This window comes from Panulirus ornatus, chromosome 13, assembly GCF_036320965.1.
Source record: "Panulirus ornatus isolate Po-2019 chromosome 13, ASM3632096v1, whole genome shotgun sequence".
Lineage (NCBI taxonomy): Eukaryota > Metazoa > Arthropoda > Malacostraca > Decapoda > Palinuridae > Panulirus > Panulirus ornatus.
The window spans coordinates 43626892-43687839 of NC_092236.1; the positions used below are offsets into that span (position 1 = coordinate 43626892).

The 60948-nt window shown below is 41.5% G+C and overlaps 1 protein-coding gene across 1 annotated transcript; it reads left to right on the forward strand.

Moving 5' to 3' along the window:
• The first annotated feature begins 16751 nt into the window (after positions 1-16751).
• On the forward strand, positions 16752-47816 carry LOC139752572 (probable glutamate receptor). Its single transcript, XM_071668329.1, has 4 exons — positions 16752-17915; positions 36948-37135; positions 46300-46491; positions 46679-47816. The coding sequence occupies exons 1-4, from the start codon at positions 16752-16754 to the stop codon at positions 47013-47015; spliced, it is 1881 nt and encodes a 626-aa protein (XP_071524430.1). The 3' UTR covers positions 47016-47816.
• The last annotated feature ends 13132 nt before the right edge of the window (positions 47817-60948 follow it).

A 60948-nucleotide genomic window follows, 5' to 3' on the forward strand; every position in this document is an offset into this window, starting at 1 on the left:
ATATATATAAGTATAAAAGAAAGAGACAGGAGGTCAAGAGAAAGGTGCCAGAGGTGAAAAAAAGGGCAAATGAGAGTTGGGGTGAGAGAGTATCATTAAATTTTAGGGAGAATAAAAAGATGTTCTGGAAGGAGGTAAATAAAGTGCGTAAGACAAGGGAGCAAATGGGAACTTCAGTGAAGGGCGCAAATGGGGAGGTGATAACAAGTAGTGGTGATGTGAGAAGGAGATGGAGTGAGTATTTTGAAGGTTTGTTTAATGTGTTTGATGATAGAGTGGCAGATATAGGGTGTTTTGGTCGAGGTGGTGTGCAAAGTGAGAGGGTTAGGGAAAATGATTTGGTAAACAGAGAAGAGGTAGTGAAAGCTTTGCGGAAGATGAAAGCCGGCAAGGCAGCAGGTTTGGATGGTATTGCAGTGGAATTTATTAAAAAAGGGGGTGACTGTATTGTTGACTGGTTGGTAAGGTTGTTTAATGTATGTATGACTCATGGTGAGGTGCCTGAGGATTGGCGGAATGCGTTCATAGTGCCATTGTACAAAGGCAAAGGGGATAAGAGTGAGTGCTCAAATTACAGAGGTATAAGTTTGTTGAGTATTCCTGGTAAATTATATGGGAGGGTATTGATTGAGAGGGTGAAGGCATGTACAGAGCATCAGATTGGGGAAGAGCAGTGTGGTTTCAGAAGTGGTAGAGGATGTGTGGATCAGGTGTTTGCTTTGAAGAATGTATGTGAGAAATACTTAGAAAAGCAAATGGATTTGTATGTAGCATTTATGGATCTGGAGAAGGCATATGATAGAGTTGATAGAGATGCTCTGTGGAGGGTATTAAGAATATATGGTGTGGGTGGAGAGTTGTTAGGAGCAGTGAAAAGTTTTTGTCGAGGATGTAAGGATGTGTACGTGTAGGAAGAGAGGAAAGTGATTGGTTCTCAGTGAATGTAGGTTTGCGGCAGGGGTGTGTGATGTCTCCATGGTTGTTTAATTTGTTTATGGATGGGGTTGTTAGGGAGGCGAATGTAAGAGTTTTGGAAAGAGGGGCAAGTATGAAGTCTGTTGTGGATGAGAGAGCTTGGGAAGTGAGTCAGTTCTTGTTCGCTGATGATACAGCGCTGGGGGCTGATTCATGTGAGAAACTGCAGAAGCTGGTGACTGAGTTTGGTAAAGTGTGTGAAAGAAGAAAGTTAAGAGTAAATGTGAATAAGAACAAGGTTATTAGGTACAGTAGGGTTGAGGGTCAATTCAATTGGGAGGTGAGTTTGAATGGAGAAAAACTGGAGGAAGTGAAGTGTTTTAGATATCTGGGAGTGGATCTGGCAGCGGATGGAACCATGGAAGCGGAAGTGGATCATAGGGTGGGGGAGGGGGCGAAATTCTGGGAGCCTCGAAGAATGTGTGGAAGTCGAGAACATTATCTCGGAAAGCAAAAATGGGTATGTTTGAAGGAATAGTGGTTCCAACAATGTTGTATGGTTGCGAGGCGTGGACTATGGATAGAGTTGTGCGCAGGAGGATGGATGTGCTGGAAATGAGATGTTTGAGGACAATGTGTGTTGTGAGGTGGTTTGATCGAGTAAGTAACGTAAGGGTAAGAGAGATGTGTGGAAATAAAAAGAGCGTGGTTGAGAGAGCAGAAGAGGGTGTTTTGAAATGGTTTGGTCACATGGAGAGAATGAGTGAGGAAATATTGACCAAGAGGATATATGTGTCGGAGGTGGAGGGAACGAGGAGAAGAGGGAGACCAAATTGGAGGTGGAAAGTTGGAGTGAAAAAGATTTTGTGTGATCAGGGCCTGAACATGCAGGAGGGTGAAAGGAGGGCAAAGAATAGAGTGAATTGGAGCGATGTGGTATACCGGGGTTGACGTGCTGTCAGTGGATTGAATCAAGGCATGTGTGTGGGGGTGGGTTGGGCCATTTCTTTCGTCTGTTTCCTTGCGCTACCTCGCAAACGCGGGAGACAGCGACAAAGCAAAAAAAAAAAAAAAAAATATATATATATATACATATATATATATATATATATATATATATATATATATATATATATATATATATATATATATATATATATATATATATATATATATATATATATATATATGTATAAAAGAAAGAGACAGGAGGTCAAGAGAAAGGTGCCAGAGGTGAAAAAAAGGGCAAATGAGAGTTGGGGTGAGAGAGTATCATAAAATTTTAGGGAGAATAAAAAGATGTTCTGGAAGGAGGTAAATAAAGTGCGTAAGACAAGGGAGCAAATGGGAACTTCAGTGAAGGGCGCAAATGGGGAGGTGATAACAAGTAGTGGTGATGTGAGAAGGAGATGGAGTGAGTATTTTGAAGATTTGTTTAATGTGTTTGATGATACAGTGGCAGATATAGGGTGTTTTGGTCGAGGTGGTGTGCAAAGTGAGAGGGTTAGGGAAAATGATTTGGTAAACAGAGAAGAGGTAGTGAAAGCTTTGCGGAAGATGAAAGCCGGCAAGGCAGCAGGTTTGGATGGTATTGCAGTGGAATTTATTAAAAAAGGGGGTGACTGTATTGTTGACTGGTTGGTAAGGTTATTTAATGTATGTATGACTCACGGTGAGGTGCCTGAGGATTGGCGGAATGCGTTCATAGTGCCATTGTACAAAGGCAAAGGGGATAAGTGTGAGTGCTCAAATTACAGAGGTATAAGTTTGTTGAGTATTCCTGGTAAATTATATGGGAGGGTATTGATTGAGAGGGTGAAGGCATGTACAGAGCATCAGATTGGGGAAGAGCAGTGTGGTTTCAGAAGTGGTAGAGGATGTGTGGATCAGGTGTTTGCTTTGAAGAATGTATGTGAGAAATACTTAGAAAAGCAAATGGATTTGTATGTAGCATTTATGGATCTGGAGAAGGCATATGATAGAGTTGATAGAGATGCTCTGTGGAAGGTATTAAGAATATATGGTGTGGGTGGAGATTTGTTAGGAGCAGTGAAAAGTTTTTGTCGAGGATGTAAGGCATGTGTACTTGTAGGAAGAGAGGAAAGTGATTGGTTCTCAGTGAATGTAGGTCTGCAGCAGGGGTGTGTGATGTCCCCATGGTTGTTTAATTTGTTTATGGATGGGGTTGTTAGGGAGGTAAATGCAAGAGTTTTGGAAAGAGGGGCAAGTATGAAGTCTGTTGGGGATGAGAGAGCTTGGGAAGTGAGTCAGTTGTTGTTCGCTGATGATACAGCGCTGGTGGCTGATTCATGTGAGAAACTGCAGAAGCTGGTGACTGAGTTTGGTAAAGTGTGTGGAAGAAGAAAGTTAAGAGTAAATGTGAATAAGAGCAAGGTTATTAGGTACAGTAGGGTTGAGGGTCAAGTCAATTGGGAGGTGAGTTTGAATGGAGAAAAACTGGAGGAAGTGAAGTGTTTTAGATATCTGGGAGTGGATCTGGCAGCGGATGGAACCATGGAAGCGGAAGTGGATCATAGGGTGGGGGAGAGGGCGAAAATTCTGGGGGCCTTGAAGAATGTGTGGAAGTCGAGAACATTACCTCGGAAAGCAAAAATGGGTATGTTTGAGGGAATAGTGGTTCCAACAATGTTGTATGGTTGCGAGGCGTGGGCTATGGATAGAGTTGTGTGCAGGAGGATGGATGTGCTGGAAATGAGATGTTTGAGGACAATGTGTGGTGTGAGGTGGTTTGATCGAGTGAGTAACGTAAGGGTAAGAGAGATGTGTGGAAATAAAAAGAGCGTGGTTGAGAGAGCAGAAGAGGGTGTTTTGAAGTGGTTTGGGCACATGGAGAGGATGAGTGAGGAAAGATTGACCAAGAGGATATATGTGTCGGAGGTGGAGGGAACAAGGAGAAGAGGGAGACCAAATTGGAGGTGGAAAGATGGAGTGAAAAAGATTTTGTGTGATCGGGGCCTGAACATGCAGGAGGGTGAAAGGCGGGCAAGGAATAGAGTGAATTGGATCGATGTGGTATACCGGGGTTGACGTGTTGTCAGTGGATCGAATCAGGGCATACGAAGCGTCTGGGGTAAACCATGGAAAGTTGTGTGGGGCATGGATGTGGAAAGGGAGCTGTGGTTTCGGGCATTATTGCATGACAGCTAGAGACTGAGTGTGAACGAATGGGGCCTTTGTTGTCTTTTCCTAGCGCTACCTCGCACACATGAGGGGGGAGGGGGATGGTATTCCAAGTGTGGCGAGGTGGCGATGAGAATGAATAAAGGCAGACAGTGTGAACTGTGTGCATGGGTATATATGTATGTGTCTGTGTGTGTATATATATGTGTACACTGAGATGTATAGGTATGTATATTTGCGTGTGTGGACGTGTATGTATATACATGTGTATGGTGGTGGGTTGGGCCATTTCTTTCGTCTGTTTCCTTGTGCTACCTCGCAAACGCGGGAGACAGCGACAAAGCAAAATAGATAAATCTATATATATATATATATATATATATATATATATATATATATATATATATATATATATATATATATATATATTGGAAAGGATCACAAATTTGCGCGTGATCAAGATATTCCTATGAGTCCACGGGGAATATGAAACACGAAAAGTTCCCAAGTGCACTTTCGTGTTTTAATCACATCATCAGGGTAGACACAAGAGAGAAATATAACAGTCATTAATATACAGCGAAGAGACGTGGATTGGACGCCACTTGGTAAACATGCGACTGTCCAAGACAGACAATGAGCGTATCATAAACTTATCATTTTACAAATTTTATCAACAGTAAAATTATCCAATTTGTATAGACCATCACTAATATTATCATAATTCTTTGTGTATTTGATAATAGAAAATTCAGTGACATTTCTCGTGGTAATAGAGCTAGAGTTGATAACTGGGATGGCATTACTCCAGTCAATACAATGATCATAGTTTTTAACTTGATTAAACAAGGCATTTGATTCTTGTCCCGTTCTTATACTATATCTATGTTGCTTAAGTCTAAGAGAAAGATTCTTACTAGTCCGCCCAACATAAAACTCATCACAATTTTTACATGGCACTTTATAGATGCACCCAGGAGAATTTTCTGGTGAATTCCTGATTAAGATATTCTTTATCGTATTATTGTTGCTGAAGGCAACATCTACATTAAAGAATTTGAGCAACATGGGAAGTAAAGTAGAATCATTATTGAAAGGGAGGTTTGGGGTCAACTCTATAAAATGATTTCTTTACTAACTTAAGTGATTTACAATAGAATAAATCCAATAGAATATATCATCTCAAACCCATCATCATTATACTCTAGACTGCAAATACATAATGCCCTAAGGGACATAGACTGAAACGATAATGATTCAACTCTGTCATGTTGAGATGAGTAATAATGGATATATGAGCATACATTGGTAGGTTTTCTGTATATGCTAAACTTAAACTTTGTTTCCTTGCCTATAGATCAGGCAATCTAAAAATGGTAACATACCATTATTTTCATTTCCCACAGTAAATTTGATGGAAGGTGCTAAATTGTAAAGTAATTGGAGAAATATTTGTAAATTTTCATTTCTTGGTCAAACACAGAAAACATCGTCTACATACCTAAACCAAATTGCATTAGAAGTTAAGATATCCTTTAGTAATTTTGTTTAAGAAATTCCACATAAAGATTAGTTAGTACAGGTGAGAGAGGGTTACCCATTGCCGTACCAAATTTTTGAGCATAATAATCTCCACTGAATTGAAATACACAGTCTTTTAGACAATTTTATAAGTTCACTAAAAACAGACTTTGAAACAGGCAAATGAATATCATCCAAGACATCAAATGAATATTCTAAAAGGCCTTCAACTGGAACTTTTGTGAAAAGTGAGGAAACATCAAAGCTAACAAGTCTGAAATCAATATTAACACTGATATTGTTAAACTTGTTATCTAAATCTACATTGTTCATGATATTAGAATTTGATATCTTACGTACTAACGGGCTTAATAAAGAAACTAACCATTTTGACACTATATATATATATATATATATATATATATATATATATATATATATATATATATATATATATAATCACATCTTTCTTTCATCCGCGTCACCCGTATCTCGCTTTTGTGAGGTAGCGCCAGAAACAGCGTCAAATTCTCCTCGTTCATTCTTTCCAAATGTCGAAACCATTTCAGCACACTCTCTTCAGCTCTCCCAACCATTCTCTTCGTATTGCCATGCCTCTCTTTTAGCTTATCATTGCTTACTCGATCAACCTCCCCCACCTCACACTACATATTGCCCTCAACACGGCCAATGAGAGGTGGTAGGGTTGCAGGGGATACATCTTATCCCGGCCCGGGAATTTCCTGGGATTTCAACATTTTTTTTTTTTGTTGCACATATTGAACACTAGCCTTCACATATTGTGTAAGCCTACATAGTTGTAATACCATCAAAGCACGTGTGAAGTAGACACTGGTCAAATGTGATACGTAAGTGAACACTGAACAGAAATTGTGAAAATTTTCTTAGAGCACAAGTGAAGTAGACTCGTTTAACCTTACAGCTTAGCGTAGTAGCCTATGATCACCCCGAAATATGTCAAGGCTTAGGCTACAGGATATAGGTTTGGATAAAGATAAGAGGCAGCAGCAGGGGGATCAAAAAGGCAGCAAGTATGCACAAACACGCGTCATAGAAATGATCCTCTTATATTTCATTTGTATCTTTTCATATGAATCATGGAGGGATTGTAGGAGCATAAGGCCTCAAATCCACAAAATCAACAAAGCGCTCCATTCCACCCACCCCTCTCTCATCTTCCATACACTTTTTGGCCTTACAGCTCATGGCATAAAACCGTAGTGGATACAAACTGGATGACTAATGGGAAGGGTAAGAGGACCCGAAAGAAACTTTGTACTCCTTGATGAAATTTCTCTCAGAGACCCTGGCCCTCGAGCATTTCATTATCATCACAGTCATTCCCTCCGTAAATTCTTATCTAAGGCCCACGCCTCACCTCCACACAGCGTTGTCGAGCCTAATATACCTGCAAATACCCTCATCTACATCCTCCCAGACAGTGATCTCTCTCTCTCCACATATTATCCAATGCTCCCAGAAGCTTCACCTCTCTCTCCCAACCTATGACGCATTTCAGCTCTCATGGTTCCATTCGCTGTCATGTCCACTCCTAGGTATCTAAAATGCTTAATTTCTTCCAATGTTTCTCCCTTCAAACTCACGTCCCAGCCACCCTTTCTCTCTCTCTCTCTCTCTCTCTCTCTCTCTCTCTCTCTCTCTCTCTCTCTCTCTCTCTCTCTCTCTCTCTCTCTCTACTCTGCAGCAGTTTTTATCAATGGTCTGTCTCAGCAGACCGTGAACTTCTTTACTAAAGTAAATTGGAACACTCATTAGAGAGGAAGATATGTGTACTATATAATACATATAGCCTCTGGCGACTCAGAGAACTCCATAATTTAACATGATATCGTCTGTTTGTCTTAATAATGTAGACTTTTGGTACTCGGCCTGAAATGCTGTAACATACGTATGACCTCACTATGGGCAACAGATTGACAAGCTTGTATCATGCTCCAAGCACCGAGTCATAACTGAACGGCAAATTGATTGAAATAAGCTTATGTCTTCCAACAATATCCAATCGACCATGTCAGGTATACAATGTTTAGTCATCTATCACAGAAATACCATTCCGCTATCATTACGCACCTACACACATTCATAACCTCTCCAATTCGGGTAAATAAGCGCTTTATCATACAGTAACTTATGGTACTAACAACACAGCTTGTATGGTGTGGGCGTCGGTTAAGGGATGCATTACAATAAGTATATGAGTCACCGTTACAGGAAATGTGGAGAGATTTTCAACAAAATGTTTTTGTAAGTTGACGTGTTCGCAGAAGATACTCTGGTAAATTACCTTTTATAAAAAGATAAATACATGACATCAACGGGAATGAATTCCCCACCTCCCAGTTACAAGGAATGACCATTACTTCCTTCCTCGAAGTTATGGAATTCTCTTCCTTCTTTCATCTTTCCCTCATCTTGCGACCTTTCCTTTTACAGGAATCAGACCTACAGACATCTGTACCATGATTTTCTCGTGCTGTAGTTGTATTTCATTCTACCTATTTTTTTCAATCCAGGATGTCCATGAGTAAGGCACGTTACTGTTAGTCATTTATCATGATAAAGAAAAACGTAAGAAATATTCTAGACATTCATGAAAATAAGTCAAAAGTCTTTGAGGGCGAATTGAAATAAAACTTGGCATGGCTCCCTGTATACAATGGTAAGTCCGAAAACAAAATGATATATGATATCAAATGTATATGGAGATCTCTCACGCTGCCAGTGTGAATGTCTTTTCTCCCTCCATTTTGCTCCATCTGTAAATGTATGAAACATTTGGCTATGAGAGGCATAAAGGTATGGTTATTACAGGTCTGAGAATTTAACTTACTCCCAGGTATGTGTGTGAAAAGATTAGTCAAGACTAAGCTTGGTACAGGTTGGTGTCAATGATAGTCCGCTTTCCGGTGAGCCATCATGGGCACAGGTCGGGTATTTTGAGTTCAAAGTGCCATTGCTAACACGTGGCAACCCTTTGTATAACTGTGGTGTGCAGGGTTCTTTTAAACATACGCGCGTGTTGTGTAAAATGTATGACCTACTGTCAAATATAGTCTACAAGAATGAAGCACAGTTAATGAATTCCGCACCGCTTTCTCCAAGACTCTAGAATAAACAGTAAAGACAGGAACATGAATACTTATTAAGAAAATTCATAACATAAAGGTATTATGATTCTTAGTTATAAAGAAATAACTGATAACGCTGAGTATACGAACCTGTTACAGCAACACTTCGTAGTATTACCTAGCACCAGCTAAGTTACCCTTAAATATTGACTTTTCTGTCATTTATTTGTATTGAAGAAAATTATAATTATTTTCTAAGGGGAACTACTACATTGAGCGTGTTTTCTCTTGTCTAGCAGACAATCTTTTGATTAAACAAATGAACAGTTGCGTTGGAGTGAACTTGTGTAATTACGGCAATACAAAATGTTATCAGGTATTGTCATACGAAACCCTCTCAACATCACCAGAATAAATGCTATAGAGCTTTCTCAAACGTCATTGCAAATTTGTGTCAGAGTTCATTTTGGCTAAGTACATATAAAGTATGTATATAAACACTTCACTAAGGACAGCTGGAACAGCATGAAATAACCAAAAATGGTATTTTGATTAAGAAATTGGAAGAATATACAGGGCAACTTACATAATCTGGTGTCTCTTAATAGTAAGGATTACTTTTTTGTATATATATATTCTTTTTTCATGATTACTTTTAACCTGTACTGGTAGGAAAAATACTTCCTTTCAGTGATGAAAACTCTCGAAAAACCCATTTGCAAATGATGCACATTTCATAAATGAATACAATACTGTTGGAAGACATAAGCTTATTTCAATCAATTTGTCGTTCAGTTATGACTCGGTGCTTGGAGCATGATACAAGCTTGTCAATCTGTTGCCCATTGTGAGGTCATACGTATGTTACAGCATTTCAGGCCGAGTACCAAAAGTCTACATTATTAAGACAAACAGACGATATCATGTTAAATGATGAAGTTCTCAGCGTTGCCAGAGGCTATATGTATTATATAGTACACATATCTTCCTCTCTACGGAATATTCCAAATAGTTAATGTTTGTGTCTATGGTCCACTGAGACAGACCATTAATAAAAACTACTGCAGAGTTTGTGTTATTGGATTTAGCAGTGGAGAGAGAGAGAGAGAGAGAGAGAGAGAGAGAGAGAGAGAGAGAGAGAGAGAGAGAGAGAGAGAGAGAGAGAGAGAGAGAGAGAGAGAGAGAGGTTAGCTGGGATGTGAATTTGAAGGGAGAAACCTTAGAGGAAGCGAAGCAGCTTGTCTAGCAACAAGCTGCTTATCCCTACTGGCAGTATCAGGCACCCCTGATATCCCGGAGCGAACCAACAGCACCTTATCATACTGCACCATAATGTTGCCAACAATAGTCAATATCTACAGATAAAGTCCTCGGCGTTGCTAGTCTATTGTACTTTGTACTTCGTCTAGAATGAGTATAAAAGAAAAAGGGAAAGTAGGTTGAACAGGTTATTAATGAGTGGAACCTTTGCTTTTTATTTTTTTTTCATTCTATAGATAGCTACCTGGTCCAGGACTCAGCTTCCAAACATAGACCGTCAGTTCACATGGAAGAACGTGTCGTCATACGCCAAAGACCCATGTCAGGTTTTTATTTGGCGAATCTAACAACAAGATAAACTAGGAGGAAATGACTCGTTATCCCTCTGAAGCAGGTAAAATTTTTTTGTTTTTTCATGGTGTGGATCATGGTACATTCCCTAATCGTTGCTCATGGGAAATGAATTCACTGGTGTTGATGATAGTCCATTCCCTGGTGTTGATCATGGTACATTTCCCAGTGTACACCACGGTGCATACATTCCCTGGTGTTGATCATGGTACATTTCCCAGTGTACACCACGGTGCATACATTCCCTGGTGATGATCATGGTATCCCGGTGTACACCATGGTGCATACATTCCCTGGTGATGATCATGGTACATTTCCCGGTGTATACCACGGTGCATACATTCCCTGGTGATGATCATGGTATCCCGGTGTACACCATGGTGCATACATTCCCTGGTGATGATCATGGTACATTTCCCGGTGTACACCATGGTGCATACATTCCCTGGTGTTGATCATGGTACATTTCCTGGTGTACACCATGGTGCATACATTCCCTGGTGTTGATCATGGTACATTTCCTGGTGTACACCATGGTGCATACATTCCCTGGTGTTGATCATGGTACATTTCCTGGTGTACACCATGGTGCATACATTCCTTGGTGTTGATAATGGATCATTCCCTGATGTTGATCATGGATCATTCCCTAGTGCTGATCATGGATTATTCCCTGGTGTTGATCATGGATCATTCCTTGGTATTAATCATGGGTACAGTCCTTGGTGTGGATCATGGGACATTCTCTGGTGATGATTAAGGTACATTCCCAGGTGTGGATAATGGTACATACATCTCCTAGTTTTCATCATGTTTCATTCCTTGTTATTGATTACGGTACGTACATTTTGCTTGATGTTGATCATAGAACATTTCCTGGTGTGGATAATGGGACATACATTCACTGGTGTGAATAATGGTATATTCCCTTGTGTTGATCATGGTATATTCCCTGGTGTTGATTATGGTACAATATCTGGTGTCAATCATGATAAATTCCCTAGTTTGAATCATGGTATATTCCATGGTGTTGTTCATGGCACATGCATTCACAGGTGATGATCATGGTTCCTTCTCTGTTGTTGATCATGATACATTCCCTTGTGTTGAACATGGTACATTTCTCGGTGTGTAACATGATGCATTCCTTAGTACTGATCATAGTACATTCACTGGTGTTGATCATGATACATTCCCTGGTACTGATCATGGTACATACCCTAGTGATAATCATGGCACATTTTTGGTTGATGTTCATGGCACAGTCCCTGGTAATGATTATGGTATATTCCCACGTGTTCATAATGTTACATTTACTGGTGTCAATCAGTCCCTAGTATTGATCACGCTACATTGCCTGGTGTTGATCATGGTACATTTCATGATGTTGATTATGGTACATATATTCACTGATGTGGATCATAGTACATTTCCTTGTGTTAATCACGGTATATTCCATAGCGAGGGTCATGATACATACATGTCATGTTGTTGATCATAGTATATTTCCTTGTTTTCATTATGGTATATATATTCTCTGGTTTGGATCATGGCATATTCCCTGGTGTTGATCATGGTCCATTGCCTGGTGTTGATCATGGTACATTCCCTGGTGTGGATCATGGTACATTCCCTGGTGTCAATCATGGTACATTGCCTGGTGTTGATCATGGTACACTCCCTGGTGTTGATCATGGTACAATGCTTGGTGTTGATCATGGTACATTCCCTGGTGTTGATCATGGTACATTGCCTGGTGTTGATCATGGTACAATGCTTGGTGTTGATCATGGTACATTCCCTGGTGTTGATCATGGTACATTCCCTGGTGTTGATCATGGTACATTGCCTGGTGTTGATCATGGTACATTGCCTGGTGTTGGTCATGGTACATTGCCTGGGGTTGATCATGTTACATTGCCTGGTGTTGATCATGGTACATTGCCTGGTGTTGATCATGGTACATTGCCTGGTGTTGATCATGGTACATTCCCTGGTGTTGATCATGGTACATTCCCTGGTGTTGATCATGGTACATTGCCTGGTGTTGATCATGGTACATTGCCTGGTGTTGGTCATGGTACATTGCCTGGGGTTGATCATGTTACATTGCCTGGTGTTGATCATGGTACATTGCCTGGTGTTGATCATGGTACATTGCCTGGTGTTGATCATGGTACATTGCCTGGTGTTGATCATGGTACATTGCCTGGTGTTGATCATGGTACATTGCCTGGTGTTGATCATGGTATAATGTATTGTTGTCACGTCAGCTGTATCTTTGTTTTCTTCGTAAATGTGCATCCCGGGTTCGTACGTAGTATTTCTTTTTCTGTTGTTAATATTTCCTCTTTCATCGGTTTTCCCTCCCCTAGCTCCTGTCTCCTTTCCCTTATGTCTGTTGCTTTCTTATTCTTCTTCGCATTCATCATTCTACTTCCTTTCCTACTTTTTCTTCTTTCCTTGCTTTCTTAAACTCATTGTCTTTCTTCGTTCTCTCTAACACTTGATTTCATTTCTGCTCATCTTATTCCTTTGTTCTCTATTTTCTGCTTTTACTCTTTCTATGTACTTTTCTTTTTTGCTTTCATTCCTTCATTTTGATTTTTATACTTTATCATATTTTCTTATGCTTCATCTTAAGCCATCTATTTTTTCAATTCATTTTTCCTGACCCACTCTACTTCGCTGTATTCCTTCTATATCAATTATTTCTTCGTCTTGTTCTTTCCCTCTTCCTCACCATCATCATCACCTTCCTACATGCACACTCATTCCCCTTTTAGAATGCTCACTAATATTCTAGCTTCCCTCGCAACGACGAACCTCCGAGCATAGATCTCTATAATTCACCAGAAATCCTCCTGGGTTGATCAAATCATCAAATATTCCGTAAATGGTCATCAGTATTCATCACCAACAGCGCCTGGGCTCTCGATAAGTCCTTCTCATCAAAGATTCATGGACCAATTAGCAGGAACGAATACCTCAAAGGGTCTGGTTTGGGACGCGCCAGTACCCAGCACCCGCTGGTGTGGCTGTGTTTAGTGGGGGAGATTTATCATATATATATATATATATATATATATATATATATATATATATATATATATATATATATATATATATATATATATATATATATATATATATACTTTTTTTTATTCTATTTTTATTATACCTTGTCGCTGTCTCCCGCATTAGTGAGGTAGCGCAAGGAAACAGACGAAAGAATGGCCCAACCTACCCACATACACATGTATATACATACACGTCCACACATGCACATATACATACCTATAAATTTCAATGTATACGTATATATACATGCACAGACATATAAACACATGCACATAATTCATGCTTGCTGCCTTTATTCATTCCCGTCGCAACCCCTCCACATGAAATGACAACCCCCTCCCCCTGCATGCGCGCGAGGTAGTGATAGGAAAAGACAACAAAAGCCACATTCATTCACACTCGGTCACTACCTGTCATGTATAATGCACTTAGTTGCCATTTCCCGTGTTAGCAAAGCAGCCCAAGGAAAACAAAGGAAAGAATGGCCCAACCCACCCACATACACATGTATGTACATAAACGCCCACACACGCACATATATGTAACCGTTACTTGCTGCTTTCATCCATTCCTGTCACCACCCCGCCACACACGAAAACGGCATCTCCCTCCCCCCATGCGCGTGCGAGGTAGCGCCACGAAAAGACAACAAAGGCCACATTTGTTCGCACTCAGTCTCTATCCATCATGTGTAAGGCACCAAAACCACAGCTCCCTTTCCACATCCAGACCCCACAAAACCTTCCACGGTTTACCCCAACGCTCCACATGCCCCGGTTCAATCCATCGACAGCACATCGACCCCAGTACACCACACCGCTCCAATTCACTCTATTCCCTGCACGCCTCCCACCCTCCTGTATATTCAGGCCCCGATTGCTCAAAATCCCTCACTCCGTCCTTCCACCTCCAGTTTGGTCTCCCACTTTGTCGCTGTCTCCCACGTTTGCGAGGTAGCGCAAGGAAACAGACGAAAGAAATGGCCCAACCCACCCCCATACACAATGTATATACATACACGTCCACACACGCAAATATACATACCTATACATTTCAATGTACACATATATATACACACAGAGACACATACATTTATACCCATGCACACAATTCACACTGTCTGCCTTTATTCATTCCCATCGCCACCTCGCCACACATGGAATACCATCCCCCTCCCCCCTCATGTGTGTGAGGTAGCACTAGGAAAAGACAACAAAGGCCCCATTCGTTCACACTCAGTCTCTAGCTGTCACACAATAATGCCTGAAACCACAGCTCCCTTTCCACATCCAGGCCCCACACAACTTTCCATGCTTTACCCCAGACGCTTCACATGCCCTGATTCAATCCACTGACAGCACGTCAACCCCGGTATACCACATTGATCCAATTCACTCTATTCCTTGCCCTCATTTCACCCTCCTGCATGTTCAGGCCCCGATCACACAAAATCTTTTTCACTCCATCTTTCCACCTCCAATTTGGTCTCCCACTTCTCCTCATTCCCTCCACCTCCGACACTTATATCCTCTTGGTCAATCTTTCCTCACTCATTCTCTCCATGTGCCCAAACCATTTCAAAACACCCTCTTCTGCTCTCTCAACCACGCTCTTTTTATTTCCACACATTTCTCTTACCCTTACATTACTTACTCGATCAAACCACCTCACACCACACATTGTCCTCAAACATCTCATTTCCAGCACATCCACCCTCCTGCGCACAACTCTATCCATAGCCCACGCCTCGCAACCATACAACATTGTTGGAACTACTATTCCTTCAAACATACCCATTTTTGCTTTCCGAGATAATGTTCTCGACTTCCACACATACATACCTATATATATATATATGATATTTCGACTTAATTTCAGGTCGTAATGAAGGCTAATTGTTTGGCAATGGCTACAAATGCAGTTGAAGGCTTGTATCCCTAATGCTGCACGTTATTATGAGAGGGAAATGTAAAAAGAAAACGTTGCTGGCCATTACCTCAACGCTACTATATCATCACTCTTGTACTTTCATTGGCGTCTGCTGTTTACTGCCTCCTAACATGAAGGTGGTAGATGATTCTAGGCTCTATTTCAGAGGCTCTAAGCTAGGAGGTTAGAACTTCCCTGAGATGCAGCTATCCTCAACCTACTATCTAACTCCCACAGTACTCAGAGAGCAAGCCACGTCCACCGAGTGGGACGATAGAATATAAAGTGTAGTAATGTTTATGTGTCTATGTGGAGAGTGTGGGTCGTCTGAAAAGTAAGTGTTCGATATCTTCATTTTGCTCCATCGCGTGTATGAGGGGTCCTGGGATGTGATGAATCGGTGATTAATGTTATGTAAGGGTAGATGGTGTCCTGATCGTAGACAGTAGAGTGTGTCTCGTGTTTTTCTGTGTTTTTTTCGATGAATTTGTATTTGACGGGATGGTGTTGAAGGCTGAGCTGGGAGGGTGGTTGCATATAGCTCGTCGCGTCATTTCAGTGTGTGTTCTGTCAGTGTTATGATTGCTGGGGATGAGATGAAGTGTAATTAGAGATTGCTGAAGTGTGAGTCGGGAATATGCGTTGAATTCTTTTTGTAGCTGGTTTTTAGTTATGGAGTGGCTTGGGTGGTAGGTGTTAAATGTTATTGCAAAGAACTGAGATCCTATCATGCTGAGGTGGGGTTATATTGGAAGGAACTTCGTTGCATTGTACGAATGTTGAAAATTTATGGTTGCTATCCAACCAGTGATTGTTCTGAGTGCTCTTTTTAATGCAAACTGCAGCTTCGTTATATTTGTTTTTAAGAGGGTGGAAGACCAAGCAGGCGAGGAATAGTTTAAAGTGGAATGAATTCATTGTATGTAAAGGATCCTGAGAGTCTTTTCTTATCCAGATCTGGAGCCAGTTAGTGTTTGTATGCTGGATTTATGTTGATATATTGCTGATGGGAGTAACTGTCATGTGTGTTGTATGTAATGCTTAGAATGGCCGGTGCTTTGTTTAGTGGAAGGTACTCACCTTCGTTGGACAATCTGGGGTTGCAGACTTCCGTGCATATACACGCATTCCTCTGGGTAAACCAAAGTCTCAGTTGCGTAATGTAGTGCTGCTTGTTTGCTGTTGCTCATGTGGTGTCAGGCTCTTTTGACATGCTAATGAGGTCGTCTATATATTATACAAAGGGCCGTCCCGGACCATTGTTATGGAAGAAAATATCCGGATTACTGTTCACGATGATCATTGTAATGTAATCCTCAAGCTGCTGAACTTCATTTTGGAACACATGGCACAACTTACCTGACACATGAGTAAGTGACGCATGAGCGAGTGTCGTGAGACTTGTGATATAAGTGAGGGAGCATAGAGAGAGAGGCAGGAGTCATGTCTCATGGAGCTGCGTCGTTACTGGTGGTGGCCTTCACTACGCTGGCCGTCACTTGTTGCCAAAGCGCCCCACTGGTGTCATCGCTATCAGCGCTGGCTGGTCGTGACACTACCAGACCCACCCGTCAGCTAGAGAGAGCCGTTGTGGAGGCCGTTGATGGACCTCTTCTAGAGAAGTGGCTCATTCTCCTCGTTGACACCTCTGCAGAGCAGCTTTTGCCCCTCGACACATTAATAGAAGCACTGAATGATGGTGAACATCCAAGGCCACTACTTCTCCTACGCCCAAAACTTGAGTGGGAAGACCAGCTGCCGCCAAGCTCTGTCCTCAGCGGCCTCTGTGTTGTTATCCTAGTAACGGCCACCTGGCCCTGGTGGTTGGCGGAGACTGGCGATAGATGGGCACCAACCACCTTGCTTGTCGTCAACGTCAACTCCTCGTGGGACGCGACTAACCTGATGGAGTGGCCTAAAATCCAGATTTCCGCGTCTCTGACACTCATAGAGCCCTCCTACAGAAAAGAGTCCCTTGTCCCCATCGTTCACACGTCCCGACCATTCTCCAAAGACTTCCGTGGACGCCGGCTCTATAAAGACTTTCTCGGAGAGTGGGACGTGACCAGATTCCCCAGGTTAGACCTTCTGTTTCCTGACCGGTTCCACACATTCGGTGGAGAAGTTCTTCATGTGGCCTCAGACTTGGACGATTACCCACTTATATATGAAGATGGAGACACAGTCGACGGCACCAACATCAGGATACTTAGAAGTCTTGGGTCATGGCTTAACTTCACCTTCACAACAACCCATCACGCTAACGACGGTAACTGGGGAGAACTAGAGAACGGGACGTGGAATGGCCTGCTGGGGGAAGTGTACCGCGGCGAAAAGAATATAACTATAAATTACTTCACGGTGGTGTACGACAGAATGCAGGACTTCGACCACACGGCCACCTACTTCTCTGAAGGATTTGGATTTGCGTTACAGATACCCCCACCACTACCAGCCTGGAGAAGCCTCATATATCCATTTTCTGCAGTACTGTGGGCGTGTGTGGGCGGAGTTCTACTGTTAACAACGCCTGCTCTTTATCTCCTCACCCGTGCCTCATCAGAACAAGAATTATATCTACAGACAGCTGCTCTTGAAGTGTTTAGGGTACGTTAGCAGAGATTTAGGTTGCCAAGAAACAAGATATCCCACTAATCTAAATGGATGTATTATATGTGCTTGTATCATATATATATATATATATATATATATATATATATATATATATATATATATATATATATATATATATATATATATATATATATATATATATATATACATATATATATATATATATATATATATATATATATATATATATATATATATATATATATATATATATATATATATATATATATTCTATCAATTTTTATTACCACGCATCTCTCTTATCCTTTCATTACTTACTCGATCAAACCACCTCACACCACATAATGTCCTCAAGCATCTCATTTCCAACACATCCACCCTCCTCCGCACAACTCTATCTATAGCCCACGCCTCACAACCGCATAATATTGCTGGAACCACTATTCCTTTAAACATATCCATTTTTGCTTTCCTAGATAATGTTCTCGCCTTCCACTCATTTCTCATTGCTCCCAGAACTTTTGCTCCCTTACCACCCTGTGACTCGCTTCCGCTTCCATAGTTCTATCCGCTGCCAAATGCACTCCAAGATATCTAATACACTTCACTTCCTCCAGTTTTTCTCCAATCAAATATACCTCCCAGTTGACTTGTCCCTCAACCCTACTGTAGCTAATAACCTTGCTCTTATACACATTTACTCTCAGCTTTCTTCTTTCACACACTTTTCCAGACTCGGTCAAAAGCTTCTGCAGTTTCTCCCCCGAATCAGTCACCAGCGCTGTATCATCACCGAACAACAACTGACTCGCTTCCCAAGCTCTCTCATCCGCAACAGACTGCACACTTGCCCGTCTTTACAAAACTCTGGCGCAAATTCACCTCCCTAACAACCCCATCCATAAACAAATTAAACAACCATTGAGACATCACGCATCCCTGCCGAAAACCGACATTCAGTGAGTACCAACCACTTTCTTCCTACTCGTACACATGCCTTACATCGTCGATAAAAACTTTGCACTGCTTCTAGCAACTTGCCTCCCACAGCATACATTCTTAATAACTTCCACAGAGCGTCTCTATCAACTCTATCATATACCTCCTCCACATCCATAAATGCTACATACAGATCCATTTGCCTTTATAAGTATTTCTCACATACATTCTTCAAAGTAAACACCTGATCCACACATCCCCTACTACTTTTGAAACAACACTGCTCTTCCCCAATCTGAAGCATCTCTTGCGCAAGCCATCACAGCTTCCCTAAATACATCCCATTCCTCGCCCATGAGAAGCATGGGAGGTGGGCAGATTAGGAAGGGTACTGAGTGGTGGCATGAAGTAAGATTATTAGTGAAAGAGAGGAGAGAGGCATTTGGACGATTTTTGCAGGGAAATAATGCAAATGACTGGGACATGTATAAAAGAAAGAGGCAGGAGGTCAAGAGAAAGGTGCAAGAGGTGAAAATGGGGGCAAATGAGAGTTAGGGTGAGAGAGTATCATTAAATTTTAGGGAGAATAAAAAGATGTTTTGGAAGGAGGTAAATAAAGTGCGTAAGACAAGGGAACAAATGGGAACTTCAGTGAAGGGGGCTAATGGGGAGGTGATAACAAGTAGTGGTGATGTGAGGAGATGGAGTGAGTATTTTGAAGGTTTGTTGAATGTGTTTGATGATAGAGTGGCAGATATAGGGTGTTTTGGTGAGGTGGTGTGCAAAGTGAGAGGGTTAGGGAGAATGATTTGGTAAACAGAGAAGAGGTAGTAAAAGCTTTGCAGATGATGAAAGCCGGCAAGGCAGCAGGTTTGGATGGTATTGAAGTGGAATTTATTTGAAATGGGGGGACTGTATTGTTGACTGGTTGGTAAGGTTATTTAATGTATGTGTGACTCATGGTGAGTTGCCTGAGGATTGGGGAAATGCTTGCATAGTGCCAAGTACAAAAGGAAAGGTTATAAAAGTGAGTGCTCAAATTACAGAGGTATTAATTTGTTGAGTATTCCTGGGAAATTATATGGAGGGTATTGATTGAGAGGGTGAAGGCATGTACAGAACATCAGATTGGGGAAGAGCAGTGTGGTTTCAGAAGTGGTAGAGGATGTGTGAATCAGGTGTTTGCTTTGAAGAATGTATATGAGAAATACTTAGAAAAGCAAATGGATTTATATGTGCATTTATGGATCTGGAGAAGGCATATGATAGAGTTGATAGAGATGCTCTGTGGAAGGTATTAAGAATATATGGTGTGGGAGGCAAGTTGTTAGAAGCAGTGAAAAGTTTTATCGAGGATGTAAGAATATGTACGCGTAGGAAGAGAGGAAAGCGATTGGTTCTCAGTGAATATAGGTTTGCGGCAGGTGTGTGTAATGTTTCCATGGTTGTTTAATTTGGTTATGGATTGGGTTGTTAGGGAGGTGAACGCAAGAGTTTTGGAAAGAGGGGCAAGTATGCAGTCTGTTGTGGATGTGAGAGCTTGGGAAGTGAGTCAGTTGTTGTTCGCTGATGATACATCGCTGGTGGCTGATTCATGTGAGAAACTGCAGAAGCTGGTGACTGAGTTTGGTAAAGTGTGTGAAAGAAGAAAGCTGAGAGTAAATGTGAATAAGAGCCAGGTTATTAGGTACAGTAGGGTTAAGGGACAAGTCAACTGGGACGTAAGTTTGAATGGAGAAAAACTGGAGGAAGTGAAGTGTTTTGGATATCTGGGAGTGGATTTGGCAGTGGATGGAACCATGGACGCGGAAATGAGTCATAGGGTGGGGGAGGGGGCGAAAATTCTGGGAGCCTTGAAGAATGTGTGGAAGTTGAGAACATTATCTCGGTAAGCAAAAATGGGTATGTTTGAAGGAAAAGTGGTTCCAACAATGTTATATAGTCGCGACGTTTGGGCTATGGATGGAGTTGTGCGGAGGAGGATGGATGTGCTGGAAAGGAGATGTTTGAGGACAATATGTGATGTGAGGTGGTTTGATCGAGTAAGTGATAACAGGGTAAGAGAGATGTGTGGTAATAAAACGAGTGTTGTTGAGAGAGCAGAAGAGGGTGTTTTGAAATGGTTTGGTCACATGGAGAGAATGAGTGAGGAAAGATTGACCAAGAGGATATATGTGTCAGAGGTGGAGGGAACGAAGAGAAGTGGGAGACCAAATTGGAGGTGGAAAGATGGAGTGAAAAAGATTTTGAGTGATCGGGGCCTGAACATGCAGGAGAGGGAAAGGCGTGCAAGGAATAGAGTGAATTGGAACGATGTGGTATACCGGGGTCGACGTGCTGTCAATGGATTAAACCAGGGCATGTGAAGCGTCTGGGGTAAAAGATGGAGAGTTGTGTGGGGCCTGGATGTGGAAAGGGAGCTGTGGTTTCAGTGAATTATTACATGACAGCTAGAGACTGAGTGTGAACGAATGTGGCCTTTGTTGTCTTTTCCTAGCGCTACCTCGCACACATGAGGGGGGAGGGGGTTGTTATTTCATGTGCGGCGAGGTGGCGATGGGAAATCGATAAAGGCAGTCAGTATGAATTATGTACATGTGTATATATGTATATGTCTGTGTGTGTATGTATATATGTATATGTTGAGATGTACAGGTATGTATATTTGCATGTGTGGACGTGTATGTATATACATGTGTATGTGGGTGGGTTAGGCCATTCTTTCGTCTGTTTCCTTGCGATACCTTGCTATCCCGGGAGACAGCGACAAAGCAAAATAGATAAATAAATAAATAATGTATATATATATATATATATATATATATATATATATATATATATATATATATATATATATATATATATATATATATATATATATATATCTTTTTTTTGTATTCATTTATTTTATTTTGCTTTGTCGCTGTCTCCGGCGTTAGCGAGGTAGCGCAAGGAAACAGACGAAAGAATGGCCCAACCCGCCCACATACACATGTATATACATACACGTCCACACAGGCAAATATACATATCTATACTCAATGTACACATACATATACACACACAGACATATACCTATATACACATGTACGTAATTCATACTATCTGCCTTTATTTGTTCCCATCGCTACCTCGCCACACATGGAATACCATCCCCCTCCCCCCTCATGTGTGTGAAGTAGCGCTAGGAAAAGACACCAAAGTCCCCATTCGTTCACACTCAGTCTCTAGCTGCCATGAAATAATGCACCGAAACCACAGCTCCCTTTCCACATCCAGGCCCCACACAACTTTCCATGGTTTACCCCAGACGCTTCACATGCCCTGATTCAATCCACTGACAGCACATCAACTCCGGTATACCACATCGTTCCAATTCACTCTATTCCTTGCACTTCTTTCACCCTCCTGCATGTTCAGGCGCCGATCACTCAAAATCTTTTTCACTTCATCTTTCCACCTCCAATTTGGTCTCCCACTTCTCCTCGTTCCCTCCACCTCTGACATATATATCCTCTTGGTCAATCTTTCCTCACTCATTCTCTCCGTGTGACCAAACCATTTCAAAACACCCTCTCCTGCTCTCTCAACCACACTCTCTTTATTTCCACACATCTCTCTTACCCTTACATTACTTACTCGATCAAACTACCTCACACCACATATTGTCCTCAAACATCTCATTTCCAGCACATCCACCCTCATGCGCACAACTCTTTCCATAGTCCACGCCTCGCAACCATACAACATTGTTGGAACCACTATTCCTTCAAACATACGCATTTTTGCTTTCCGAGATAATGTTCTCGACTTCCAAACATTCTTCAAGGCTCCCAGAATTTTCGCCCCCGCCACCACCCTATGATTCCCTTCCGCTTCCATGGTTCAATCCGCTGCCAGATCGACTCCCAGATATCTAAAACACTTTCCTTCCTCCAGTTTTTCTCCATTCAAACTTACCTCCGAATTGACTTGACCCTCAACCCTACTGTCCCTAATAACCTTGCTCTTATTCACATTTACTCTTAACTTTCTTCTTTCACACACTTTACCAAACTCAGTCACCAGCTTCTGCAGTTTCTTACATGAATCAGCCACCAGCGCTGTATCATCAGCGAACAACAGCTGACTCACTTCCCAAGCTCTCTCATCCACAACAGACTGCATACTTGCCCCTCTTTCCAAAACTCTTGCATTCACCTCCCTAACAACCCCATCCATAAACAAATTAAGCAACCATGGAGACATCACACACCACTGCCGCAAACCTACATTCACTGAGAACCAATCACTTTCCTCCCTTCCTCCACGTACATATGCCTTACATCCTCGATAAAAACTTTTCACTGCTTCTAACAACTTGCCTCCCACACCATATATTCTTAAAACCTTCCACAGAGCATCTCTATCAACTCTATCATATGCCTTCTCCAGATCCATAAATGCTACATACAAATCCATTTGTTTTTCTAAGTATTTCTCACATACATTCTTCAAAGCAAACACCTGATCCACACATCCTCTACCACTTCTGAAACCACACTGCTCTTCCCCAATCTGATGCTCTGTACATGCCTTCACCCTCTCAATCAATACCCTCCCATATAATTTACCAGGAATACTCAACAAACTTATACCTCTGTAATTTGAGCACTCACTCTTATCCCCTTTGCCTTTGTACAATGGCACTATGCACGCATTCCGCCAATCCTCAGGCACCTTACCATGAATCATACATACATTAAATAACCTTACCAACCAGTCAACAATACAGTCACCCCCTTTTTTAATAAATTCCACTGCAATACCATCCAAACCTGCTGCCTTGCCGGCTTTCATCTTCCGCAAAGCTTTTACTACCTCTTCTCTGTTTACCAAATCATTTTCCCTACCCCTCTCACTTGGCACGCCACCTCGACCAAAACACCCTTTATCTGCCACTCTATCATCAAACACATTCAACAAACCTCCAAAATACTCACTCCATCTCCTTCTCACATCACCACTACTTGTTATCACCTCCCCATTAGCCCCCTTCACTGAAGTTCCCATTTGCTCCCTTGTCTTACGCACTTTATTTACCTCCTTCCAAAACATCTTTTTATTCACCCTGAAATTTAATGATACTCTCTCACCCCAACTCTCATATCCCGTCTTTTTCACCTCTTGCACCTTACTCTTGACCTCCTTCCTCTTTCTTGTATGCCTCTCCCACTCATTTGCATTTTTTCCCTGCAAAAATCGTCCAAATGACTCTCTCTTCTCTTTCACTAATAATCTTACTTCTTCATCCCACCACTCACTACCCCTTCTAATCAACCCACCTCCCACGCTTTTCATGCCACAAGCATCTTTTGCGCAAGCCATCACTGATTCCCTAAATACGTTCCATTCCTCCCACACTCCCCTTACCTCCTTTGTTCTCACCTTTTTCCATTCTGTATTCAGTCTCTCCTGGTACTTCCTCACACAAGTCTCCTTCCCAAGCTCACTTACTCTCACCACTCTCTTCACCCCAACATTCTCTCTTCTTTTTGAAAACCCCCACAAATCTTCACCTTCGCCTCCACAAGATAATGATCAGACATGCCTCCAGTGGCACCTCTCAGCACATTAATATCCAAAAGTCTCTCTTTCGTGCGTCTATCAATTAACACGTAATCCAATAACGCCCTCTGGCCATCTCTCCTACTTACATACGTATACTTATGTATATCTCGCTTTTTAAACCAGGTATTCCCAATCACCAGTCCTTTTTCAGCACATAAATCTACAAGCTCTTAACCATTTCCATTTACAACACTGAACACTCTATGTATACCAATTATTCCCTCAACTGCCACATTACTCACCTTTGAATTCAAATCACCCATCACTATAACCCGGTCTTGTGCATCAAAACCACTAACACACTCATTCAGCTGCTCCCAAAACACTTGCCTCTCATGATGTTTCTTCTCATGACCAGGTGCATATGCACCAATAATCACCCATCTCTCTCCATCAACTTTCAGTTTTACCCATATCAATCTAGAATTTACTTTCTTACACTCGATCACATACTCCCACAACTCCTGATTCAGGAGTAGTGCTACTCCTTAGCTTGCTCTTGTCGTCTCACAAACCCCTGACTTTACTCCCAAGACATTCCCAAACCACTCTTCCCCTTTACCCTTTAGCTTCGTTTCACTCAGAGCCAAAACATCCAGGTTCCTTTCCTGAAACATACTACCTATCTCTCCTTTTTTCTCATCTTGGTTACATCCACACACATTTAGACACCCCAGTCTGAGCCTTCGAGGAGGATGAGCACTCCTCGCGTGACTCCTTCTTCTGTTTCCCCTTTTAGAAAGTTAAAATACAAGGAGGGGAGGATTTCTGGGCCCCCGCTCCCGTCCCCTTTAGTCGCCTTCTACGACACGTGAGGAATGCATGGGAAGCATTCTTTTTCCCCAATCCCCTGGGTTACCTATATATATATATATATATATATATATATATATATATATATATATATATATATATATATATATATATATATATATATATATATATATATATATATATATATATATATATATATATATATATATATATATATATATATATATATATATATATATATATATATATATATATATATATATATATATATATATATATATATATATATATATATATATATATATATATATATATATATATTATATATATATATATATATATATATATATATATATATATATATATATATATATATATATATATATATATATATATATATATATATATATATATATATATATATATATATATATATATATATATATATATATATATATATATATATATATATATATATATATATATATATATATATATATATATATATATATATATATATATATATATATATATATATATATATATATATATATATATATATATATATATATATATATATATATATATATATATATATATATATATATATATATATATATATATATATATATATATATATATATATATATATATATATATATATATATATATATATATATATATATATACATATATATATACATATATATATATATATATATATATATACATATATATATACATATATATATATATATATATATATATATATATATATATATATATATATATATATATATATATATATATATATATATATATATATATATATATATATATATATATATATATATATATATATATATATATATATATATATATATATATATATATATATATATATATATATATATATATATATATATATATATATATATATATATATATATATATATATATATATATATATATATATATATATATATATATATATATATATATATATATATATATATATAATGTACATATCCGTACCTGCTGCCTTCATCCACTCTTGTCACCACCTCGCCATACACGAAATAGCATCCCCTCCCCCACACAGACACACACACACACACACACACACACACACACACACACGCCAGCGAGGCAGTGTCTGAAACAGAAAAAAAGGCCACAACGTTCACTCTCATGCTCTTGCTGTTATATGTAATGCACCGAAACCACACCTCCCTTTCCACATCCGGACCCCACCGACCTTTCTATGGTTTACCAAAGACCCTTCACATGCCCTAGTTCAATCCTTTGACAGCACGTTGACCCCGGTATATCACATTGTCCCAATTCACTCTTTTTTTTTGCACGCCTTTAACCCTCCTGTATGTTTAGGCCCCGATCGCTCAAAATCTCTTTCACTCCATCCTTCCACCTCCAACTTGGTCTCCTGCTTCCCCCTCTTCTCTCCACCTCTCATACATATATCCTCTGTGTCAATCTTCCCTCACTCATTCTCTCCATGTGTCCAAGCCATATCAACACACTCTCTTCTGCTCTCTCACCCAAACTCTTTTTATTACCACACATCGCTCTTACCCTTTCATTACTTACTCGATCAAACTACCTCACACCACATATTGTCCTCAAACACTTCATTTTCAACACATCCACCCTCCTCCGCACAACCCTATCTATAGCCCACGCCTCGCAACAATATAACATTATTGGAACCACTATTCCTTCATACATAACCATTTTTGCTCTCCGAGATAACGTTCTCGCCTTCCACGCATTTTTCAATGCTTTAGAACCTTCGCCCCTTCCCTCACTTTGTGACTCACTTCGGCTTCCATGATCCCATCAGCTGCTAAATCCACTCCCAGATATCTAAAAGACTTCACTTCCTCTGGTTTTTCTCCATTCAAGCATCCCTCCCAGCTCAACTTGCCCCTCAATCCTACTGAACTTAATAATCTTACTCCTATTCATATTTACTCTCAACTTTCTTCTTTCACACACTTTACTAAACTCAGTCACTAACTTCTGCAGTTTCTCACCCGAGTCAGCCACCAAAGCAGTATCATAAGCGAACAACAACTGACTCACTTCCCAAGCCCTCGCATCCACAACAGACTGCATACTTGCCATTCTCTCCAAAACTCTTCTATTCACTCTCTAAACACTCCAATAAACAACCTTGGAGATATTACGCACCTCTGCTGCAAACCGACATTCACTGGGAACCAATCACTTTCCTCTCTTCGTACTCTACACATACACTACATCCTTGGTAAAAAAAAAAAAATTAACTGCTTCTATCAACTTACCTCCCAAACCATATACTAGTCATACCTTCCACACAGCACTTCTATCAACTCTATTCTATGCCTTCTCCAGATCCATACTACATACATATCCATCTCTTTTTCTAAGTATTTCTCACATATATTCTTCAAAGCAAACGCCTGATGCACACATCCTCTACCACTTCTGAAAGTACACTGCTCTTTCCCAATCTGATGCTGTGTACATGCCTTCACCCTTTCAATCAATACCCTCCCGTATGATTTCCCAGGAACACTCAACAAACGTATGCCCCTGTAATTTGAATACTCACTTTCATCCCCTTGGGTTTTGGTCGACTTGGTGTGCAAAGTGAGAGGGTGAGGGAGAATGATTTGGTAAACAGAGGAGTGGTAGTGAAAGCTTTGCGGAAGATGAAAGCCGGCAAGGAAGCAGGTTTGGATGGCATTGCAGTGGAATGAATTAAAAAAGAGGCTGACTGTATTGTTGACTGGTTGGTAAGGTTATTTAATGTATGTATGACTCTTGGTGAGGTCCCTGAGGATTGGGGGAATGCTTGCATTGTGCCATTGTACAAAGGCAAGGGGGATAAAAGTAGGTGCTCGAATTACAGAGGTATAAGTTTGTTGAGTATTCCTGGGAAATTATATGGGAGGGTATTGATTAAGAGGGTGAAGGCATGTACAGAGCACCAGAATGGGGAAGAGCAGTGCGGTATCAGAAGTGGTAGAGGATGTGTAGATCAGGTGTTTGCTTTGAAGAATGTATGTGAGAAATACTTAGAAAAGCAAATGGATTTGTATGTAGCAATTATGGATCTGGAGAAGGCGTATGATAGAATTGATAGAGATGCTCTGTGGAAGGTATCAAGAATATATGGTGTGGGAGGCAGGTTGTCATAAGCAGTGAAATGATTTCATCGATGATGTAAGGCATGTGTACGTGTAGGAAGAGAGGAAAGTGATTGGTTCTTAGTGAATGTTGGTTTGCGGCAGGGGTGCGTGATGTGTCCATGATCGTTTAATTTGTTAATGGATGGGGTTGTTAGGGAGGTGAATGCAAGAGTTTTGGAAAGAGGGGCAAGAATTCAGTCTGTTGTGGATGAGATAGCTTGGAAAGTGAGTCAGGTGTTGTTCGCTGGTGATATATCCCTGGTGGCTGATTCGGGTGAGAAACTGCAGAAGCTGGTGACTAGTTTGGTAAAGTGTGTGAAAGAAGAAAGCTGAGAGTTAATGTGAATAAGAGCAAGGTTATTAAGTACAGTAGGGTTGAGGGACAAGTCAACTGGGAGGTAAGTTTGATGGAAAAAAACTGGAGGAAGTGAAGTGTTTGAGATATCTGCGAGTGATTTGGCAGTGGATAGAACCATGGAAGCGGAAGCGAATCATAGGGTGGGGGAGGAGGCGAAAGTTCTGGGAGCGTTAAAAAAAGTTTGCAAGTCGAGAACGTTTTCTTGGAAAGCAAAAATGGGTATGTTTGAAGGAATAGTGGATCCAACAATAGTATATGGTTGCGAGGCTGGGCTATAGATAGAGTTCTGCGGAAGAGGGTGGATGCGCTGGAAATGAGATATTTGAGGACAATATGTGATGTGAGGTGGTTTGATCGAGTAAGTAATGAAAGGGGAAGAGAGATGTGTGGTAATAAAAAGAGTGTGGTTGAGAGAGCAGAAGAGGGTGTTTTGAAATGGTTTGGTCACATGAAGACAATGAGTGAGGAAAGATTGACCAAAAGGATATATGTGTCAGAGGTGGAGGGAACAAGGAGAAGTAGGAGAACAAATTGGAGGTGGAAAGATGGAGAGTGAAAGTCGAGGAAGAAATAAAGTGAATTGCAACGATGTGGTATACCGGGGTCGACGTGCTGGTAATGGATTGAACCAGGGCATGTGAAGCATATGGGGTAAACCAAGGAAAGTTCCGTGGGGCCTGGATGTGGAAAGGGAGCTGTGGTTTCATTGCATTCTACATGACAGCTAGAGACTGAGTGTGAACGAATGTGGCCTTTGTTGTCTTTTCCTAGCGCTACCTCGCGCACATGCGGGGGGAGGGGGCTGTTGTTTCATGTATGGCGGGGTGGCGACGGGAATGAATAAGGGCAGACAGTATGAATTATATGCATGTGTATATATGTATATGTTTGCGTGTGTATATACATATATACGTTGAGATGTATAGGTATGTATATGTGTATGTGTGGATGTGTATGTACATACATGTGTATATGGGTGGTTTGTGCCATTCTGTCGTCTGTTTCATTGCGCTACCTCGCTAACGCAGGAGACAACGACAAAGTATAATATATTACAGATATACATATATATATATATATATATATATATATATATATATATATATATATATATATATATATATATATATATATGTATATATATATATATATATATATATATTTATATATATATATATATATATATATATATATATATATATATATATATATATATATATATATATATATATATATATATATATATATATATATATATATATATATATATGAAAAAAAGGGCAAATGAGAGTTGGGGTGAGAGAGTATCATTAAATTTTAGGGAGAATAAAAAGATGTTCTGGAAGGAGGTAAATAAAGTGCGTAAGACAAGGGAGCAAATGGGAACTTCAGTGAAGGGCGCAAATGGGGAGGTGATAACAAGTAGTGGTGATGTGAGAAGGAGATGGAGTGAGTATTTTGAAGGTTTGTTGAATGTGTTTGATGATAGAGTGGCAGATATAGGGTGTTTTGGTCGAGGTGGCGTGCAAAGTGAGAGGGTTAGGGAAAATGATTTGGTAAACAGAGAAGAGGTAGTGAAAGCTTTGCGGAAGATGAAAGCCGGCAAGGCAGCAGGTTTGGATGGTATTGCAGTGGAATTTATTAAAAAAGGGGGTGACTGTATTGTTGACTGGTTGGTAAGGTTATTCAATGTATGTATGACTCATGGTGAGGTGCCTGAGGATTGGCGGAATGCGTGCATAGTGCCATTGTACAAAGGCAAAGGGGATAAGAGTGAGTGCTCAAATTACAGAGGTATAAGTTTGTTGAGTATTCCTGGTAAATTATATGGGAGGGTATTGATTGAGAGGGTGAAGGCATGTACAGAGCATCAGATTGGGGAAGAGCAGTGTGGTTTCAGAAGTGGTAGAGGATGTGTGGATCAGGTGTTTGCTTTGAAGAATGTATGTGAGAAATACTTAGAAAAGCAAATGGATTTGTATGTAGCATTTATGGATCTGGAGAAGGCATATGATAGAGTTGATATAGATGCTCTGTGGAAGGTATTAAGAATATATGGTGTGGGAGGCAAGTTGTTAGAAGCAGTGAAAAGTTTTTATCGAGGATGTAAGGCATGTGTACGTGTAGGAAGAGAGGAAAGTGATTGGTTCTCAGTGAATGTAGGTTTGCGGCAGGGGTGTGTGATGTCTCCATGGTTGTTAAATTTGTTTATGGATGGGGTTGTTAAGGAGGTAAATGCAAGAGTTTTGGAAAGAGGGGCAAGTATGAAGTCTGTTGGGGATGAGAGAGCTTGGGAAGTGAGTCAGTTGTTGTTCGCTGATGATACAGCGCTGGTGGCTGATTCATGTGAGAAACTGCAGAAGCTGGTGACTGAGTTTGGTAAAGTGTGTGGAAGAAGAAAGTTAAGAGTAAATGTGAATAAGAGCAAGGTTATTAGGTACAGTAGGGTTGAGGGTCAAGTCAATTGGGAGGTGAGATTGAATGGAGAAAAACTGGAGGAAGTGAAGTGTTTTAGATATCTGGGAGTGGATCTGGCAGCGGATGGAACCATGGAAGCGGAATTGGATCATAGGGTGGGGGAGGGGGCGAAAATTCTGGGGGCCTTGAAGAATGTGTGGAAGTCGAGAACATTATCTCGGAAAGCAAAAATGGGTATGTTTGAAGGAATAGTGGTTCCAACAATGTTGTATGGTTGCGAGGCGTGGGCTATGGATAGAGTTGTGCGCAGGAGGATGGATGTGCTGGAAATGAGATGTTTGAGGACAATGTGTGGTGTGAGTTGGTTTGATCGAGTGAGTAACGTAAGGGTAAGAGAGATGTGTGGAAATAAAAAGAGCGTGGTTGAGAGAGCAGAAGAGGGTGTTTTGAGGTGGTTTGGGCACATGGAGAGAATGAGTGAGGAAAGATTGACCAAGAGGATATATGTGTCGGAGGTGGAGGGAACGAGGAGAAGAGGGAGACCAAATTGGAGGTGGAAAGATGGAGTGAAAAAGATTTTGTGTGATCGGGGCCTGATCATGCAGGAGGGTGAAAGGAGGGCAAGGAATAGAGTGAATTGGAGCGATGTTGTATACCGGGGTTGACGTGCTGTCAGTGGATTGATTCAATGCATGTGAAGCGCCTGGGGTAAACCATGGAAAGCTGTGTCGGTATGTATATTTGCGTGTGTGGACGTATGTATATACATGTGTATGGGGGGGGGTTGGGCCATTTCTTTCGTCTGTTTCCTTGCGCTACCTCGCAAACGCGGGAGACAGCGACAAAGTATAATATATAAAAAATAAAAAAAAATATATATATGTTTGATGATAGAGTGGCAGATATAGGGTGTTTTGGTCGAGGTGGTGTGCAAAGTGAGAGGGTTAGGGAAAATGATTTGGTAAACAGAGAAGAGGTAGTGAAAGCTATGCGGAAGATGAAAGCCGGCAAGGCAGCAGGTTTGGATGGTATTGCAGTGAAATTTATTAAAAAAAGGGGGTGACTGTATTGTTGACTGGTTGGTAAGGTTATTTAATGTATGTATGACTCATGGTGAGGTGCCTGAGGATTGGCGGAATGCGTGCATAGTGCCATTGTACAAAGGCAAAGGGGATAAGAGTGAGTGCTCAAATTACAGAGGTATAAGTTTGTTGAGTATTCCTGGTAAATTATATGGGAGGGTATTGATTGAGAGGGTGAAGGCATGTACAGAGCATCAGATTGGGGAAGAGCAGTGTGGTTTCAGAAGTGGTAGAGGATGTGTGGATCAGGTGTTTGCTTTGAAGAATGTATATGAGAAATACTTAGAAAAGCAAATGGATTTGTATGTAGCATTTATGGATCTGGAGAAGGCATATGATAGAGTTGATAGAGATGCTCTGTGGAAGGTATTAAGAATATATGGTGTGGGAGGAAAGTTGTTAGAAGCAGTGAAAAGTTTTTATCGAGGATGTAAGGCATGTGTACGTGTAGGAAGAGAGGAAAGTGATTGGTTCTCAGTGAATGTAGGTTTGCGGCAGGGGTGTGTGATGTCTCCATGGTTGTTTAATTTGTTTATGGATGGGGTTGTTAGGGAGGTAAATGCAAGAGTTTTGGAAAGAGGGGCAAGTATGAAGTCTGTTGGGGATGAGAGAGCTTGGGAAGTGAGTCAGTTGTTGTTCGCTGATGATACAGCGCTGGTGGCTGATTTATGTGAGAAACTGCAGAAGCTTGTGACTGAGTTTGGTAAAGTGTGTGGAAGAAGAAAGTTAAGAGTAAATGTGAATAAGAGCAAGGTTATTAGGTACAGTAGGGTTGAGGGTCAAGTCAATTGGGAGGTGAGTTTGAATGGAGAAAAACTGGAGGAAGTGAAGTGTTTTAGATTTCTGGGAGTGGATCTGGCAGCGGATGGAACCATGGAAGCGGAAGTGGATCATAGGGTGGGGGAGGGGGCGAAAATTCTGGGGGCCTTGAAGAATGTGTGGAAGTTGAGAATATTATCTCGGAAAGCAAAAATGGGTATGTTTGAAGGAATAGTGGTTCCAACAATGTTGTATGGTTGTGAGGCGTGGACTATGGATAGAATGGTGCGCAGGAGGATGGATGTGCTGGAAATGAGATGTTTGAGGACAATGTGTGGTGTGAGGTGGTTTGATCGAGTGAGTAACGTAAGGGTAAGAGAGATGTGTGGAAATAAGAAGATCGTGGTTGAGAGAGCAGAAGAGGGTGTTTTGTGGTGGTTTGGGCCAATGGAGAGAATGATTGAGGAAAGATTGAACAAGAGGATATATGTGTCGGAGGTGGAGGGAACGAGGAGAAGAGGGAGACCAAATTGGAGGTGGAAAGATGGAGTGAAAAAGATTTTGTGTGATCGGGGCCTGAACATGCAGGAGGGTGAAAGGAGGGCAAGGAATAGAGTGAATTGGAGCGATGTGGTATACCGGGGTTGACGTGCTGTCAGTGGATTGAATCAAGGCATGTGAAGCGTCTGGGGTAAACCATAGAAAGCTGTGTAGGTATGTATATTTGCGTGTGTGGACGTATGTATATACATGTGTATGGGGGGGGGTTGGGCTATTTCTTTCGTCTGTTTTCTTGCGCTACCTCGCAAACGCGGGAGACAGCGACAAAGTATAATAGAAAAAATAAATATATATATATATATATATATATATATATATATATATATATATATATATGTATATATATATATATATATATATATATATATATATATATAAATATATATATATATATATATCTATATATATACATATATATATATATATATATATATATATATATATATATATATATATATATATAGAAACATATATATATATATATATATATATATATATATATATATATATATATATATATATATATATATATATATATATATATATATATATATATATATATATATATATATATATATATATATATATATATATATATATATATATATATATATATATATGAATATACAGATATACACATATGCTTATTCATACATGCTGCCTTCACCCATTCTTGCCGCTCCCCCGCCACACATGAAATGAACCTCCCCCTGACCCGGCATGCGCCCGAGGTAGCGCTAGGAGAGGACAACAAAGGCCACATTCGTTCACTCTCAGACTCTAGCTTACATTCTAATGCACCGAAACCACAGCTCCCTTTTCACATCCAGGTCCCACAAAATTTCCATGCTTACCCCCGAAACACTTCATATGCTATGGTTCAATCCACTGACAGCACGTCGGCCGCGGTATACCACATCGTTCCAATTCCCTCTATTCCTTGTACACCTTTCACCCTCTTGCATGTTAAGGCCCCGATCGCTCAAAAACATTTTCACTCCATCCTTCCACTTCTAGTTTGGTCTCCTTCTTCTCCTCGTTGCCTCCATCGATGACATATATATCCTCTTTGTCAATCCTTCCCCACTCATTCTCTGAATGTTACTAAACCATTTCAATATATCCTCTTCTGCTCTCTAAACAACACTTTTTACTACCACACATCTGTCTTACCCTCTCATGACTTACTCGATCAAACCACGTTACACCACATATTGTTCTCAAACATCTCATTTCTAACACATACACCCGCCTGCGCACAACCTATCTATCGCCCACGCCTCACAACCATATAACATTGTTGGAACCAATATTCCTTCAAACATACCTATTGTTTGCTTTCTGAGATAACGTTCTCGCCTTTCACACCTTCTTCAACGCTATCAGAACCTTCGCTCCCTCCCCTATCCTGTGACTCACTTCCGCTTCTATGGTTCCATCCGCTGCCAAATCCACTCCAAGATATATAAAACACTTCAATTTCTCCAGTTTTCTCTATTCAAACTTACTTCCCAATTTATTTGTCCCTCAACCCTACTGAACCTAATATCCTTGCTCTTATTCACATTTACTCTCAGATTTTTCTTTCACACGCTTTACCAAACTCAGTTACCAACTTCTGCAGTTTCTCACCCGACTCAGCCACCAGCGCTGTATCATCAGCGAACAACAGCTGACTCACTTCCCAAGCCCTCTCATCCCCAACAGACTGCAAACTTGTCCCTCTCTCCAAAACTCTTGCATTCACCTCCCTAACAACCCTATCCATAAACAAATTGAACAAGCATGATGACATCACGTACCCCTGACGCAAACCTGGGAACCAATCACTTTCCTCTCTTCCTACTCGTACACATGCTTTATATCCTCGATAAAAGCTTTTCACTACTTGTAGCAACTTACCTCCCACACCATAAACTCTTAATAACTTCCACAGAGCATCTCTGTCAACTCTATCATATGCCTTCTCCATATCCATAAATGCTATATGCAAATCCATCTTTTTTTCCTAAGTATTTCTTACATACATTCTTGAAAGCAAACACCTGATCCTAACATTCTCTACCACTTCTGAAACCATACTGCTGCTCCCCAGTCTGATGCTCTGTACATGCCTTGACCCTCTCAATCAATACCCTCCCATATGCTTTCCTAGGAATACTCAACAAACTTATACCTCTGTAATTTGAACACTCACCTTCATCCCTTTTGCCTTTGTAAAGTGGCACAATACATGCATTCCGCCAATCCTCAGTCACTTCACCATGAACCATACATATACTGAATATCCTCACCAACCAGTCAACAACACAGTCACTCCCTTTTTAACAAATTCCCCAACAATGCCATCCAAACCCGCCGACTCGCCGGCTTTCATCATCCGCAAAGCTTTCACTACCTCTTCTCTGTTTACCAAATCATTCTCCCTGACCCTCTTACTTTGCACGCCACCTCGACCAAAACACCCTATATCTCCCACTCTATCATCAAACACATTCAACAAACCTTCAAAATACTCACTCCATCTCCCTCTCATTTCACCACCACTTGTTGTATATAATCTCTAGATGCATGGCAACGGTAAAACATGATAGTCAACTTTAAGATTTTCTATAATTTGTTCGTCCCACACAGGTGCAACAACAATGTCATCTGCATTGATGAAGACTGATGAACCCATAAAAGTTGAGTGAAGAAAGACGTGTGTCAATGAAATGATATATGTAATAATACCCTCATTTTCTTCCACACATTAATGATCAAAATAGTCAACCCTAGAGGTTCACCTCTTCTCACTTCCACTGGTGTCCCATCCCATGATGATATCTAAAATAGTTATGGAAACTAATGTTTTGCTTGACAGATCTCATTTCCCCATCCCCAACTTAAACGCTCCGACCCAAACGGTTAATCTCATCTATCCTCTGCAGAGTCTGGATAGCAGAATGTTCAACTCTACCACATACACACACACACACACACTGTATTACAGGTGTTCAGGGCCAGATGTTTGCTTCGTGTTTTTTCGTCAAAGTCTGATCCTGGAAACCTTCACACATGCCCTCCACCTGCAGGTGACATCTTTCTGATTCTTGTGCAGAACTGCCATATTCACATCACTGCTTTTAACCAAAGAAGTCGCCTCTAGAGCAAAGTCTGGTGCGACATGGCTGCATCAGATGTTCCGTTCTTGATACTGATAACATACGTGCCACCCAGATTCATAGATGAAAGAGGTGCCAACAGGTGTTCCGAACCATAACGTTTATCACATATGTATCACCAAGGTTCTTCTAGAGCATCAGAGGTGATATCCATTCAGATGTTCATCACATATATTCACACACAGAGTCTAGTGCGTCAGAGCTCTCCTCGTGTGTGCCGGACGGGTGCGGTGCGGCTGCTACTGGCTGCATGGTGGATCGGTGGCCTCATCTTGGTGGTGAGCTACACCTGCAACCTTATAGCTGTACTGACCGTGCCTGTCTTCCCGCCCACTATTTCCACCATCGAGGGTCTGGCGCTCAGCAAACACAGGTAACTCACACCTACATGCTACATTGATCGCCTATACTGTTGCGACTGACACACATACGAGAGAAAATATTTGGGGGCGTACCAAAAATACTCAGTTCAAACGCATCAAACTTACAGGTGTAAAGACACACAGGCACCATGCGTTATCTATCTATCTATCAGTCTATTTATATATATATATATATATATATATATATATATATATATATATATATATATATATATATATATATAGACTGATAGATAGATAGATAACGCATGGTGCCTGTGTGTCTTTACACCTGTAAGTTTGATGCGTTTGAACTGAATATATATATATATATATATATATATATATATATATATATATATATATATATATATATATATATATATATATATATATATATATATATATTTATATATATATATATATATATATATATATATATATATATATATATATATATATATATATATATATATATATATATATATATATATTCATATATATATATATATATATATATATATATATATATATATATATATATATATATATATATATATATATATATATATATATGAAACATACAAACCTCCAATAGCCAGGATCGAACCCGGGAACCCTGTGCCACAGGCGGGAATGCTAACGCTTGGCTATGGGCCTATAGCCGAGTGGTAGCATTCCCGCCTGTGGCACAGGGGTCCCGGGTTCGATCCTGGCTGTTGGAGGTTTGTATGTTCTATGGAGGTGCGCGTTCATATGCACTTTATTCGTATATATGTATATATATATATATATATAAATATTTTTTTCTATTTGCTTTGTCGCTGTCTCTCGCGTTAGCGACGTAGCGCAAGGAAACAGACGAAAGAATGGCCCAACCCACCCACATACACATGTGTATATATATACACGTCCACACACGCAAAAATACATCCCTATACATCTCAACGTATACATATATATACACACACAGACATATACATATATACACATGTACATAATTCATACTGTCTGCCTTTATTCATTCCTATCGCCACTTCGCCACATATGAAATAACAACCCCCTCTTCCTCATGTGTGCGAGGTAGCGCTAGAAAAGACAACAAAGCCCCCATTCGTTCACACTCAGTCTCTAGCAGTCATGTAATAATGCACAGAAACCCCAGCTCCCTCTCCACATCTAGGCCCCACAGAACTTTCCATGGTTTACCCCAGACACTTCACATACCCTGGTTCAATCCATTGACAGCACGTCGACCCCGGTATACCACATCGTTCTAATTCACTCTATTCCTTGCACGCCTTTCACCCACCCCTATGTTCAGGCCCCGATCACTCAAAATCTTTTTCACTCCATCTTTCCACCTCCAATTTGGTCTCACACTTATCGTTCCCTCCACCTCTGACATATATATCCTCTTTGTCAATCTTTCCTCACTCATTCTCTCCATGTGACCAAACCATTTCAAAACACACTCTTCTGCTCTCTCAACCACACTCTTTTTATCACCACACATCTCTCTTACCCTATTATTACTTACTCGATCAAACCACCTCACACCACATATTGTCCTCAGACATCTCATTTCCAGCACATCCAACCTCCTGCGCACAACTTTATCCATAGCCCACGCCTCGCAACCATACAACATTGTTGGAACCATTATTCCTTCAAACATACCTATTTTTGCTTTCCGAAATAATGTTCTCGACTTCCACACATTCTTCAAGGCTCCCAGGATTTTCGCCCCCCTCCCCCACCCTATGATTCACTTCCGCTTCCATGGTTCAATCCCCTGCTAAATCCACTCACAGATATCTAAAACACTTCACTTCCTCCAGTTTTTCTCTATTCAAACTTACCTCCCGATTGACTTGACCCTCAACCCTACTGTACCTAATAACCTTGCTCTTATTCACATTTACTCTCAACTTTCTTCTTTCACACACTGTACTAAACTCAGTCACCAGCTTCTGCAGTTTCTCACATGAATCAGCCACCAGCGCTGTATCATCAGCGAACAACAACTGACTCACTTCCCAAGCTCTCTCATCCACAACAGACTGCATACTTGCCCCTCTTTCCAAAACTCTTGCATTCACCTTCCTAACAACTCCATCCATATATATATATATATAAATATATATATTATTATCTTATTTTATTATACTTTGTCGCTGTCTCCCGCGTTTGCGAGGTAGCGCAAGGAAACAGACAAAAGAAATGGCCCAACCCCCCCATACACATGTATATACATACGTCCACACACGCAAATATACATACCTACACAGCTTTCCATGGTTTACCCCAGACGCTTCACATGCCTTGATTCAATCCACTGACAGCACGTCAACCCCGGTATACCACATCGCTCCAATTCACTCTATTCCTTGCCCTCCTTTCACCCTCCTGCATGTTCAGGCCCCGATCACACAAAATCTTTTTCACTCCATCTTTCCACCTCCAATTTGGTCTCCCTCTTCTCCTCGTTCCCTCCACCTCCGACACATATATCCTCTTGGTCAATCTTTCCTCACTCATTCTCTCCATGTGCCCAAACCACTTCAAAACACCCTCTTCTGCTCTCTCAACCACGCTCTTTTTATTTCCACACACCTCTCTTACCCTTACGTTACTCACTCGATCAAACCACCTCACACCACACATTGTCCTCAAACATCTCATTTCCAGCACATCCATCCTCCTGCGCACAACTCTATCCATAGCCCACGCCTCGCAACCATACAACATTGTTGGAACCACTATTCCTTCAAACATACCCATTTTTGCTTTCCGAGATAATGTTCTCGACTTCCACACATTCTTCAAGGCCCCCAGGATTTTCGCCCCCTCCCCCACCCTATGATCCACTTCCGCTTCCATGGTTCCATCCGCTGCCAGATCCACTCCCAGATATCTAAAACACTTCACTTCCTCCAGTTTTTCTCCATTCAAACTCACCTCCCAATTGACTTGACCCTCAACCCTACTGTACCTAATAACCTTGCTCTTATTGACATTTACTCTTAACTTTCTTCTTCCACACACTTTACCAAACTCAGTCACCAGCTTCTGCAGTTTCTCACATGAATCAGACACCAGCGCTGTATCATCAGCGAACAACAACTGACTCACTTCCCAAGCTCTCTCATCCCCAACAGACTTCATACTTGCCCCTCTTTCCAAAACTCTTGCATTTACCTCCCTAACAACCCCATCCATAAACAAATTAAACAACCATGGAGACATCACACACCCCTGCCGCAAACCTACATTCACTGAGAACCAATCACTTTCCTCTCTTCCTACACGTACACATGCCTTACATCCTCGATAAAAACTTTTCACTGCTTTTAACAACTTTCCTCCCACACCATATATTCTTAATACCTTCCACAGAGATTCTCTATCAACTCTATCATATGCCTTCTCCAGATCCATAAATGCTACATACAAATCCATTTGCTTATATGTGTGGAAGAAGAAAGTTAAGAGTAAATGTGAATAAGAGCAAGGTTATTAGGTTCAGTAGGGTTGAGGGTCAAGTCAATTGGGAGGTGAGTTTGAATGGAGAAAAACTGGAGGAAGTGAAGTGTTTTAGATATCTGGGAGTGGATCTGGCAGCGGATGGAACCATGGAAGCGGAAGTGGATCATAGGGTGGGGGAGGGGGCGAAAATCCTGGGGGCCTTGAAGAATGTGTGGAAGTCGAGAACATTATCTCGGAAAGCAAAAATGGGTATGTTTGAAGGAATAGTGGTTCCAACAATGTTGTATGGTTGCGAGGCGTGGGCTATGGATAGAGTTGTGCGCAGGAGGATGGATGTGCTGGAAATGAGATGTTTGAGGACAATGTGTGATGTGAGGTGGTTTGATCGAGTGAGTAACGTAAGGGTAAAAGAGATGTGTGGTAATAAAAAGAGCGTGGTTGAGAGAGCAGAAGAGGGTGTTTTGAAGTGGTTTGGGCACATGGAGAGGATGAGTGAGGAGAGATTGACCAAGAAGATATATGTGTCGGAGGTGGAGGGAACAAGGAGAAGAGGGAGACCAAATTGGAGGTGGAAGGATGGAGTGAAAAGGATTTTGTGTGATCGGGGCCTGAACATGCAGGAGGGTGAAAGGAGGGCAAGGAATAGAGTGAATTGGAGCGATGTGGTATACCGGGGTTGACGTGCTGTCAGTGGATTGAATCGGGGCATGTGAAGCGTCTGGGGTAAACCATGGAAAGCTGTGTAGGTATGTATATTTGCGTGTGTGGACGTATGTATATACATGTGTATGAGGGGGGGGTTGGGCCATTTCTTTCGTCTGTTTCCTTGCGCTACCTCGCAAACGCGGGAGACAGCGACAAAGTATAATGAAAAATATAAAAAATTTATATATATATATATATATATATATATATATATATATATATATATATACATAAATATATATACATATACCTATATATGCATATACATACATATGCATATATATATATATGTATATATATATGTATATATATATATATATATATATATATATATATATATATATATATATATATATATATATATATATATATATATATATTTTTTCTTTTTCTTTTTTTTTTTTTTTTTTTTGCTTTGTCGCTGTCTCCCGCGTTTGCGAGGTAGCGCAAGGAAACAGACGAAAGAAATGGCCCAACCCACCCCCATACACATGTATATACATACGTCAACACACGCAAATATACATACCTACACAGCTTTCCATGGTTTACCCCAGACGCTTCACATGCCTTGATTCAATCCACTGACAGCACGTCAACCCCGGTATACCACATCGCTCCAATTCACTCTATTCCTTGCCCTCCTTTCACCCTCCTGCATGTTCAGGCCCCGATCACACAAAATCTTTTTCACTCCATCTTTCCACCTCCAATTTGGTCTCCCTCTTCTCCTCGTTCCCTCCACCTCCGACACGTATATCCTCTTGATCAATCTTTCCTCACTCATTCTCTCCATGTGACCAAACCACTTCAAAACACCCTCTTCTGCTCTCACAACCACGCTCTTTTTATTTCCACACATCCCTCTTACCCTTACGTTACTCACTCGATCAAACCACCTCACACCACACATTGTCCTCAAACATCTCATTTCCAGCACATCCATCCTCCTGCGCACAACTCTATCCATAGCCCACGCCTCGCAACCATACAACATTGTTGGAACCACTATTCCTTCAAACATACCCATTTTTGCTTTCCGAGATAATGTTCTCGACTTCCACACATTCTTCAAGGCCCCCAGAATTTTCGCCCCCTCCCCCACCCTATGATCCACTTCAGCTTCCATGGTTCCATCCGCTGCCAGATCCACTCCCAGATATCTAAAACACTTCGCTTCCTCCAGTTTTTCTCCATTCAAACTCACCTCCCAATTGACTTGACCCTCAACCCTACTGTACCTAATAACCTTGCTCTTATTCACATTTACTCTTAACTTTCTTCTTCCACACACTTTACCAAACTCAGTCACCAGCTTCTGCAGCTTCTCACATTATATATATACATATATATATATATATATATATATATATATATATATATATATATATATATATCTTTCTTTTCTTTTAAACTATTCGCCATTTCCCGCGTTAGCGAGGTAGCGTTATGAACAGAGGACTGGGCCTTTTTTGGAATATCCTCACCTGGCCCCCTCTGTTCCTTCTTTTGGAAAATCAAAAAAAAAAAAAAAAAAAACGAGAGGGGAGGATCTCCAGCCCCCCGCTCCCTCCCCTTTTAGTCGCCTTCTACGACACGCAGGGAATACGTGGGAAGTATTCTTAATCCCCTATCCCCAGGAATTTCCCCTATATATATATATATATATATATATATATATATATATATATATATATATATATATATATATATATATATATATATATATATATAAATATATATATTTACAACTGCAAGTATGTAGTCTGTTGTGGATGAGAGAGCTTGGGAAGTGAGTCGGTTGTTGTTCGCTGATGATACAGCACTGGTGGCTGATTCATGTGAGAAACTGAAGAAGCTGGTGACTGAGTTTGGTAGTGTGTGAAAGAAGAAGGTTGAGAGTAAATGTGAATAAGAGCAAGGTTACTAGGTACAGTAGGGTTGAGGGTCAAGTCAATTGGGAGTTAAGTTTGAATGGAGAAAAACTGGAGGAAGTAAAGTGTTTTAGATATCTGGGAGTGGATCTGGCAGCGGATGGAACCATGGAGGCGGAAGTGCATCATAGGGTGGGGGAGGGGGCTAAAATTCTGTGAGCTTCGAAGAATGTTTGGTATTCGAGAACATTATCTCGGAAAGCAAAAATGGGTATGTTTAAAGGAATAGTGGTTTCACCAATGTTGTATGGTTGCGAGGCGTGGGCTATGGATAGAGTTGTGCGCAGGAGGGTGGATGTGCTGGAAATGAGATGTTTGAGGACAATATGCAGTGTGAGGTCGTTTGATCGAGTAAGTAATGTAAGGGTAAGAGAGATGTGTAGAAATAAAAAGAGTGTGGTTGAGAGAGCAGAAGAGGGTGTTTTGAAATGGTTTGGTCACATGGAGAGAATGAGTGAGGAAAGTTTTTTTTTTTTTTTTTTTTTTTTTTTTTTTTTTTTTTTTTTTTTTTTTTTTTTTTTTTTTTTTTTTTTTTTTTTTTTTTTTTTTTTTTTTTTTTTTTTTTTTTTTTTTTTTTTTTTTTTTTTTTTTTTTTTTTTTTTTTTTTTTTTTTTTTTTTTTTTTTTTTTTTTTTTTTTTTTTTTTTTTTTTTTTTTTTTTTTTTTTTTTTTTTTTTTTTTTTTTTTTTTTTTTTTTTTTTTTTTTTTTTTTTTTTTTTTTTTTTTTTTTTTTTTTTTTTTTTTTTTTTTTTTTTTTTTTTTTTTTTTTTTTTTTTTTTTTTTTTTTTTTTTTTTTTTTTTTTTTTTTTTTTTTTTTTTTTTTTTTTTTTTTTTTTTTTTTTTTTTTTTTTTTTTTTTTTTTTTTTTTTTTTTTTTTTTTTTTTTTTTTTTTTTTTTTTTTTTTTTTTTTTTTTTTTTTTTTTTTTTTTTTTTTTTTTTTTTTTTTTTTTTTTTTTTTTTTTTTTTTTTTTTTTGGGGGGGGGGGGGGGGGGGGGGGGGGGGGGGGGGGGGGGGGGGGGGGGGGGGGGGGGGGGGGGGGGGGGGGGGGGGGGGGGGGGGGGGGGGGGGGGGGGGGGGGGGGGGGGGGGGGGGGGGGGGGGGGGGGGGGGGGGGGGGGGGGGGGGGGGGGGGGGGGGGGGGGGGGGGGGGGGGGGGGGGGGGGGGGGGGGGGGGGGGGGGGGGGGGGGGGGGGGGGGGGGGGGGGGGGGGGGGGGGGGGGGGGGGGGGGGGGGGGGGGGGGGGGGGGGGGGGGGGGGGGGGGGGGGGGGGGGGGGGGGGGGGGGGGGGGGGGGGGGGGGGGGGGGGGGGGGGGGGGGGGGGGGGGGGGGGGGGGGGGGGGGGGGGGGGGGGGGGGGGGGGGGGGGGGGGGGGGGGGGGGGGGGGGGGGGGGGGGGGGGGGGGGGGGGGGGGGGCAAGTATGAAGTCTGTTGGGGATGAGAGAGCTTGGGAAGTGAGTCAGTTGTTGTTCGCTGATGATACAGCGCTGGTGGCTGATTCATGTGAGAAACTGCAGAAGCTGGTGACTGAGTTTGGTAAAGTGTTTGGAAGAAGAAAGTTAATAGTAAATGTGAATAAGAGCAAGGTTATTAGGTACAGTAGGGTTGAGGGTCAAGTCAACTGGGAGGTGAGTTTGAATGGAGAAAAACTGGAGGAAGTGAAGTGTTTTAGATATCTGGGAGTGGATCTGGCAGCGGATGGAACCATGGAAGCGGAAGTGTATCATAGGGTGGGGGAGGGGGCGAAAATTCTGGGGGCCTTGAAGAATGTGTGGAAGTCGAGAACATTATCTCGGAAAGCAAAAATGGGTATGTATGAAGGAATAGTGGTTCCAACAATGTTGTATGGTTGCGAGGCGTGGGCTATGGATAGAGTTGTGCGCAGGAGGATGGATGTGCTGGAAATGAGATGTTTGAGGACAATGTGTGGTGTGAGGTGGTTTGATCGAGTGAGTAACGTAAGGGTAAGAGAGATGTGTGGAAATAAAAAGAGCGTGGTTGAGAGAGCAGAAGAGGGTGTTTTGAAGTGGTTTGGGCACATGGAGAGGATGAGTGAGGAAAGATTGACCAAGAGGATATATGTGTCGGAGGTGGAGGGAACAAGGAGAAGAGGGAGACCAAATTGGAGGTGGAAAGATGGAGTGAAAAAGATTTTGTGTGATCGGGGCCTGAACATGCAGGAGGGTGAAAGGAGGGCAAGGAATAGAGTGAATTGGAGCGATGTGGTATACCGGGGTTGACGTGCTGTCAGTGGATTGAATCAAGGCATGTGAAGCGTCTGGGGTAAGCCATGGAAAGCTGTGTCGGTATGTATATTTGCGTGTGTGGACGTATGTATATACATGTGTATGGGGGTGGGTTGGGCCATTTCTTTCGTCTGTTTCCTTGCGCTACCTCGCAAACGCGGGAGACAGCGACAAAGTATAATAAAAAATAAATAAAGAAAAAAAAAAATATATATATATATATATATATTTATATATATATATATATATATATATATATATATATATATATATATATATATATATATATATATATATGTATATATATATATATATATATATATATACATATATACTTGCATGTTCATATAGTAGTGTGTGTGTGTGTATGTGTTTTCTGGCGCTACCTTGCTAACTTGGGAAACGCCAGTGGTGTCGTGTGCCGTGCTCTCGCCATAAGTAGTCTCACTGTGTGTTTCTTTTTTTGTTTGTGTGTAAAAATTTTCCCCGCCTGGCTCGGCAAGGGCTCACATGAATGGCAGGCGATTACTGGCATGCCATTTACTGTCACAGGTAGATCTGTGTATGTTTTTGAGTGACAGAGCTCCTCTTGGTAAATGTACGTATTGTGCATGATGTGGTTTTGCTGATATAATGATAAACGTAAATTGTTGCTGATGACAATGGAAAGCGGGAAAACCATGGTAGTCGGTGTAGGCCTAAGGCCAACGTAGAAGAAATCTTATCAGGTTTGCCCAGAAAACATTGCCATAATACCTTGCACATGGAATTTAAACATCTCCATTCTTCACACCTCCCTGCTCCAGAGTGGCTATGGTGGATTACGGAGAATTTGTACCCGAGGCTCTGGCAACTTCCAACGACCGCTACCTCAAGGCTCTTGGGGACCGTATGGACCTGGTATTCAACCACGATGACGATGACGTTAGCTACAATGAGCTGCTTCAGCTGGTTCTTGACGGTGGCCACGCCATCACCGATACCTACTCCTACCTCAGGTACCTCTTCCCCTGCCTTTATCATTTGGATTTCCTCGTCCAGACCTTATGTATTGTTCTGGTATAATGTAACACCCACCATGCAGCATACAATTCAGCTGACCATTACAAACCCGGTTTAATCTGTCCTGCTGAGAGCATGTGGTTTGAGTTAATGAGATCATCATCCACATTGTGTTATGTACAGAAACCTGCTGGCCCAGGACGAAAGAACCAACAAGCAAACCTACCTGCTGAGGGAGCAGATATACTCCGGGGCGCTCGCCTTCTTCTTGCCCAAGCACACACCATGGCGCTCGAGGCTGGACCAGGGCATTTGCCGCCTGCTGGAAGCTGGACTCGTCAACAAGTGGTACAGAGACATCATGGGTGACACTTCCACGACCGGACTCCAACCTGCCAAAGGCGCGGCTAGTGAGAAAGCCCTGACGCTCTCCAACCTTCAGGGGCCTTTCTTCCTTCTAGGCTCTGGCCTCTTGGTAGCTCTCATCACCTTCCTGGTAGAGTCTGTTGTGCCGCAGTAACTTTATAAACATCTACTTGGAACCACTTCTAGCTTTTTGAGTGAGGACAAGTCTTAGTCCAGAGGAAATGCACACATTTACTGAAGCTGTCGTGGTTCTGTAAACAAGCTCACTGCTTAGAAACGTTCGACGTTTTTTGTTTATGTAGATTTACATAGTGAAGGTCATTCGTACCATGTCAGGCTATGCGCTAACCCTCACTAACAGATTGTGCTTGTTGTCTGCTCGTTATTGGAACCCAAGTGAGAAATCTGAAAATCCTTTTAACAGAGAAAAATGAAGTTGTATGTGATTGGCATGTGTGTAATGATCACTCACTTAAACATAAACATTCTCATTTTGACTGCAAATTTTCCAAAGAAATTTCTTTCATACTAATCATAAAATATCCGATAGGGTTTCGTCATAGATATGAAAATACTGTGATACTTGAGCCTAACATAGCTTTGCCTCAGTAAGGAACTAAAACAAATTCTAAAGGTAATCAGAATATACCACAGAGGAACAGCAGTCACCTCCCATCCACCTTCGTCGATCAATTAGAATATACAAAGGAAAATTTTCCCTCTGTATTTGTATTGATAATTTCATATAAATGAAAAATAACAAAACTGTATGACAGAACAATATGAATTATGAATATCTTTTCTAGTGACTGAATTATTCTGTCCTACAACATATGTGTTGCATAAGATGTATATGAATATTTTCATTTCAAATGTTATTTGTACTTGCTCATGTAGAGGCTTATATTACACCCGCGAGCTTCTACAGCACAATAATCAATCGCATGAATAAAGAATATAACCCCTGTGGGCTTTCTCTTTGTAAGCTTTTATATTCGTTGGTATAAGCCTCCATTCACAGAATTCGTTAATCAAGGATATTGGCGAGGCTTCTGAGTACTTCTTTGTAGTGCATAATGAGACAGAATGTGTACAAGATGACATTATGGTCGACCTTACTGTATAAAACATACAAGAGTAAGCTTTATCCGCGTCACAGTCTTCACAATCATCTTTCCAGGTATGCTAAAGCCATTAGTCACTATAGATTTACTCGCCAGAATGACCCTATTGCAAATGCCATGCCATTCTGAGTATGTTATTACGGTATGATTACATTGTATGCGTAAAATATTTGTAGTAATCACGTGTAATTACATGTGTATGTGTGCGTGCACGTATGTAAATGAATATATATGTGAGTGTGATTACTATTTGTGTATCCTGGGGTAGAGAGTTTTACACTAATGTTGCCCAGTCCCTTAATCATGTGTATATGACCCATGTGTTTACTTCTATATGTACACACACACACACACACACACACACACACACACACACACACACACGCCAGCCTCTGCCAGATGCTCAATCATTTACCAGTTCCGTATGGAGGATAAACACCTGGGTCTGTTGTAGCCCTCCTGCAGAGCCCCGATTTCGAACTCATGCCGGTCCAATCTTGCTGACTCATAGTATGTAACGCTGACCATTACACCACGAAGTCTCGTATTTTTGTATATGCGTTTATGTTTGTGTGTGTGTATGTGTGTGTGTGTGTGTGTGTGTGTGTGTGTGTGTGTGTTTGTGTGCGTGTGTGTGTGTGTGTGTGTGTGTGTGTGTCTGTCAAAAATTTCCTCCCTGTCATCTTGCTTATAAAATTCCTATCAAGTTCTGCGAGAACAACACGTTTAAGAAAACTACAATGAAACCAGACAAGCCAGTATATCGTATCCTTTAGATCCTGTGAGGTCGTCTGCCCAGCACCTTAGTGATGAATGCCTAACTTCCTCAATTACCTCCGTGTTCAAAAGAACCTGCATTATTCAATGACTTCAATATGGGCTCACGCTGCGCCGTCATCGATCTGGGGGACAGTGAATGACTTCATAATCGAACTCAATTTCAGGGAACGAGGTTTGGTGGCTGACTGTAGTTAACTGATTCATTGATAAATGAATACCATCAAAAACAGCCTCGAAGAGACCCAGTGGTCTGTTGTTGTTTGAATTTCTTTGTGTACCTTTGTAATCTACTACTATATAAGGTATTAGAAATTGTCATTGGAACATTCTGAAATTCTGTTATGATATGTTTTCAAAGGACGTAAATATCTCCAAAGATATTCTAAATCTATGATGTAACATTCCCATAAACACATATAATAATCATCATGCTATTTAGTTTCCCGTTTGTTACGTACAGCAAAAAAGATCGTCGCTTTTCTTCAACCGAAAAGCTTAATAATAAATGCTTTAACAGGTTACATTAATCATTTACTGATATCACATTACTAACTTTGAAATAACACTCTCCCGCGTTAGCGAGTTAGCGCATGGAAACAGACGAAAGAATGGCTCAACCCACCCACATACACATGTACATACATAAACGCCCACACACGTACATATACATACCTATACATTTCAACATACACATACATATACATAAATAGACATATACATACATACACATGTACATATTCATACATGCTGCTTTCATCCATTTCCGGCGCCACCCCGCCACACATGAAATGAAAACCCCCTCCCCCGCGTGCGCGCGAGGTAGCGCTAGGAAAAGACAACAAAAGCCACATTCGTTCACACTCATTGTCTAGCTGTCATGGGTAATGCACCGAAACCACAGGTCCCTTTCCACATCCAGGCCCCACAAAACTTTCTACGGTTTACCCCAGACGCTTCACATGCCCTGGGTCAATCCAGTGACAGCACGTCGACCCCTGTATACCACATCGTTTCAATTCACTCTATTCCTTGCGCGCCTTTCATCCTCCTGTATGTTCAGGCCCGATCGCTCAAAATCTTTTTCACTCCATCTTTCCACCTCCAATTTGATCTCTCACTTCTCATTCCCTCCACCTCTGACACATACATCCTCTTTGTCAATCTTTCCTCATTCATTCTCTCCATGTGACCAAACCATTTCAATACACACTCTTCTGCTCTTTCAACCACACTCTTTTTATTACCACACATCTCTCTTACCCTTTCATTACTTACTAGATCAAATCATCTAACACCACATATTCTCCACAACAAGCTCATTTCCAACACATCCACCCTCCTCCGCACAACCTTATAACATTGTTGGAACCATTATTCCTTCAAACATCTCCATATTTGCTCTCCGAGATAACGTTCTCGCCTTCCACACAATCTTCAACTCTTCCAGAACCTTCAACTCCTCCCCCAGCCCGTGACTCACTTCCGCTGCCAAATCCACTCCCAGATATCCAAAACACCTCACTTCCTCCAGTTTTCTCCATTCAAATTCACCTCCAATTAACTTGTCCTTCAAACCTACTGAACCTAATAGCCTTGCTCTTATTCACATTTACTCTCAGCTTTCTTCTTTCACACACTTTATCAAACCCAGTCACCAACTTTTGCAGTCTCTCACCCAAATCAGCCACCAGCGCTGTATCATCAGCGAACAACAACTGACTCACTTCCCAAGCCTTCTCATCCACAACGGACTGCATACTTGCCCCTCTCACCAAAACTCTTGCATTCACCTCCCTAACAACGCCATCCATAAAGAAATCAAACAACCATGGAGACATCACACACCCCCACCACAAACCGACATTCATTGGGAACCAATCAATTTCCTCTCCTCCTACTCATGCACCTTACATACTCCATAAAAACTTTCCACTGCTTCTAGCAACTTACCTCCCACACCATATACTCTTGATGCCTTCCACAGAGCATCTCCATCAATTTTGTCATATGCCTTCTCCTGAACCATACAAATCCATCTGCTTTTCTAAATATTTCTCACATACGTTCTTCAAAGCAAACACCTGATCCACAAGTCCTCTATCTCTTCTGAAACCACACTGCTTCTCCTCAATCTGAAGCTTTGAACATGCTTTCACCCTCTCAGTCAATAACCTCCCATATGATTTCCCAGAAATACTGAACAAAGTTATACCTCCGTAATTTGAACACTCACGTTTATCCCTTTTGGGATAGTGAGAAAGGGTAGTGAGTGGTGGGATGAAGAAGTAAGATTAATAGTGAAAGAGAAGAGAGAGTCATTTGGACGATTTTTGCAGGGAAATACTGCAAATGACTGGGATATGAATTAAAGAAAGAGGCAGGAGGCCAAGAGAAAAAGGCACAGGAGGTGAAACAGACGGCAAAAGAGAGTTGGGGTGAGAGAGTATCGTTAAATTTTAGGGAGAATAAAAAGATGCTTTGGAAGGAGGTAAATAAAATGCGTAAGACGAGAGAATAAATGGGAACATCGGTGAAGGGGGCTAATGGGGAGGTGATACCAAGTAGTGGTGATGTGAGAAGGAGATGGAGTGAGTATTTTGAAAGTTTGTTGAATGTGATTGATGATAGAGTGTCAGATACAGGGTGTTTTGGTCGAGGTGGTTTGCGAAGTGAGAGGGTTAGGGAGGATGATTTGGTAAGCAGAGAAGACGTTGTAAAATCTTTGCGGAATACGAAAGCCGGCAAGGCAGCTGGTTTGGATGGTATTGCGGTAGAATTTGTTAAAAAAGGGGGTGGCTGTGTTGTTGACTGGTTGGGAGGAATATCTAATGTCTGTATGACTCATGGTAAGGTGCCTGAGGATTGGCGGAATGCATGCATAGTGCCATTGTATAAGGACAAAGGGGGTAAAGGTGAGTGCTCAAATTAGAGGTATAAGTTTGTTGAGTATGCCTAGGAAATAATATGGAAGGGTATTGATTGAGAGGGTGAAGGCATGTACAGAGCATCAGATTGGGGAAGAACAGTGTGGTTTCAGAAGTGGTACAGGATGTGTGGATCAGGTGTTTGCTTTGTAGAATGTATGTGAGAAATACTTAGAAAGGCAAAGGATTCGTAGGTAGCATTCATGGATCTGGAGAAAGCATACGATAGAGTTGATAGAGATGCTCTGTGGAAGGTATTAGGGGTATATGGTGTGGGAGAAAAGTTGTTAGAAGCAGTGAAAAGTTTTTATCGAGGATGTAGGGCATGTGTACGAGCAGGAAGAGAGGAAGTGATTGGTTCTCAGTAAATGTCTGTTTGCGGCCGGGGGGAGAAACTGCAGAAGCTGGTGACTGAGTTCGTCAATTAGGAGGTAAGTTTGAATGGAGAAAAACTGGAGGAAGTGAAGTGTTTTAGGTATCTGGGAGTAGATTTGGCAGCGGATGGACCCATGGAAGCAGAAGTGAGTCACAGGATGAGGGAGGGAGGTTCTGGGAGCGTTGACAAATGTGTGGAAGTCTAGGACATTATCTCAGAAAGGAAAAATGGGTATGTTTGAAGGAATTGTGGTTCCAACAATGTTATATGCTTACGAGGCGTGGGCTATAGAGTTGTGCGGAGGAGGGTGGATGTGTTTGAAATGAGATGTTTGAGGACAATATGTGGTGTGAGGTTGTTTGATCAAGTAAGTAATGAAAGGGTAAGAGAGATGTGTGTTAATAAAGAGAGTGTGGTTGAGAGAGCAGAGGAGAGTGTTTTGAAACGGTTTGGTCACATGGCGAGAATGAGTGAGGAAAGATTGACAAAGAGGATATATGTGTCAGAGGTGGAGGGAACGAGAAGTGGACGACCAAATTGGAGGTGGAAAGATGGAGTGAAAAAGATTTTGAGTGATCGGGGACTGAACATGCAGGAGAGTGAAAGGCGTGCAAGGAATAGAGTGAATTGGAACAACATGGTATACCGGGGTCGACTTGCTGTCAATGGCATGTGAAGTGTCTGGGGTAAACTATGGAAAGTTTTGTGGAGCCCAGATGTGGGAAGGGAGCTATGGTTTCGATGCGTTTTAAATGACAGCTAGAGAATGAGTGTGAACGAATATGGCCTTTGTTGTCTTTTCCTAGCGCTACCTGGCGTGCATACGAGGGGAAGGGGTTTTCATCTCATGTGTGGCGGAGTGGCTAGATTGCTAGATATAGGTTGCTTTGGTCGCGGTGGTGTGTGATGTGAGAGGGTAAGGGAGAATAGTCTAGTAAATATAGAAGAGGTAGTGAAAGCTTTGCCGAAGATGAAAGCCGGCAAGGCGGCGGGTTGGGATGGTATTGCAGCGGAATTTATTAAAAAAGGTGGTGACTGTGTTGCTGACGGGCTGGTAAGGATATTCAATGTATGTATGGTTCATGATGAAGTGCCTGAGGATTGGCGGAATGCATGCATAGTGCCATTGTACAAAGGCAAAGGGGATAAAGGTGAGTGCTCAAATTATAGAGGTATAAGTTTTTGCGTATTCCTGTTAGATTATATGGGAGGGTATTGATTGAGAGGGTCAAGCCATGTACAGAGCATCAGATTGGGGAAGAGCTGTGTGGTTTCAGAAGTGGTACAGGATGTGTGGATCAGGTGTTTGCTTTGAAGAATGTATGTGAGAAGTACTCAGAATAAGAGATGGATTTGTATATAGCATTTATGGATCTGGAGAAGGCATATGATGGAGAAGATAGAGATGATCTTTGGAAGGTTTTAAGAGTATATGGTGTGGGAGATAAGTTGCTTGAAAGCCGTGAAATGTTTTTATCAATGATGTGAAGCATTTGTACGAGTAGGAAGAGAGGAAAGTGATTGGTTCCCAGTGAATGTCGGTTAGCGGCAGGGATATATGATGTCTCCATGGTTGTTTAATTTGTTTATGGATAGGTTTGTTAGGGAGGTGAATGCAAGAATTTTGTAGAGTAGGGCAAGTGTGCCGTCTGTTGCGGATGAGGGGGCTTGGGAAGTGAGTCAGTTGTTGGTCGTTAATGATACAGCGCTGGTGGCTGATTCGGGTGAGAAAATGCAGAAGCTGGTGACTGAGTTTGGTGAAGTGTGTGAAAGAAGAAAGCTGAGAGTAAATGTGAATAAGAGCAAGGTTATTGGGTTCATTTGGGTTGAAGGACAAGTTAATTGGGAGGTAAGTTTGAATGGAGAAATATGGTAGGAAGTGAAGTCTTTTAGGTATCTGGGAGTGGATTTAGCAGCGGATGGAACCATGGAAGCGGAAGTGAGTCACTGGGTGGGCAGGGGGCGAAGGTACTGGCACCGTTTAGGAACGTGTGAAAGGCGAGGAACGTTATCTTGGAGAGCAAAAATGGGTATGTTTAAAGGAATAGTAGTCCCAACAATGTTATTTGGTTGCGAGACGTGGGCTATAGGTAGGGCTGTGCGGAGGAGGGTGGATGCGTTGGAAATGAGATGTTTGAGAACAATATGTGGTGTGAGGTGGTTTGATTAAGTATGAAAGGGTAAGAGAGATGTGTTGTAATGAAAAGACTGTGGTTGAGAGAGCAGATGGGAGTGTATTGAAGTTGTTTGGCCACATGGAGAAAATGAGTGACGAAAGATTGAGAAAAAAGATACATGTGTCAGAGAAGGATGGAACGAGGAGAAGTGGGAGACCAAATTGTAGGTGGAAGAATGAAGTGAAAAATAATTTAGAGGGATCGGGGACTTAACATGCAAGAGGGTGAAAGGAGTGCAAGGAATCGAGTGAATTGAAACGATGTGGCATTCCGGGGTCGATCCTGTCAACGGATTAATCTAGGGCATGTGAAGCGTTTGGGATAAACCATGGAAGGATTTGTAGGGCCTGGATGTGGAAAGGGAGCTGTGGTTTCGGTGCATTACACATAACAGCTGGAGATTGAGTGTGAACTAAAATGGCGTTTGTTGACATTTCCTAGCGCTATCTCGAGCGCGCACAGGGAAGGGTGGGGGTGGTGGTAGTGGTGGGGTGGAGAGGGGGGTTATTCATGTGTGGCGAGGTGGCGACGGGAATGGATGGGGGCAGCATATATGAGTGTGTACATGTGTATATATGTATATTTCTGTGCATGTACATGTATGTATACGTTGAGATGTATCGGTATGTATATGTGCGTGTGTGGGCGTTTATGTATATGCATGTGTGTGTGGGTGAGTTGGGCCATTCTTTCGTCTGTTTCATTGCGCTACCTCGCAAACACGGAGACAGCGAACCAGCATGATAAAACACTGGGGTGTCTAAATGTGTGTGGATGTAGCCAAGATGAGATAAAAGGAGAGATAGGTACTTTGTTTGAAGAAAGGAACCTGGATGTTTTGGCTCTGAGTGAAACGAAGCTCAAGGGTGAAGGGGAAGAGTGGTTTGGTAATGTCTTGTGAGTAGAGTCAGGGGTTAGTGAGAGGACAGGAGCAATGGAAGGAGTAGCACTACTCCTGAAACAGGAGTGGTGGGAGTATGTGATAGAGTGTAAGAAAGTAAATACTAGATTGGTATGGGTAAAATTGAAAGTGGATGGAGAGAGAGGGGTGATTAGTGGTGCATATGCACCTGGGCATGAGAAGAAAGATCATGAGAGGCAAGTGTTTGGGGAGCAGCTGAGTGAGTGTGTTAGTAGTTTTGATGCACGAGACCGGGTTATAGTGATGGGTGTTTTGAATGCGAGGGTGACTAATGTGGCAGTTGAGGGAATAATTGGTGTACATGGGGTGTTAGTGTTGTAAATGGAAATGGTGAAGAGCTTGTAGAATTATGTGCTGAAATAGGACTGATGATTGGGAATACCTGGTTTAAAAAGAGAGATATACATAAGTATACGTATGTAAGTAAGAAGGGTGGCCAGAGAGCGTTATTGGATTACGTGTTAATTGATAGGCGCGCGAAAGTGAGACTTATGGAAGTTAACGTGCTGAGAGGTGCAACTGGAGGGATGTCTGAACATTATCTTGTGGAGGCGAAGGTGAAGATTTGTAGAGGTTTTCAGAAAAGAAGACAGAATGTTGGGGTGAAAAGAGTGGTGAGAGTAAGTGAGCATGGGAAGGAGACTTGTGTGAGGAAGTACCAGGAGAGACTGGGTACAGAATGGAAAAAGGTTAGAAAACAAAGGAGGTAAGGGGAGTGGGGGAGGAATAGGATGTATTTAGGGAATCAGTGATGGCTTGCGCAAAAGATGCTTGTGGCATGAGAAGCGTAGTAGGTGGGCAGATTAGAAAGGGTAGTGAGTGGTGGGATGAAGAAGTAAGATTATTAGTGAGAAAGAAGAGAGAGGCATTTGGACGATTTTTGCAGGGAAATAATGCAAATGTGTGGGAGATGTATAAAAGTTTGAGGCAGGAGGTCAAGAGAAAGGTGCAAGAGGTGAAAAGAGGGCAAATGAGAGTTGGGGTGAGAGACTATCATTAAATTTTAGGAGAATAAAAAGATGTTTTGGAAGGGGGCAAATAAAGTGCATAAGACAAGGGAACAAATGGGAACTTCAGTGAAAGGGGCTAATGGGGAGGTGATAACAAATAGTGGTGATGTGAGGAGATGGAGTGAGTATTTTGAAGGTTTGTTGAATGTATTTGATGATAGAGAAGCAGATGTAGGATGTTTTGGTCGAGGTGGTGTGCAGAGTGAGAGGGTTAGGGAGAATGATTTGGTAGACAGAGAAGAGGTAGTAAAAGCTTTGCTGAAGATGAAAGCCGGCAAGGCAGCAGGTTTGGATGGTATTGCAGTGGAATTTATTAAGAATAGGGGTGACTGTATTGTCGACTGGTTGGTAAGGTTATTTAATGTATGTATGACTCATGATGAGGTGCCTGAGGATTGGCGGAATGCTTGCATAGTGCCATTGTATAAAGGCAAAGGGAATAAAAGTGGGTGCTCAAATTACGGAGGTATAAGTTTGTTGAGTATTTCTGGGAAAATATGTGGGAGGGTAATGGTTGAGAGGGTGAAGACATGTACAGAGCATCAGACTGGGGAAGAGCAGTGTGGTTTCAGAAGTGGTAGAGGATGTGTGGATCAGGTATTTGCTTTGAAGAGTGTATGTGAAAAATACTTAGAAAAGCAAATGGATTCGTATGTAGCATTTATGGATCGGGAGAAGGCATATGATAGACTTGATAGAGATGCTCTGTGGAAGGTATTAAGAATTTATGGTGTGGGAGGCAAGTTGTTAGAAGCAGTGAAAAGGTTTTATCGGGGATGTAAGGCATGTGTACGTGCAGGGAGAGAGGAAAGTGATTGGTTCTCAGTGAATGTTGGTTTGCGGCAGGGGTGTGTGATGTCTCCATGGTTGTTTAATTTGTTTATGGATGGGGTTGTTAGGGAGGTGAATGCAAGAGTTTTGGAAAGAGGGGCAAGTATGCAGTCTGTTGTGGATGAGAGAGCTTGGGAAGTGAGTCAGTTGTTGTTCGCTGATGATACAGCGCTGGTGGCTGATTCGTGTGAGAAACTGCAGAAGCTGGTGACTGAGTTTGGTAAAGTGTGTGAAAGAAGAAAGCTGAGAGTAAATGTTAATAAGACCAAAGTTATTACGTAGAGTAGGATTGAGGGACAAATCAACTGGGAGGTAAGTTTGAACGGAGGAAAACTGGAGGAAGCGCAGTGTTTTAGATATCCGGGAGTGGATTTGGCAGCTGATGGTACCATGGAAGCGGAAGTGAATCATAGGGTGGGGGAAGGGGAAGAAAGTTCTAGGAGCGTTGAAGAATGTGTGGAAGTCGAGAACATTATCTCGGAAAGCAAAAATGGGTATGTTTGAAGGAATAGTGGTTCCAACAAAGTTATATGGTTGCGAGTCGTGGGCTATGGATAGAGTTGTGCAGAGGAGGGTGGGTGTGCTGGAAATGAGATGGTTGAGAACAATATATGATGTGAGGTGGTTTGATCGAGTAAGTAATGAAAGGGTAAGAGAGATGTGTGGTTACAAAAAGAGTGTGGTTGAGAGAGCAGAAGAGGGTGTTTTGAAATGGTTTGGTCACATGGAAAGAATGAGTGAGGAAAGATTGACCAAGAGGTTATATGTGTCAGAAGTGGAGGGAACGAGAAGTGGGAGACCAAATTGGAGGTGGAAAGATAGAGTGAAAAAGATTTTGAATGATCGGGGCCTGAACATACAGGAAGGTGAAAGGCGTGCACGGAATATCGTGAGTTGGATCGATATGGTATACCGGGGTCGACGTGCTGTCAGTGGATTGAACCAGGGCATGTGAAGCGTCTCGGGTAAACAATGGAAAGTTCTGTGGGGCCTGGATGTGGAAGAGGAGCAGTGGTTTCACTGCTTTATACATGACAGCTAGAGACTGAGTGTGAACGAATGTGGCCTTTGTTGTCTTTTCCTAGCGCTACCTCGTGCACATGAAGGGGAGGGGGGGGGGTTATTTCATGTGTGGAGGGGTGGCGATGGAAATGAATAAAGGTAAACAGTATGATTTATGTACATGTGTATATATGTATATGTCTGTGTGTGTATATATATGTATACGTTGAGGTGTATAGATATGTATATTTGCGTGTGAGGACGTGCATGCAAATACATGTGTATGTAGGTGGGTTGAGCCATTCTTTCGTCTGTTTCCTTGTGGTACCTCGCTATCGTGGGAGACAGCGACAAAGCAAAATAGAATAAAAATATAATATAACATATATATATATATATATATATATATATATATATATATATATATATATATATGGTAAAGTGTGTGGAAGAAGAAAGTTGAGAGTAAATGTGAATAAGAGCAAGGTTATTAGGTACAGTAGGGGTGAGGGTCAAGTCAATTGGGAGGTGAGTTTGAATGGAGAAAAACTGGAGGAAGTGAAGTGTTTTAGATATCTGGGAGTGGATCTGTCAGCGGATGGAACCATGGAAGCGGAAGTGGATCATAGGGTGGGGGAGGGGGCGAAAATTTTGGGAGCCTTGAAAAATGTGTGGAAGTCGAGAACATTATCTCGGAAAGCAAAAATGGGTATGTTTGAGGGAATAGTGGTTCCAACAATGCTGTATGGTTGCGAGGCGTGGGCTATGGATAGAGATGTGCGCAGGAGGATGGATGTGCTGGAAATGAGATGTTTGAGGACAATGTGTGGTGTGAGGTGGTTTGATCGAGTAAGTAACGTAAGGGTAAGAGAGATGTGTGGAAATAAAAAGAGCGTGGTCGAGAGAGCAGAGGAGGGTGTTTTGAAATGGTTTGGGCACATGGAGAGAATGAGTGAGGAGAGATTGACCAAGAGGATATATGTGTCGGAGGTGGAGGGAACGAGGAGAAGAGGGAGACCAAATTGGAGGTGGAAAGATGGAGTGAAAAAGATTTTGTGTGATCGGGGCCTGAACATGCAGGAGGGTGAAAGGAGGGCAAGAAATAGAGTGAATTGGAGTCATGTGGTATACAGGGGTTGACGTGCTGTTAGTGGATTGAAGCAAGGCATGTGAAGCGTCTGGGGTAAACCATGGAAAGCTGTGTAGGTATGTATATTTGCGTGTCTGGACGTGTGTATGTACATGTGTATGGGGGGGGGGGGGGTCGGGCCATTTCTTTCGTCTGTTTCCTTGCGCTACCTCGCAAACGCGGGAGACAGCGACAAAGTATAAAAAAAAAAAAAAAAAAAAAAAAAAAAAATATATATATATATATATATATATATATATATATATATATATATATATATATATATATATATATATATTATATTATTATTATACTTTGTCGCTGTCTCCCGCGTTTGCGAGGTAGCGCAAGGAAACAGACGAAAGAAATGGCCCAAGCCCCCCCCCCCCCCCCATACATATGTATATACATACATCCACACACGCAAATATACATACCTACACAGCTTTCCATGGTTTACCCCAGACGCTTCACATGCCTTGATTCAATCCACTGACAGCACGTCAACCCCGGTATACCACATCGCTCCAATTCACTCTATTCCTTGCCCTCCTTTCACCCTCGTGCATATTCAGGCCCCGATCACACAAAATCTTTTTCACTCCATCTTTCCACCTCCAATCTGGTCTCCCTCTTCTCCTCGTTCCCTCCACCTCCGACACATATATCCTCTTGGTCAATCTTTCCTCACTCATTCTCTCCATGTGCCCGAACCACTTCAAAACACCCTCTTCTGCTCTCTCAACCACGCTCTTTTTATTTCCACACATCTCTCTTACCCTTACGTTACTCACTCGATCAAACCACCTCACACCACACATTGTCCTCAAACATCTCATTTCCAGCACATCCATCCTCCTGCGCACAACTCTATCCATAGCCCACGCCTCGCAACCATACAACATTGTTGGAACCACTATTCCTTCAAACATACCCATTTTTGCTTTCCGAGATAATGTTCTCGACTTCCACACATTCTTCAAGGCCCCCAGAATTTTCGCCCCCTCCCCCACCCTATGATCCACTTCCGCTTCCATGGTTCCATCCGCCGCCAGATCCACTCCCAGATATCTAAAACACTTCACTTCCTCCAGTTTTTCTCCATTCAAACTCACCTCCCAATTGACTTGACCCTCAACCCTACTGTACCTAATAACCTTGCTCTTATTCACATTTACTCTTAACTTTCTTCTTCCACACACTTTACCAAACTCAGTCACCAGCTTCTGCAGTTTCTCACATGAATCAGCCACCAGCGCTGTATCATCAGCGAACAACAACTGACTCACTTCCCAAGCTCTCTCATCCCCAACAGACTTCATACTTGCCCCTCTTTCCAAAACTCTTGCATTTACCTCCCTAACAACCCCATCCATAAACAAATTAAACAACCATGGAGACATCACACACCCCTGCCGCAAACCTACATTCACTGAGAACCAATCACTTTCCTCTCTTCCTACACGTACACATGCCTTACATCCTCGATAAAAACTTTTCACTGCTTCTAACAACTTTCCTCCCATACCATATATTCTTAATACCTTCCACAGAGCATCTCTATCAACTCTATCATATGCCTTCTCCAGATCCATAAATGCTACATACAAATCCATTTGCTTTTCTAAGTATTTCTCACATACATTCTTCAAAGCAAACACCTGATCCACACATCCTCTACCACTTCTGAAACCACACTGCTCTTCCCCAATCTGATGCTCTGTACATGCCTTCACCCTCTCAATCAATACCCTCCCATATAATTTACCAGGAATACTCAACAAACTTATACCTCTGTAATTTGAGCACTCA

What these genes read in the sequence shown, in the direction of transcription:
- LOC139752572 (XM_071668329.1), top strand. Translation starts at nt 16,752, where the DNA reads ATGTCTCATGGAGCTGCGTCGTTACTGGTGGTGGCCTTCACTACGCTG. An exon ending in CTGCTCTTGAAGTGTTTAGG is followed by an intron (nt 17,916 to 36,947) that starts GTACGTTAGCAG and finishes ATTCACACACAG; the next exon opens with AGTCTAGTGCGTCAGAGCTC. An exon ending in CTGGCGCTCAGCAAACACAG is followed by an intron (nt 37,136 to 46,299) that starts GTAACTCACACC and finishes TCCCTGCTCCAG; the next exon opens with AGTGGCTATGGTGGATTACG.